This window comes from Lactuca virosa, chromosome 3, assembly GCF_052849685.1.
Source record: "Lactuca virosa cultivar CGN04683 chromosome 3, Lactuca_virosa_CGN04683_v6, whole genome shotgun sequence".
Lineage (NCBI taxonomy): Eukaryota > Viridiplantae > Streptophyta > Magnoliopsida > Asterales > Asteraceae > Lactuca > Lactuca virosa.
In genome coordinates this window covers 111,130,310-111,202,398 of record NC_136428.1, presented here as the reverse complement: position 1 = coordinate 111,202,398, position 72,089 = coordinate 111,130,310, and the positions used below count along the sequence as shown (strand labels likewise).

The following is a 72,089-nucleotide window of genomic DNA, read 5'->3' as shown; positions in this document are numbered from 1 at the left end:
GCTGCCTCATGTTCAGATTTGGCTGATCCATGAGGTATCTCAAACTCTTGTGGTCCGGGTAAATGGTACAACGGACCCCATACAGGTAATGACGCCAAATCTTGAGGGCGAACACAACAACCCCCAACTCCAAATCATGCGTCGGATAGTTCGCCTCGTGAGGCTTCAGCTGCCTCGAAGCGTAGGCGATGACATGCCCTCTATGCATCAATACCGCGCCTAAACCTGAAATAGACGCGTCGCAGTACACAACAAAATCATCTACGCCCTCTGGCAGGGCTAAGATCGGCGCCTCGCACAATCTCTGTCTCAGTGTCTCAAGCGTTGCCTGCTGCTCAGGCCCCCAACGAAAGACTACGGTTTTCTTCGTCAGCCGCATCAAGGGTACGACTATCTTGGAGAAATCCTGGATGAATCTCTGATAGTAGCCGGCTAATCCCAGGAAACTCCGAATCTCGGATGGAGACTTCGGAATTTCCCATCTCATCACGGCCTCCACCTTGGCCGGGTCGACCAGAATACCATTCTGGTTGACAAGGTGCCCAAGAAACTACACCTCGCGCAACCAGAACTCACACTTGGAGAACTTGGCGTACAAGCTCTCTCTCCTCAGAGTATCCAAAACCTCTCGCAGATGCTCCTCATGCTGCTCCTGCGTCTTGGAATAGACCAAGATGTCATCAATGAAAACTATCACGGACCGATCCAGCATCGATCTACACACGCGGTTCATGAGGTCCATGAACGCGGCAGGAGCATTGGTGAGCCCGAAAGGCATCACCACGAACTCATAGTGGCAATAACGCGTCCGAAACGCAGTCTTCTGCACATCCTCCTCTCTGACCCTCATCTGATGATACCCTGAACGCAAATCAATCTTGGAGAACCAAGATGCTCCCTGTAGTTGGTCAAAGAGGTCATCAATCCTCGGGAGTGGGTAACGGTTCTTCACCGTTACCTTATTCAGCTCCCTATAATCTATACACATCCGATGCGACCTGTCCTTCTTTTTCACGAACAGAATCGGGGCTCCCCAGGGTGAACTGCTCGGTCTAATGAATCCCTTGTCTAACAGCTCCTGCAGCTATGTAGACAACTCCTGCATCTCGGGAGGAGCCAACCGATATGGTGCCCTGGCTATCGGAACCGCACCAGGGACTAGGTCGATCCTGAACTCCACCTGCCGCTCCGGAGGTATCCCAGGAAGCTCCTCTGGGAACACATCGGCGTAGTCCCGTACCACTGGAACATCGCTCACCATCGCCTTACCCGCCTCCCGGGTATCCATAACATAGGCGACATACCCAAAACAACCCTGCTGAAGGTAGCGTTTAACCTTCGCTGCTGAACATAATGTGGGTCCACGTTGTGGCCTCTCGCCGTGGATCACCAACTCTCCCCCACTTGGAGTCCTGACTCGTACTAACTGCTGTGCGCAGTCTATCACCACCCCATTAGGGCTCAACCAATCCATGCCTATAATCACCTTGTTCCCACGCAACGGAATGGGAACCAAGTCTACCAGGTAGCGCTCCTCGAATAGCCTCAGAACACAATCTCTGAAAACTCCGATGCTCGTACCGATCGGCCGTCCGTAATCTCGACCTCTAGTGGGCAATCCAACATACCCGAGGACTCAGGAAACTGATGGGTTTTGAGCATTCTAACACTTCCTAAGTGTACATGCAACCCTAATAACCTTGAATCTATGTTTTCTCTATATACATGCAAATTTCATTTCCAAGGTTATTTCCTAACTAGCATGGCATGGGGAATATATGAAACATAAAAACTAGTAGAAATACATACCTTGTTGTTGCTTGGATTCCTTCAAGACTTTGTGAGCCTAGCACCCCAAATGTTGTGCCTCAAATGCTTCACACAACACCACAAGACTTGGAATAACTTGAGAGAATACTTCTAGCACTCAAAATCGGTTATGCCCTCTCTAGTAACACTAGGTCCACTAGGTCATCATTTTGCTAGCCATAGGGTTCCTTTTATAGTGTTGTCACAATTAGGGTTTACACATGAATGCCCTTAATTGTCATGACTCTTGATTTCCCATGACCCATGGATTTGTAACTCCCATGGACTATCCATGGAGCTCCATATGGTTACATCCATAACCCATAAACCATGGATCATTAATCCACCATAAAAGAATTGATGATTGTCATAATCAACCCTATATATTTAATTAGTCTCACTTTGATCACCAAATTAATACTAGATTAATACTTGATCAATACTAATTAAATAATACTATTATTAATATATTAGAACTTATAATATATTAATAATCATAAGTGCCTTATTCTCTCATTTAGTCTATCCAAGTATTACAATGCCATGCAACCCAAATGGACCATGCCGGGTCGGGTCAAGTACATACCAAATAAAGTTATGGACTTAGACACTATATCCAACAGTCTCCCACTTGGATAAGTCTAATAACTATATTTGCAAATATGACTTCAAAATCCGACTAGCAATCGTAGCTCTTTCAAAGTCTCTCGGAACTGAGATGATGATGATACGCCATTTAAGATAAGTGATCATATAATCCTCTGTTCTCATGATATCAGCCGGACAAACACATGGAACATGGTCTTACTTATTGTCCAGCATTTGTTTCTCGATCTCTGATTTGTTTCGACATAGAACTAAATTGAACACATCAATTAGGTTCTGACCGGGCCCGGTACATAAGTCAAAACCAAATCATCGAGGGGCCCAGATATCGCTTCTATTTCTAGAAGGAACAGATAAACTTCGACTGATATGCTTGTACTAACTACTTGTTGAATTATTCACAAAGGCACGTTTTATAACATCGAGTTACCAATGCGTTTTCGTACAATCAATGAATAACCAACTCATAGTCAACAACTCATATCTCTAGGTTTGAAGATTTATATGATATTACCGTCTCACGATTACTCGAGATAAATTCCATGAAGTGATGCAAGTGAGCGTGGGTTGAATCCAATACTCAACCCTTATGAGTACTCATGAATGTTGTAGCAACCATTGCATTGTCTAAAGCACTTTAGACAAATCATACAAGCCAAATTCATGACAGTCTTGATTCATATCTACTTCCAACATATGACTGACTGTGGATGGTTTGAATAATATGATATATACCATAACATAATTATTCTGGAAGTCAAAACATGCAAAGTGAAACATAAGAATAATACTAATCTTATATGGCCCCAACACTTTGAGTGTAAATAAAACACCTTTTATTTAAGCACCATATTGATTACTCATTATTTATGTTTCGATTAATCAACTTTATGCTTGAATTAAAACATTAGTTGTCCCATGCTCCAAGCATGTACACTATGGTTTTCCAAACAACAATTATGCCATACTCCAAGTATGCATACTATGTTTACATATGGTCCTCTCTTTGTGAAATAGATCAATTGACAATATTCCAATGATGCTCATTTCATAATTCCAATCCTTGTTGTAAATGAAAGAATACCAAACTCTTGCCATTTACTGTAATCTGTTAGATTCTAAACTTATATGCAATGATCCCCTTGTAATTACTATGCACATAAGTCATAAAGACTTGGCAACGGAAATTACAAAGTATTCCAATGGAAAACAATTCCATGGAAATGAAGTCTCAAATTCAAAGTACATTCCTTTGAACATCCTTCTTAGCATTAAGTTCTTTAATCTTACACAGATTCAAAGAATAACTTCCACCTATGGAGACAATTCCATATTACCATTTTGACCATCACTTCTGAACAAGAGTTGCCTCTTTTCAAAATATGTCAATATGGTCCTTACTTTATACTTCTAATTGTCCATGAGCAACCAATCTTTGGTAAACCTCAGATTGTCCTCGACAACTTTGCTTAATCATTTTAGTCATTTCCAGTTCTATTCCTTTTTCCATCTTAATGCCCTAGGCATTTGGAAAATTTAGAATGGATGAATATTATAGCACATGTAATCAAACCTATAACCAAAGCATATGGGACATGATTTATGCTATAAAATTTTTATTTGCCATGTTTTCATAATTCGAACTATGAAGAGGGATGCCGTAATCATAATCGAATTTTGAGAACGCAACATATATAGAATTTCCTTATGTTAAACCATTCCAACATAACATTCATATATATTCTTGACTAAAGTAGATTAAATTCTCAATCTAAGCTTGTAGAATTGGAGTGAAGTATAAAATCCTCTCCCTTAATTATAGCAAAACAACTTTTTTCAAGGCGAATTGAAACTTTTGTTTTCTATAATTAACATTGCTAACCTGCAATATTTAACATAATCGTCATGCTCCCACTAGCATAATGATTACCAGCATAACACTTTATGCTCCCACTAGCTTTGACATGTACTCAGAAATCAACTGGACTTCTAGAAATCAATACTTTACTGACTTTCTTACCAAAGTTCATATTTCTGATAGTAGATTGCTTTGATAAGACTTTATCAAAAACATACACCTTTCCTTAGATAGCTCACATGTTTGTCTAGACCTTTTGCAATTCTCACTAGTTAGTGTGCCGGTTAACCACACACGCTCCACTAACTATATGAGAATGCAAATATCACAACCGCTATCTACTTAAAATCTTCTTAGTGGAAGCGTTTCCTCACCATCATTATCATGAATCGAAGAGAAACCTTATGACACTTAGATTTTATGGTGTATGTGTTCCTATCCATGTGAATTTGTCATAACCATAATCACAGGACTAGGTTAGTGACACTTCCAAATTCATATGGACTGAACTTGTGCAATCTTAATTTCTTGCCACCTGGTAGCACAATGCCCACCATTGCTTCCGGGTTGTTATGCAAACAATTGAGAACTCATAGAACTCACAAGCATAATCAACTTTCAACTGGAACAGACACAGAAACAAGAATATGTCAACACGATAGGTTACAAACCTCAAGTCGTGGGCTAGTGATTATCAAAACTCTTGATTTAGTTCTTGAAACTATTTCAGAATCATTTAGACTCCCACTATCCTCTTGACATATAAGACTTCTCTTTGTCAAGAACCATTCCTTGACAAAACAAATATTCAAGATCTAGTGCGGATTCTTATCAAGTTAAACACTTCTCACTATTGGTCTTAGCTGGTCTTTGTTTTATCCAAAACATCACAACTTACCAATCTCAAATGTACAAGAATAGGAAACATCTTACTCTACATTTGACAAGTGTTATGAACTTTCTAAAGACTATGTCACTCAAGTTACAATCTTGGAGTATAACTCCAGGATTTGTTTTTGGCACGAAGTATGAATTATCTTTTGATTTAACCATTTCAACAATTCACGATTCCTCTCCTCAGGCAACAAACACACTAAGGTGTCCTTAGAGGATCAATTGTGATATGGTTCCATAATCACTAAGATAATCATAAAACAAAATACACAAGTACTCTCCCATCTCTTCAGATTGGAGAAAATTTCATCTTTCTGCCTTATTTGATTCTTCTTATTCATTCTGCCATACATTGAAACTTTTCCAATGTTTCAGAATTACACTTAAACTCGTAAGCATAACCATATTTACTAAACTTTAGTAAATCATAACGAATAATCTTATCTATCTTTGTGGTGGACCTGACCAGCACACAACCAAGTGTACCCAATCTTTTAGTCCTTCACTTGACTCACATGTACATGTGAACAAGGAATTAGTCTTAATTTCCCAAAGATGAAAACTTATCATTCATCATACAATACAAGTTGCATGATTCCAAGTTTCTGTCTAACTGAAACTTGGGCGATGAGAATCTTTCCTTATTTGGTAAATTATGATACTACCACAAATGAAAGAATCAAATCCATTTTCAAATATTGCTATTAATGGAAACATATAATCAATAATTTTTCACAAATGCCATTGTAAGGATACTTAAAATAAATAAAATCAAAACTTTTCTTTATTTTAAAACTTTGCGGAAAACTTATCCTTACGACCCATATGAAAACCTTGTTGTTATCTATTCCTAAGCAATATGTCTCAACTCTTAAGTAATAGCTCAAAATTCTGATCACCGAACCATGCGATCAAAATCCCTCTTCGCGATCAGAATCAGCATATACTTCCTTTAAGTTTCTTCACTTTTCTTTGATTCTTAAAACATCAACATGTGACCCAGTCACATCATGCAATAAGAATCTCAGAATAGAAACTTAATAGAGTTAGACAATGGACTTTACCTGAAGTAGAGTCAAACATTTGACTTTACTATCCTTATGGACTTTTAGGTAAATTTGGCAGCTTCGCAACCAATGCCCTTCCTTTGGCAACAGAAACATATGGACTCTTTGGAAACGGTACACGGGACTATCACAGACTTAGCCTTTCTCTTTACCATTTGGTCAACCGAGTTGACTATGGCCAATCCCTTTCAATTGGGAAGAGAAAGTTTTTCTGGACTTCCAATGTTACCATTGTCAATGTCCATGGAAGTTTGGGAAGTTGATCTTCCAATCAAATTTTGCTTTACCAATGCTCCAAATCATTGCTGATTCAGCATCATCAAGCAAATAGGTAAGATCAATAAGGGTCATGTCGTGATCTGTTATCAGGGAGTGACCAAGTCAACAGCCAGCTACCTTGAGACTTCGACACCCTACTCTCCCGGTTTGTCAATATGTGACTTAATCTCCAAGACCTAAGCACATATAGACTTTGTTTGCCAATAGGGATTGAGTGACTTAGAACTTATCATGTCTTGAAACTTGTGGGATAAGGAGATTTATTGGAGGAGGTGGAGGAAGTGAAGTATGATTTCCAGTCCCACTAATGCACAACAAAGGGATTGATCTTTTAGCTTGGTTGCCATTTGGGATATCATCTTCATTAGGAAGCTTGTTCCTAAAGATTTGGGAAGACCATAGCTGTCTAAACTAGACATCTATAATGGGAGAAATTCAAGTTAGTTGATTTAAAGTCCTTAATATAACACCCAATATGAAATATTAAGGCTAGGACCCAACAACCTATTTATAACTGGAAGAGGGATGCCGTAATCCAAATTATAAAATAGTTGAAGGTAGGTAAATGACGATTTACCAATTTCCTACCATAAAAACGAAATATAATTAAGTTTTTAATTGGATTTGAAACTCCTAGATCTTTTGAGATACATTGAACTTTCAATGGCATGTTTGAATCTCGATTGTGCCCTCTCAAGTTTGTGACTGGGATGCCGAGGATCACAAACAAGGTGTGAATAACCATACAAATTGACTTGGTACCCTCAACAATATTACCTAATCGATGTGCCGGTTAACCACACACGCTCCACCGATCTATAATAAAGTCAAGTTACCCTTTGCCACTCTTACTAGTCCATGTTAGTGTGCCGGTTAACCACACACGCTCCACTAACGACTTGGTAAGGTACAAAGTGTAATTTTATGGGCTAGCACCAATTTCACATTTTCCTAAAGTAACTAAGATTGGGAATTTATAATGTATAGTTACTTTATAATTCATTATACTTTTAACGAGTATTTAAAGTCGTATCCTACCCGTTCGGCTAACGACCCTCCACCGATCAAGGAAGCGGTGGGTGAGAGTGGACACCCATTAAGTCACCATTTTATAGGCAACAACCTTATACCCCCCTTATAGACCGGCTTCGTGAATGAGGCCTACTAACGGTAAGAATGACATATTCTTATACATATCTATATAATTAAAATTATAATAATAGTATAAGGGTGTATTTTAAACATTTAAAATACTTGGTGGTTTAATCTATTAATTAAACTATACTTAATTTAATTAAACTTAAACCATGTCTTTATGGAATTATTAACTCTTTTAATTAAACACTTTAATTAATTTAATGAAGTCCATAAAGCTTGAATTTTACCTTTAAAAATTCTAAGAGTTCAATTTGGAATTAAAGTGTAAGGCTTTTCAAATTCCAAAATTTGAGGGCAAGATGTGAAACTATTCCAAGTCTCTTCAATTTGTAACTTATGAGTTTTAATGGTTCATAAAATGAAGACTCTTCATTTTATGAAACCTCTTTAGTTCTTTAATCATAATTAAAAGAAGTGACTTTTGGTTATCCATAACTTGAGGACAAGTTATGGACACCATCATTAGCATTAAGATCATGAATTAAACAAGCATGTAAGTTACACAAAATTCCTATGATCTTCTAAAAACTCATAAGAACAAATATTCATATCAAACAATTTCAAGAAAATCATATAAACATATACAATACTTGAAAATTGATAAAAGTCATGTAAAGTGGGTTAACATAATCATTATCATTTTGAAAAACAGATTTTACAAGTCCAAAACAGATTGGGATAATGATCTTAATCCATTTCCAGCAACAAAACTCGAAAAAACTGCCCAGCACGCTCCTACTCGCCGAGTGCATTATTCTACTCGTCGAGTAGGATGAATTTGTTCATGGACTCGGCGAGTCCTCCCCATGGACTCGGCGAGTCCAGTCGTCAGAGTGCAGAATTTTCGATTTTTAAGCAGTTTTGCATCAAGTATACAGAAAACAATACCAGGCTCTGATACCACTGATGGGTTTTGAGCATTCTAACACTTCCTAAGTGTACATGCAACCCTAATAACCTTCAATCTATGTTTTCTCTATATACATGCAAATTTCATTTCCAAGGTTATTTCCTAACTAGCATGGCATGGGGAATATATGAAACATAAAAACTAGTAGAAATACATACCTTGTTGTTGCTTGGATTCCTTCAAGACTTTGTGAGCCTAGCACCCCAAATGTTGTGCCTCAAATGCTTCACACAACACCACAAGACTTGGAATAACTTGAGAGAATACTTCTAGCACTCAAAATCGGTTATGCCCTCTCTAGTAACACTAGGTCCACTAGGTCATCATTTTGCTAGCCATAGGGTTCCTTTTATAGTGTTGTCACAATTAGGGTTTACACATGAATGCCCTTAATTGTCATGACTCTTGATTTCCCATGACCCATGGATTTGTAACTCCCATGGACTATCCATGGAGCTCCATATGGTTACATCCATAACCCATAAACCATGGATCATTAATCCACCATAAAAGAATTGATGATTGTCATAATCAACCCTATATATTTAATTAGTCTCACTTTGATCACCAAATTAATACTAGATTAATACTTGATCAATACTAATTAAATAATACTATTATTAATATATTAGAACTTATAATATATTAATAATCATAAGTGCCTTATTCTCTCATTTAGTCTATCCAAGTATTGCAATGCCATGCAACCCAAATGGACCATGCCGGGTCGGGTCAAGTACATACCAAATAAAGTTATGGACTTAGACACTATATCCAACAGAAACTTCTTGATGAGCGCAAGAGAAACAAAAGATCGAGTGGCACCTGAATCAAACAACACCTGTACCGGAATACCGTTCACATGGAACGATCCTAAACATGTATATACAGAGCATATATCAATATCATAAACATCATATAAATAGATCAGAGGGGAAGAATCATACCCGTCACCACATCGGGTGCGGCGCGTGCCTCCTCGGTAGTCAACTGGAAGGCCCGGCTCCTCACCACTGGAGCCTCTGCCTTGCCCTGCCGGCCATCAGTAATCCGCAGGGTCGCTGGAGCTGGCGCCTTGACTGGCGCTGCTGCTGTCAGCTGGGGGCAATTGGCCTTCTTATGGCCCCTCTGGTTGCAGTGGAAACACATCAACTCGGATGTCTGAATAGTGGGTGCAGGGGCGGTACAATCCCTACTGAAGTGCCCCGTCTTGCCGCACTTGTAGCAGCCCGACAATCCCAACCTACACGCTCCCTCGTGCGGCCTGCCGCATTTCCTGCTGCAGCCCTGTCCTGGCTGGCCTTTCGGCTTACCATCTGATCCCTTGGGCTTCTTCACCGAAGCCCCAGTCGCTTGCCCCTCCTCTACCTTCCTCTTCCGAATATGCTCCAGATCAATCTCCCTCTCCCTTGCCCTGACAATCATGGAATCCAGGGTAGGGCAAGCTGAAAAACTAACATGCTCCCGAATGTCAGCTCGAAACATGTCATGGTAGCGGGTCCTCCTCATGTCCTCATCTCCCGCATACTGGGGCACCAATAACGCCCTCTCCCGGAACTTGGCGGTGATCTCCGCCACTGTCTCAGTCGTCTGTCTCATATCCTGGAACTCCCTGGCCAACTGCTGAAGCTCCACCGCAGGTGCGAACTCAACCCTGAACCGGGTCACAAAATTCGGCCATGTCATAGCCTCAACAGCCGAGGCTCCCAGAGAGTCACCAACCGACTCCCACCAATCTCTTGCCCTGTCTCTCAAACACCCTGCTGCATATCTCACCTTCGACCCCTCGGGGCAGAAGCTGGTCAACTGTGCAGACTCAATGTCTGCAATCCACCGCCTGGCCGCAATGGGGTCGTTTGCCCCATGGAAATCCGGCGCACCACTGCCCCTGAAGTCCTTAAAGGACAGTGTGCGTGATCCTGACTGGCTGCTCGCCATGTCGCTCCTGAACGCCCGGAGGCGATCCTCCATCAGCTCGACAATCCCTTCCTTGATCGACCCAAAGATGACCGGGGTCGCATCAAGGATGCCTCTAGTGATCTCGGACGCGCTAAACTCGCGTAGCCTCTCATCCACTGGTTCGGAACCTGAACCCGAACCCGAACCCGATCCCTCTCCTGAACTGCCAACTGCTGGCCTCGGACGTAGTACCACCATTCTCCAATACATAATGACAACCGTCAGTGATACTGATACATCTAGAGGAATCACATCCATCACAAGTTCTCTGGTCTTGCCTCAGCCTTCCTCGATTCAAGTACGGATCCTCTACTTTCAGTAGTACGGGCCCATACTACCTTCCACATCTATCCGTACTTTCCTCAAGAACCACCTCGACTCCACCAAGTCCCTTCTACTACTACTGCTCTCTGCTACTCTCATCCTAGGCTTTCCCTAGGGTAATCACTGTGACATCCCCTAATTTCTCGGCCAGAAAAGACCGATTTAATTTATGCTTTTTAAAATAAAATCAGAGAAATCTTTTTAAAAGATGTTGCGGAATTGGTCCCCAAAACAAAATATGATAAAAGTTTGTCAAAACCTTTACTTAAGAAATATATAATTTCATTTCATATCAAAACCTCGGGATGTCATGTTCCGATACAGATCAAAAGCATAAACAAGACATTATAAGCCTTTCAACAGTTATTTACAACTACTGGCCTATAATCCAAAAATCTCTCATCGTCCACCGACTATGCTCGGGCTTCACTACCTGTAACATAAAAAGCTGAGTGGGTCAGGCTTGGGAGCCTGGTGAGCATATAGGGTTTTCAACCCACAATAATAATAAACTTATTAAGTTCACCAATCAACAATAACCCTGATTACCCGTTCCCGTTATCCTCACTTTACGTCCCTAAACACTTATCACAAGGGACCTAGCCTAAAGAATATCATTGGGATGGACACTACTGCTAAGGGGTTTCCTCAGCCATACATGTCCTAAAGGCAACCATGAGGGGGATGGAGTACAGCGAATGAACACTCTAGTTCATTACACCTACAGGTTGCGGGCCTGCCAGTGTTCCACTGGACTGTCTAGAAAGTCCGTGGTCGTCATCCAACTCCGCTAGATGACTGGATCTCAAATCACATCGAGGTCTCTCATCACTTTTATTTTATCACACATCACTATCTACCCATGTTTTACCCAACATATTTATAGATAAAAATACATATACAGTTTAAAACTTGTATAAAACATCAATTCAACAGTCACCTCAGTTAAACAATTAATATAATTACACGTAGCACGTATTTCATATAAAATACTTCATATCTAGGTGTAAGATGAAGGTGAATATACACTCACTTGATTTGATGAAAATCGGGCAGCAGTTCGTTTCCTAAAACGTTCGTTTCTAATAAAACCGGGAGTTTTATTCAGAAACCGGGCTCTGCAAAGGTCGGGCTTCGAAACCGAAAAGATAAATTTTCCGGGCTTCTCGGGCACTTCGTGGCGTATTCCGGGCCTTATATATGATACCGGGGCTTTGGGGGATGTTAATATGAAAGAAATATGGGTTTAGGGGCTAAAAGTGACACTTTTCCAAAATATACCCTGGAGGTCTCGCACCCTCCTATTTATAGGAGCGAGCCTCCTGATCCGACAGTTGAGAAGCCTCCAGGTGGCGCAGATCCGGAGCGAGGGGCAGCTTCTCACACGTGGGCTCTCACGTGGCTGCGCATGCGAAGTGGCTGTTGGCAGCCTCTGATTGGACCGAGGTCTAGGGTCCGAAGTAGGGGGTTCGTGGCTTCCTGCGAGGGTTCGGACACGAGGAAAGGGGCACGCGTCGCCTTCTCACTGGACCGCTTCGGATCAGCTCTCAGGTTCGGATGACTCAGCAGCATTTCGGACATGTGGCTCACATGAGTCACCAATTTCGAACACGTGGCACGTTCTAAGTGAAGTTGACGTGGCCGAAGCCACCTATGCGAAATTTCTCTGTTTTCGTGCCAAAACTTCTAAAATCCATAACTTTCGCATACGAGCTCCGTTTTTTACGTTCTTTATATGCACACGTAGGTAAAATTACGCTCTACAACTTTCGTTTAGACTTCATCGGCTAATTTTGATTTTAATTTTTGTATTATTATTTTTAACAGACCGGGACAGGAAATCCGTTAAAAATTCATAACTTCTTCATCTGACGTCCGTTTTCGTTTGTCTTTTTACCGTTGTGCTACAATTGACGCGACCTTCGATTCTCGTTTAGGTCGTGTCGGCTAAAAATCACTCGATCTAAAATTCGAGTTTTTTAGCTATCTACTCCTAAGCTGAAACTTAGAAAAATCATAACTTCCTCATACGAAGTCAGATTTGGGCGTTCTTTTTATACCTACTCTCGGTTTAACGAACAATACGACTTTCGTTTAGATTACTAAGGACAAAAAGTAGTTTATCAAAAACTCACTTTTTACGACATTCGGCCCCGTGCCTGTTTTGTCGCGAAACTTCGACAGGTCATAACTTCTTCGTTATAACTCGGATTTCGGCATTCTTTATATATCCGTAATCCTTGTCACGCCCACTACAAGTTTCTTAATAGATATCAGTTTTATCTAATATTTATTTTTGACGCTCATTTTTATTCTTAATTAATTAAACCCTAATAATTAAGCATAAAACACATAATTCACATAATATTCACATAATTCCTTTTCATTTCCTCAAAATGAGTTACAAAGGTCAACAAACAAATGCGGGTAGCGACTCATCATGTCACTCTCCGTTTCCCAGGTGAGATTTGGCCTATTCGTATGTTTCCAACGCACAAGCACTAAATCGAGAATCTTGCGTTTCAGATTCTTAGTCTTACGGTCAACGATTGCCTCAGGTTCTTCGATCAACCTCTTGTTTTCATCCAACCTTAATTCAGAAATGGGAATTATGTCGGGCACATCTCCCGTGAACTTTCTCAAATAACACACATGAAATGTGTTATGAATACCCTCCAGTTCTTCCGGTAATTCTAGCTTGTAAGCTTGATTCCCGATCCTCTGAAGAACTTTAAATGGTCCAATAAACCTTGGACTCAACTTTCCTCTTTTACCAAATCTTATAAGTCCCTTCCACGACGAGACTTTAAGTAAAACCGAATCTCCAACTTCGAAGGATATCGATTGTCTTTTCTTGTCAGCATAACTCTTTTGTCGATCTTGAGCAGCTAACATCCTTTCCCTTATCACTTTCAACTTTTCAGCAGTTTGATGGACTATTTCAGGTCCCATAAACTGCTTCTCCCTAGCTTCCAGCCAACATGACGACGTTCGACACTTTTCTCCATACAAAGCGTGATAAGGTGCCATCTCTATGCTTGAGTGGAAACTATTATTATAGGAAAATTCTACTAGAGGTAAATGTTCATCCCAGTTACCTTGGAATTCTAGGGTACATGCTCTCAGCATATCCTCCAATGTTTGAATCGTTCATTCGCTCTGACCATCAGTTTACGGATGGTAAGTTGTACTCAAACACAACTTGGTACCCAATTCCTCTTGTAGAATCCTCCAAAACCTTGAGGTAAAACAGCTGTCACGATCGGATACAATTGTTAACGGAACACCGTGTAGCCTCACAATTTCCTTCACATAAGAATTCGCAAGTTTATCTGTAGAACATTTCTCGTTATCGGCTATGAAATGCGCACTCTTAGTGAAGCGATCAACGACCACGCAAATCATGTCGTGACCGTTCCTTGTTCTGGGCAGTTTAGTCACAAAATCCATAGTGATATCTTCCCATTTACCCATGGGTACAGGTAAAGGTTCTAAACTCCCATAAGGTTTTTGATGTTGTGCCTTAACCCTAGCACACGTTACACACTTGGCCACATACTTAGCAACATCGAGCTTCATCGTCGGCCACCAGTAATAGGGTTTTAGGTCCCTATACATTTTCGTACTTCCGGGATGAATCGAGTACATGGTCTTGTGAGCTTCTTCCATCAGAAGATCTCTTACTCCTCCCGTCTTAGGTACCCAAATCCTATCTTTGAATACCTTCAATCCCTGACCGTTTATATCAAACACCAACGTTTTACTCAAACGTTCCTCCTTCCGGTCATTTTTCTCTAAAGCTTCCTCTTGAGATTTCTTTATACTTTCCACAATTGTAGAGACAACTTCAATTCTCAACGCTCTTGGCCTTTTCTTTTCAAGATTTACCTTCCGACTGAGAGCATCAGCAACAACATTTGCTTTACCAGGGTGGTAAAGTATCTCACAGTCGTAATCCTTGAGTAACTCTAGCCAGCGCCGTTGCCTCATGTTCAATTCCTTCTGATTAAAGAGATATCGAAGACTCTTATGATCAGTGAAAAGTTTGCATTTAGTACCATAAAGATAGTGCCTCCATATCTTTAAGGCGAATACTACCGCTGCCAACTCCAGATCATGATTGGGGTAGTTCTTTTCATGCTCTTTCAATTGCCTCGATGCATATGCTATCACCTTATCCCTTTGGGTCAGAACACAACCTAACCCAACTCCAGAGGCATCACTATAGGCTGCAAAGTCATCAACTCCTTCAGGTAACGAAAGAATTGGTGCTTTACACAATCTCTTCTTCAACTTCTCAAAGGCTTCCTTATGCTTCTCATTCCAAGCATAAGTAGCTCCTTTGTGGGTCAAAGCTGATAATGGAGTAGCAATCGAAGAAAAGCCTTGGATAAATCTTCGATAATATCCAGCTAATCCTAAAAAGCTTCTAATCTCCGTAGGAGTTTTTGGTTGTTCCCACTTCATCACAACTTCAATCTTTGCTGGGTCAACCATTATTCCTTCTTGGTTAACCACATGACCTAAAAATTGGGCTTCTTGAATCCAAAATTCACATTTGGAGAACTTTGCATACAACTTCTCCTTCTTCAGGACTTCTAGCACCTCACGCAGATGCTTTTCATGCTCCTGCTTGCTCTTCGAATAAATCAAGATATCGTCTATGAATACTATCACGGATTTATCAAGGTATGGTTTACAAACCCTGTTCATCAAATCCATGAAAGCTGCTGGGGCGTTGGTTAATCCGAACGACATAACAAAAAATTGATAGTGTCCATATCTTGTTCTGAACGCAGTCTTCTCGATATCCTGCTCTCTCACATTCAGTTGATGGTATCCCGACCTAAGATCGATCTTAGAGAAATAGGTCGAACCTTGCAATTGGTCGAACAGGTCATCGATCCTCGGCAATGAGTACTTGTTCTTTATCGTCGCTTTATTCAGCTCTCTGTAATCGATGCACATTCTCATGCTCCCGTCTTTCTTCTTTACAAACAACACAGGGGCTCCCCAGGGTGATGAACTAGGTCGAATGAAACCTTTGTCCAATAACTCCTGAAGTTGTGTCATAAGTTCTTTTATCTCTGTTGGTGCTAATCGATACGGTGCTTTTGCTATCGGCGTCGTTCCTGGTAACAAGTTGATACGAAATTCTACTTGTCGATCAGGGGGTAATCCGGGAAGATCTTCGGGAAAGACTTCCGGATAATCACACGCCACCGGAATATTCTGCACCTCCTTCTTCTCCTTCTTAGCAACGATCACGAACGCTAGATATGATGTACATCCCTTGGCCAAACACTTTCTGGCTTTCATTAGGGAAATGATTCCAGAGTTTACTCTGCGTTTGTCTCCATACACCATAAACGACTCTCTCCCTGGCGGGTTTACTTTTACTATCTTCTTCCTACACAATATTTCGGCATCATTGGCACTAAGCCAATCCATTCCTAAAACTATGTCGAATCCATTTAACTCGATAGGCAATAATTCAACGTGGAACTTATTCCCATCCAAGTCAATGAGGATATTTTTCATACGATGGCTAACAGGTACAAACTTGCCACTAGCAATATCGACTAATAAGGCATTAACTAGTCTATCTACAGGCAAAGCTAGTTTTCTACCAAATTCATGCGATATAAAGGAGTAATTGGCTCCAAAATCAAACAAAATTTGGGCAGGCAATTCGTTTACGAGAAAGGTACCTGAAGCGACATCGGTTTCTTCTTTCGCGGCTTCAAGTGTCATCTGAAAGGCTCTCGCCTTCGACTTTGGTGGTAGATTGGGCTTTGTTGCATCCTTCCTCTTCGGACAGTCTTTAAAAACATGCCCTTCTTCATGGCACTCAAAACATACCCTCTTGTCGGACGGACACACGTTGGCATAATGCCCAGTCTTTACACATTTGAAGCACTTCATTACCGAAACGATGGTAACGACAGACTAGAATAAGACGAATCAATTACTAGTTCCTTGGTAACCTTGTGACTTTCCCTGATCCAAGTTTGAGTCTTGTGCTTCCAGTAGTATAGATCTCTACTACTATTCACACCTACTCATACTCGTCCCAAGTACTGTCTTGCAGTCCCCAAGTCCTAAAATCACAAAACAATTTAACACATACGAATGTGTCCAATTAATCATAAAATTTTCCTACTCTACTAGGAATTCTTCCATGTGTATCTTCAATCATCAATTCTACTTGAACTTGGTTGGTGATGGAAATTCCAGACTATGGGACAACTTCAAGAATTACACCAATCATTCCATCATCCTGCCAATCGAAGGTGTACTTTAGACGTACCGTACCCCTCTAAACATTCCGTTATTTTATTAGACATATTCTAAAGACAAGATACCACTCTTACGATATCTCCTGATAGGTATCATTCACTATCATAAGCTTTTCATTTCCTCCATCTACTCAATTCTCTACGAGTCTTCACCATAATGTTTTGTACACCCAAGCAGACGTTCGGTGTACTGGGCGAGAACTTAAGATAGGAAAGCTTTATTTACAATCGACGTATAAAGTTCCTTATCACTTCGAAACGTTTACATGTTAGTTCTAATCTCGTAATCATACGCTTAGAATCCTACACACATAAGGTTTCCAGATCCGGTTGGCAACAAACCATAGATCCGAACATATAATAGCATCATGATAGCTATAACACAAAACATTTAGCACATAAAAGCATTTTAGGCATCCTTCCTAAAATAAACTAGTGCTTGTGTCAATTTAGGTGTACTACCTAAAATATAATAGACACACTCAACTCACAATCATCGCTTAGCATTCTAAGTTTAAGTCTAGAAATCCTACAAATTCCTAGTTCGCTTAAACTAATGCTCTGATACCAACTGTGACATCTCCTAAATTATCGGCCAGAAAAGACCGATTTAATTTATGCTTTTTAAAATAAAATCAGAGAAATCTTTTTAAAAGATGTTGCGGAATTGGTCCCCAAAACAAAATATGATAAAATTTTGTCAAAACCTTTCTTTAAGAAATATATAATTTCATTTCATATCAAAACCTCGGGATGTCATGTTCCGATACAGATCAAAAGCATAAACAAGACATTATAAGCCTTTCAACAGTTATTTACAACTACTGGCCTATAATCCAAAAATCTCTCATCGTCCACCGACTATGCTCGGGGTCCACTACCTGTAACATAAAAAGCTGAGTGGGTCAGGCTTGGGAGCCTGGTGAGCATATAGGGTTTTCAACCCACAATAATAATAAACTTATTAAGTTCACCAATCAACAATAACCCTGATTACCCGTTCCCGTTATCCTCACTTTACGTCCCTAAACACTTATCACAAGGGACCTAGCCTAAAGAATACCATTGGGATGGACACTACTGCTAAGGGGTTTCCTCAGCCATACATGTCCTAAAGGCAACCATGAGGGGGATGGAGTACAGCGAATGAACACTCTAGTTCATTACACCTACAGGTTGCGGGCCTGCCAGTGTTCCACTGGACTGTCTAGAAAGTCTGTGGTCGTCATCCAAACTCCGCTAGATGACTGGATCTCAAATCACATCGAGGCCTCTCATCACTTTTATTTTATCACACATCACTATCTACCCATGTTTTACCCAACATATTTATAGATAAAAGTACATATACAGTTTAAAACTTGTATAAAACATCAATTCAACAGTCACCTCAGTTAAACAATTAATATAATTACACGTAGCACGTATTTCATATAAAATACTTCATATCTAGGTGTAAGATGAAGGTGACTATACACTCACTTGATTTGATGAAAATCGGGCAGCAATTCGTTTCCTAAAACATTCGTTTCTAATAAAACCGGGAGTTTTATTCAGAAACCGGGCTCTGCAAAGGTCGGGCTTCGAAACCGAAAAGATAAATTTTTCGGGCTTCTCGGGCACTTCGTGGCGTATTCCGGGGCTTATAATTGATACCGGGGCTTTGGGGGATGTTAATATGAAAGAAATATGGGTTTAGGGGCTAAAAGTGACACTTTTCCAAAATATACCCTGGAGGTCTCGCACCCTCCTATTTATAGGAGCGAGCCTCCTGATCCGACGGTTGAGAAGCCTCCAGGTGGCGCAGATCCGAAGCGAGGGGCAGCTGCTCACATGTGGGCTCGCACGTAGCTGCACATGCGAAGTGGCTGCTGGCAGCCTCTGATTGGACCGAGGTCTAGGGTCCGAAGTAGGGGGTTCGTGGCTTCCTGCGAGGGTTCGGACACGAGGAAAGGGGCACGCGTCGCCTTCTCACTGGACCGCTTCGGATCAGCTCTCCGGTTCGGATGACTCAGCAGCATTTCGGACACGTGGCACGTTCTAAGCGAAGGTGACGTGGCCGAAGCCACCTATGCGAAATTTCTCGGTTTTCGCGCCAAAACTTCTAAAATCCATAACTTTTGCATACGAGCTCCGTTTTTGACGTTCTTTATATGCACGCGTAGGTAAAATTACGCTCTACAACTTTCGTTTAGACTTCGTCGGCTAATTTTGATTTTAATTTTTATATTATTATTTTTAACAGACCGGGACAGGAAATCCGCTAAAAATTCATAACTTCTTCATCTGACGTCCGTTTTCGTTTGTCTTTTTACCGTTGTGCTACAATTGACGAGACCTTCGATTCTTGTTTAGGTCGTGTCGGCTAAAAATCACTCGATCTAAAATTTGAGTTTTTTAGCTGTCTACTGCTAAGCTGAAACTTAGAAAAATCATAACTTCCTCATACGAAGTCAGATTTGGGCATTCTTTTTATACATACTCTCGGTTTAACGAACACTACGACTTTCGTTTAGATTACTAAGGCCAAAAAGTAGTTTATCAAAAACTCACTTTTTACGACATTCGGCCCCGTGCCGGTTTTGTCGCGAAACTTTGACAGGTCATAACTTCTTCGTTATAACTCGGATTTCGGTATTCTTTATATATCCGTAATCCTTGTCACGTCCACTACAAGTTTCTTAATAGATATCGGTTTTATCTAACATTTATTTTTGACGCTCATTTTTATTCTTAATTAATTAAACCCTAATAATTAAGCATAAAACACATAATTCACATAATATTCACATAATTCCTTTTCATTTCTTCAAAATGAGTTACAAAGGTTAACCTAGACTATAATGTCAATATTAATGCCTAGTGTAGAAACACAGGCATTACAATCACCAACCTACTCTCCGCCATCAGCTGCATAAGAAGTCCCTGCTTTATTCCCCTAACTAGCTCGCGAATACTATTACATATTACTCAGACTAGATAATTCTTCGAATGAGAGATCCTACCCTACAACGGTTGGACTCAAACAAGAGCTGCGAAATAGAGCTAGACCTAACCTTCTGAAATTATTTAGTCCTTGCAATATGTAACTTAACATATTCGTTTACTAGTTAGTGAAAGACAACTAGAACTCCTAAAAGCACAAAGCAAGCAACATTCGGGCGTTGAGTACACATAATCAAGCATATACTACTCTGGCTATCATACTGACTAATCTGCACTAACATGTAGTTCTCAATAAGCTGGAACACATAAAGCAGGCACATAAGGCATCATTCCTAGATCCTTAGTCCTATTCTAGCATGTTATTCTACTGAAGCTGATAAACATAACATAAACTTGTATGGGTACTTTGGGGAATACTTACTTGAGCTCGGCCGGTCGCGCACATCACACACTTCGTTCTTTCTCAAAACTCCTTTAACTTATCTTTTAGAAAACCATTTTCTTGTAAAAGCTTTTAATCCCTTGATTTGAGTCCGGACACCCCCGAGGGTGTGTCCGAATCCCTCAAACCAGGGCTCTGATACCAACTTGTAACATCCCAATTTCGAGTCCAAAAAAATTCCATTTTAATTAACTGAGTATAAAAGCATTCATAAGAAAACTACGTAAAAATATATCATTTCGTAAATCAACATATCATGTATGAAAGCCCAAATCATAAAGTAGCAACATGTCAGAGTACAATCCCAGAATATCTCAAGTGCGGAAAATCAATGCGTGCGTGTATGATGTGCTGCTACCGTGCCAGCTCCTTCCCCTTCGATGAAGAGGTACCTGAAACCAAAACTGTAAACTGTAAGCACGAAGCTTAGTGAGATCCCCCATCGTATCTCATACCATACAATCACATAGCATACATACTGTCGAGAAATTCTGGGGTGCCCGACCTACCCGGTACGGCCATTCTGGGGTGCCGGCCTACCCATGTCAAGCCATTATGGGGTGCTGACCTACCCATGTCAAGCCATTATGGGGTGCTGACCTACCCATCGGTCCTAAAAACCGAACCTCGGGGACTATTCCACCCCCTACTGCTACTATCACATATATCATAACATGAACATACTATCAGACATATCTGGGGTGTCCGAACTACCCTTCGGTCCTAACAACCGAACTTGGGGACTATTCCCCTCATACTACCACTATCACATATAACATATCATGCCAGCATATAAACATATCACAACATACTGTCAGACATATCTGGGGTGTCCGACCTACCCTTCGGTCCTAACAACTGAACTCTACTACTATCACATATAACATATCATGCCAGCATATAACATATCAGGTAGTAACAAACCTGGATGATATCACAAAGACAATCATCCAACATACAACTCCTACTGGTGGGCCGGCATTGTGGCCGTAGACCCACCGCTACTGGAAGGTAACTCACCTTGAACGAGTAGCTGCTGATAATCTGTGCAGGAATTCTCTGTCTGCTGCTGCTCCGGAAATCCTCCGGCTATAATCCCCACAAAACACTTAATCAGAGTCTGATATCTATTCTTAGGGTAAAGTGACCATTTTACCACTGACCAAGTCCAAGTCAAAGCCAAAGTCAACTTTCAGTTGACCCGACTCGCCGAGTTGGGTCGCCAACTCGTCGAGTCCCTATCTCTTCAACTGTCATCATCCACGTCTCTACTCGTCGAGTTTAGCAACGACTCGATGAGTTCTCCTTCTAACACAACCGCAGATGAACCTTCATCCGACTCGCCGAGCGGTATGAACACTCGTCGAGTCCATCCTCATCCTATGAACACGTCATGTCCTCGGCTCGTCGAGTTGTATGAACAACTCGTTGAGTTCATCTTCAAGAGTTCGGAGATTGCCTTGGACTCGCCGAGTCTGTTCGTGCACTCGTCGAGTCCTATGAACTCCAGGACTATGTGTAACATCCCAAATTTCAGAAGTATCATCAAAGGGCTTAAAGTGTAATTGAAGGAAGGGACTCGACGAGTAGGCCTTCTTACTCGCCGAGTCGGAGCGGGTTTTGGGTCGCGGAATAAGTGGCCAACTCGCCGAGTCGGAGGCTGGGACTCGACGAGTTGGTACTGAAGGGAGAAAACCCTAATCCCGGGGGTTGTGCCCTATATAAAGAATGTTATATCCCTTCCTCAGCCTCCTTACCACTCTTGAGAGCCTGTAAACCCTAGAAATCGAGTGAGCCTCCATTATTAGAGAGAATAGAGCTTTAGAGGAGGAAATCTTGAAAAGAGGCTTGAAGATCAAGAGGCTTGCTGCAAAGGAGTGGTGTAGATCCGGGATCTACTTCAGTTAGAGCTTATATTGGAGGTAATAATCTGTTGCTTGGGCTCTTTTGCATCTAGATCTATTATTGTTTGAGATTTGGGGCATTTTTGGTATGATTGAAGGTTATTTCGGGTTTGGAGGGTAGATATGAGGTTGCTACCTCAGATCTAGACTTGAGTTGGTCCAGAATGTCATAAAGTATCTGTCTAAGAGTTGTTGGTGAAGCCCCCTAGTCCTTAACCCTAGACCTAATGTGTTTTGGGACTATATCTCCTTGGTCTCACGTAAAGTTTGCAACTTTATGTGAGGGTTAGACTGTAGAAGAGTGGATCTATGGATTGGAGCCCCTGCATGGCTCGAAAAGCCACTGTATGGATTGAGAACTGGAGAGACTCGACGAGTCACATGGGTGTACTCGACGAGTTGTATGAACATAGGCATGGACTCGGCGAGTTGAAGAACAACTCGGCGAGTCTGTTGAAGATTGTCTTGGACTCGGCGAGTCTGTTCTTGGACTCGGCGAGTCTGGTCGCAGAACCCAACCTCTTTTGGTTAAAGCCTTGGATCAGTGAGTCGGTTGGCGACTCAGTGAGTTGGACAGGATGGGATTCCGAGATCGTTGAACTCGACGAGTCGACGGGTTGACTCGGCGAGTTGAGTCGTGTTATGGGAGTTTTCTGAGTATAAGAACTCGACGAGTCGACGGGTTGACTCGGCGAGTAGAGTCAACCAGGAAGGTTGACTTTGACTGAGGACTTTGACTTTGACCAAGAGTTGACCAGTTTGACTTCCAAGGGTATTTTGGTAATTATGGTATTGGTTCTTTGGTAGTGTGCTGTGGTGAAGTTCGTGTCGGTGGTCGGAGCAGCTTGGTCGTATCTCTTCAGTCGACAATTACAGGTGCGTTATCCTCACTATATCGACAGGGCCTACGGCACCAAGGCCGCCCTTTATCGGATGGAAATCCGGGTATTGTTTGTTGTGTTATTGCTTTGCTAGATCTGCATCCTGGTATTTAGGATGGTGTTATGTTAGTGACCTGGTTAAGGTCGGTACCCGGTATATAGGGTAATGTTATGCTAGTGACCGGTTAGGTCAGAATCCTGGTTAGGATGTTGATATGCTACGTGATCTGTTAGACTGTTGTCTGGTTAAGGATTTGTTATGCGATTAATTGTATATGTGCACATGGTTGTTTGACGGGGGTTGGGTTGAGGTGGGTCCTGCTTTGTGCTGTAGGCCAACATACCTAGGGCGGACCGGATATTCCGAAGGCCCAACGAGCGGTCCGGATAGGCTGAAGGCTCCAAGAGGGCGGACCAGACGTGCCGAGGCTCGGAGAGTGGACCAGGCCGACTGAAGGCCCGGTGTGGGTGGACCAGTCATACTGTAGACTCAGAGAGTGGACCAGGTGGATTGAAGGCCCAGTGCGGGCGGACCAATCACACTGTAGACTCGATGTACATGGCTAGACTCGGAGGGTGGACCAGGTGGACTGAAGGCCCGGTGCGGGCGGACCAGTCACACAGTAGACCCGATGTGCATGGTTGTTCTATTTGTGATATGTTATGAGTATGCTTATGTGTGGTTGGTATTTTGCGGGTAACTCACTAAGCTTTCGAGCTTACAGTTCAGTGTATTGTTTCAGGTACTTCAGGAGATCGTGGCAAGGCGAAGGCGTGATCGTACCGCTCCTCATGTTTTATGATTTATGTGATATGGTTCTGGGGGATACTCTGATGTTTAAACTATTTTGAAAACGAGATGTATGAACTTAATGGTTTTTGAATGAATTAAAATGTTTTAAATTGGCTCAATTTTTATGGGTGTTACAAGTTGGTATCAGAGCCTTGGTTTGAGTGAATTGGAGGAACATTCGTGTGAATCCAGTCTCAAATCAAGGAGGGATTTTCAAAATGGTTTTCAAAAGGTTTTCAAAATAAGTAAGGGAGGATGCAGAGGGTACGATCAGCCAGAGCCAGTAAGTAAACCCCAAAATACCATACAAGTTATTTGATATGTTAGAACAGCATGCTAGTACTAGGCTAGGGATCTTCAGGAATTGCATGATAGAATTGCCTGATTTGTGATGCCTGCTAGCCTAGGGTTTTCTTGACATGAGATATTCAGTATTCCTCTAGGGGTGAGGATTGAGTGCTTGCTATGAATGTTTGTGCTTAGGGCGTTGTGGTGATACTTGAGACAAATATGGGTAGGTGTGGAAGGTAGTATGGGCCCGTACTACTGAAAGCACAGGACCCATACGCGTGTCAAGGAAGTCACAACCCCTAGGTTGTTGGTTAGAGGTTAATTCTCGGAGGTTATGCGAGGTATCTGAGGATCTTGTTGGTGTATTGCAGTATGGTGGTTACGAGGTGTGTTGTGACTGGATCCGGATCGGGATCAGGTCAGGGTGATCAGGGGGCCCCAGCGGCACCTGAGATTATCGGTCAGGATGGGCCAATGTTGACAGAGGATCGAGTCAGGGATATCATCCGCGAGGAGGTGGTCGAGATTGTCCGGGGTCAGATTCCGGAGTTGTTCGGGACTATTAAGTCCGCTATGAGGGAGTACTTCGATGATCGTTATGCAGCTCTTAGTGAGACGGCTGTCGCGGCAGCTACAGCGACTGTAGCAGCGGCAGGGGGAGGAGCCGGTCGGGGCTTTCAGTATCGGGATTTCGACAATATGAAGCCCCTACTTTCGATGGAGTTCAGAATCTGATCGTTGCTATGAGATGGTTGTTAGACGTGGAGGGTTGTTTCTTCACGTGTTCATTCCCTACAGATCAGAGGGTGAGGTGTGCTCTGAACCTTTTGAGGCTCGGGGCGAAGGATTGGTGGAGGTTGACTACGGGATCTTATTCTGATGCGCAGCGGGCTGCGGTTACTTGGGATCAGTTCCGGGAGATGTTCAGCACTCGTTATGTTCCACGGGTTGAGAGAGAGAGGTTGGCTCAGGAGTTCCTAGAGCTGAAGCAGGATTCAGAGTCGGTGACAGAGATCACTAGGATGTTCACTGAGAGGGCGATGTTTTGCCCGGAGTTTGCTTCGGAGCAGGCTCAGATGTCCCGATATCTGAGTATGCTCAAGAGGGACATCAGGCAGTTTGTGTCCACGCAGAGATGTGATACCTTGTTAGAGTTGCAGGAGGCCGCCAGGCGGCGAGAGTTAGAGATGGAGTTGCAGTTGCGAGAGCAGAGGCAGGCCCCGGTGCAGTCGCAGCCGGCGCCGAAACGGTTCAAAACTGTTGACTCCAGGATTGGTGGTCAGAGCAGCCACACTTGTGAGAAGTGTGGGAAGGGTTATACCGGAGTTTGTAGGTCCGGTGGTGCGTGCCGCAAGTGCGGGAGAGAGGGGCATTATGCGAGGGATTGCCGTCAGATAGCCCCGATACAGGATATGAGGATTTGTTATCACTGCCATCAGGTTGGACACTTGAGAGCCAACTGCCCACAGTTTGCTGCAGGATCGGTGCAGGCTCCAGCACCGGCCACTTTGAGGATTACTGGCGGGGGTCAGGGTGGAGCGGAGCCTCCGAGGGCTCAGGGACGCGCATTCCAGCTTACAGCAGAGGAGGTCAGGGCAGAGCCAGATGCAGCGGCGGGTATGTTTCCATCTTGTTATCTTGTTATTTGTGTGGTATTGTAAATCTGCCTGCATTGTTCCGCATGTTTCGTAGTATGATTGAGGATCTTAGTAGTTAGGAGTTGTAGTTAGCGTTCATGAGGACTCTTGGTCAAAAGATAAGGTATATGATCTCGTTTCTAGGAATAGCAACAGCGATGCGAGAAGTGTTCAGTTGAGATTCGAACTTCCCTGGAGTTCGGGTGTGCGATGGCGGAAGGGATATTCGGTGAAGGTTACTCACTCCCGAGGGAGTCAGTTCATGGTTAAGAGGGAATATATGGAGTAAGGGCGATTGAGCTATGCCGGTTTTGGGCATCGGTGGTTAGTAGTCGGTGCACTAAGTGGGGGAGAATTGGAAAATTCTCCGGTGAAACAACATGCATCCAAGGATGGTTAGCTGTTTGGATTTCAGCAGTGTTTTGCTGAGGGTGTGGATCGGTGAGAGCAAGTGGTAGAAAAGTGGGGCGGAGCACAGACCATGGTTTTCGGAAAAGGTGACTGATTGTTGTAAGGCCTGGGTTTAGGCCATGGAAAGGATTCCGGGAACGGAACTGGAGTTCGGAACCCCAAGAGGGCTAGAACAGACTGCATGGGAGAGATTCCCGGGAAGGATGGTTCAGGGTAACGTACGACAGTGTGGAGCGGTCCGGATAGACTGAAGGTCGGAAGGCGTACCAGTCAGACCGAAGGCTCGGGGAACGGTCCAGACAGGCTGAAGGCCCAGGAGGGCGGTCCAGACGTGCTGAAGGTTCTGAGAGTGGTCCAGATAGGCTGAAGGCCTGGTAAAGCGGTCCAGTCATGCTGAAGACTCTGTATGTGTTAGTGGATCTGTATGCGGAGAATGAGTGAATATGTCGCCATGTAATAGTAATCGATATGGTCTGGCCCCAAGTATTGATCATGATGATGAAGTTGGTTGGAGGCCGTGCGTGGGCCTTGTTAGTTACGTGATCGGATTCGGAGTATGTAGGAGTTCGAAAATAGCAGTTGCTCTACATGGATAGTGTAGAGTGGAGTTTAGCTCTGTGGCACTTATAGGTGCGGTAAGGGTTGTTGAGTAGACTTCCTGGAAATGGAAGGTATGTAGCTCTGGAAGGAGTTTGGGTCCTCTGAAAGGAAGGCAGTGGAGTAAATGGATGATCGAAAGTGCTTGGTAGTGAGCACTGGAATTGTACCAGATATATGGAAGCACATACGGGTTGGATGTCCGTTGAGGTTGTGGCAATGTTGGATGATGCGCAGGCATGTTTTCAGTCTCCTTGGAAGAGGAGGAGGAAAGTGGTTCCAGATTGGAGATTGGGACAGAGGAAGGTGAGACAGTAGGTTAACAGACTCGGGAGTAGTCTGGACTGGTGCGTAGGCCTTGTTAGTTACGTGATCGGATTCGGAGTATGTAGGAGTTCGAGAATAGCAGTTGCTCTACATGGATAGTGTAGAGTGGAGTTTAGCTCTGTGGCACTTATAGGTGCAGTAAGGGTTGTTGAGTAGACTTCCTGGAAATGGAAGGTATGTAGCTCTGGAAGGAGTTTGGGTCCTCTGAAAGGAAGGCAGTGGAGTAAATGGATGATCGAAAGTGCTTGGTAGTGAGCACTGGAATTGTACCAGATATATGGAAGCACATACGGGTTGGATGCCCGTTGAGGTTGTGGCAATGTTGGATGATGCGCAGGCATGTTTTCAGTTTCCTTGGAAGAGGAGGAGGAAAGTGGTTCCAGATTGGAGATTGTGACAGAGGAAGGTGAGACAGCAGGTTAACAGACTCGGGAGTAGTCTGGACTGGTGCGGAGGACTGTATAAGGATATTACAGTCGGAGGTCAAGGACCTAGAGATCGTGATAGGGAGGTGTGAGTGGGTTTCACTCCGTTGTGTCGAACCGAAGGGTTCGAGGGTGACGTAAGGACAAGGTCCTTAGTTCCGAGTATGGTTGTAGGCTTGAGTTATTTATGTGGAGGTATTCCAATCTCGGGTATTCCATCATGAGGATTCGTTCCAGGATGCAAGTTATCAGGGTTATCGCCAATTTTGGGCGAAGGAAGACGGATTAGTTTCTTAGCAGAGCTCAGTGGGTGTTTGTAGAATCTAGCGTTTGCAGGGCGCGGGAGTGTGTCCCTGATATGAAGGGATAGTATCATCGGGTGATACGTGGTTGATATGTGGTACTATTGAGTTGAAAGGCCGATGGTCGGCTTGGAATAGTGGCACGGATGCCACGCGAGAAGAAGTCATTTTAAAAGAAATGCAGTAGTAGAGTTTGTAAGACCCGGAGTTAATTGAGTAATCGGAGTCTGTAGTGCAAAGGGGTTTATTCTGAAGCGTATACTGCAGTAGGCTTCGAGGACGAAGCCTAATATAAGTGGGGGAGAGTTGTAACATCCCAAATTTCAGAAGTATCATCAAAGGGCTCAAAGTGTAATTGAAGGAAGGGACTCGACGAGTAGGCCTTCTTACTCGCCGAGTCGGAGCGGGTTTTGGGTCGCGGAATAAGTGGCCAACTCGTCGAGTCGGAGGCTGGGACTAGACGAGTTGGTACTGAAGGGAGAAAACCCTAATCCCGGGGGTTGTGCCCTATATAAAGAATGTTATATCCCTTCCTCAGCCTCCTTACCACTCTTGAGAGCCTGTAAACCCTAGAAATCGAGTGAGCCTCCATTATTAGAGAGAATAGAGCTTTGGAGGAGGAAATCTTGAAAAGAGGCTTGAAGATCAAGAGGCTTGCTGCAAAGGAGTGGTGTAGATCCGGGATCTACTTCAGTTGGAGCTTATCTTGGAGGTAATAATCTGTTGCTTGGGCTCTTTTGCATCTAGATCTATTATTGTTTGAGATTTGGGGCATTTTTGGTATGATTGAAGGTTATTTCGGGTTTGGAGGGTAGATCTGAGGTTGCTACCTCAGATCTAGACTCAGAGAGTGGACCAGGTGGATTGAAGGCCCGGTGCGGGCGGACCAATCACACTGTAGACTCGATGTACATGGCTAGACTCGGAGGGTGGACCAGGTGGACTGAAGGCCCGGTGCGGGCGGACCAGTCACACAGTAGACCCGATGTGCATGGCTGTTCTATTTGTGATATGTTATGAGTATGCTTATGTGTGGTTGGTATTTTGGGGGTAACTCACTAAGCTTTCGGGCTTACAGTTCAGTGTACTGTTTCAGGTACTTCAGGAGATCGTGGCAAGGCGACGGCGTGATCATACCGCTCCTCATGTTTTATGATTTATGTGATATGGTTCTGGGGGATACTCTGATGTTTAAACTATTTTGAAAACGAGATGTATGAACTTAATGGTTTTTGAATGAATTAAAATGTTTTAAATAGGCTCAATTTTTATGGGTGTTACACTATAGCTTATCCCAATACGTTTGGGGTCACTCCTCCGGACCCTCTAAAACCTTTCCAGCACTCCACTGGGTCTCCTTGACCCATAACAGAAAAGGGGAGTCTAACCTCGGACTCGCCGAGTCCCAAGAACGACTCGCCGAGTCGATACAGTCCAAGTCTTATTTCTTCGATTTCTGGTGTACAACTCTTGTCCAAATGATAGATCTAGGTCCCTAAACTCGATCTAGCACGTAAAGTTACGAACTTTAGGTGCATGCATGGGACTTTGAGTCTAAAAGGCTCTAAAAGAGACTCTTGGGTTGCATGGGGGCTTCCATGGGTGCAAAAGCAGCCCCTTTCTGCCTTGTAATTCCTCCATGGACCTAGATCCGAAGCCTCAACCCCCAACCATGCTTGCAATCATGGTTGGTTACCAAGAATGGCTTATAAAAGCCCTAAATCTCCCCAAAAAGGGATCTAGCAAAAGAACAAGCAAGGTATCGACTTTATACCTTCTGTGAACTGCAAATGGTGCACAAACTTGAACTCCCTTGGTCTCCTCTTGATTCCTCTAGGCTTTTCCTTCTCCTTTGAGTTCAAAATCACCAAAAAGCACCACAAATGCCTTAGCTCTTTATACAAACGGCTAGGGTTTGCTATGGGGGTTTTCTGGAAGCAATAAGGACGAAGGGTGGCTGAATGAGATGTTCAAATAGGGTGCAAACCCTTAGATTAGGGTTTTGTCCAGTCAGAGCCTACTCGTCGAGTTTGAAGCCGACTCGACGAGTCCGTCATTTAAATCCCGAATCAAATCCGTTTCTACTCGACGAGTTGGTCCTTCAACTCGCCGAGTCCCAGGCCAAAAATGCAAAATACATAAATAAAATACATACCGGGAACCAGGTGCTACAAATCTCCCCCACTTATTTTAGACTTCGTCCTCGAAGTCTGCTGCTCATTCCTGGAAAAGCTCTGGGTAATGCTCCATCATCTCATCCACCGACTCCCAAGTCCATTCCGAGCCCTTCCGGTGCTGCCATTGCACCTTTACCAGCTCGACCCTCTTGTTCCTCAGATCCTTCGACTTCCGGTCAAGGATTGCTACAGGCCGCTCGATGTAATTCAGGCTGCCAACGTTATTTATTACTATTAGGCACAACTGTCAATATTATCATTTAGGCGTAACTGCCAGGATTATGACATTCTCTATTAGGCGCAGCTGCCAGGATTATGATGCTATCTATTAGGCGCAACTGTCAGTATTATGATGTTCTCTATTAGGCGCAACTGCCAATATTATCCTTCAGGCGCAGCTGCTAGGATTTTTAGAGTACATCTGGTGAACACGTAGTTCAAAAACACTTACAGGTTGTGGCACAGCTGCCAATGTTCATCTATAGGTCATTAAGTCCATAACTGCCAATGTTCATCTATATCATCTTTCATCTCTCATCATTCATCTACCTATTTCTACCCAATATTTTATAGGTATAAAATACATATATAGTTTAAATCAAATAAAACATGTATAAATCGTTCATCTAGCATAGATATCAAGAACACAGATAATAAGCACATATAGAACGTATTATTATTAAATACTTCATATCTATGTGTAAGATGAAAGTAACTATGCACTCACTTGGCTAGTTAGTGCAGACTAACTATTGTCGTGGCATCAAGGTTAGCACTGATTTCCAACTTATTATTTTGCCGAAACCTTATCTATTTTTATACTCCTTGGTCTCTCAAAACTTCTTTACGATATATTTATTTGTTTTTATAGAAAATATTGATGGTTTGCCTATTTATACTCAAAATTTGATTATCCTCCGTACAATCTAAAAGCTTAATCATCGGCATTATTGACACGATATCTCAAGAGTTAACACGTGTCCCTCTAAATAAACACGTAATGCCTTTTATTGTACAATCACATATTTAAACAACGCGTGTTATTTTTAATTAATAAAATATGTACGACCTTTCTTATATTTCTTACACTTTCTTATGTTGGTTTGCAATTCACAATTCAATTATAGTTACATTTATGGTCCCTCGGTTATTCTTGTATTAACACATTATATCTTTCAAGTTACACTATGGTCCCTTAACTATTTATTAATAAAATCATTATACCATTTATAATAAAATCTTATGCAAATCATTTAATTCGTTATTATCCATTATTTAATTTGTTCTTATCCACAATCTTATCCACATTATTTAATTCAATCTTATCTACATTATTTAATTCGATAACTAACGTCATAAAAAGTACCCGGTCAATTATTATCCAAAAACGGAAAAATTATCGTTTCACTACTTGGGTTCACCCTTATATGTATTTAGACCAAATACGTCTTATATAGTTTGAGATTTTACAATCGTTACAATTTTCGTTAGGATTATTTATCCTAAATAATATTCTATACAAAAATGTTATTTTATCACTTTTCGATAAGTTTATAACAAGATTTATACAAATATTATATATCCATAATATTTGTCCACATAACACGTATATAATAATAAATAAGTATTTATATAACCTGTAACGCATACACATACGAAGAAAATTTATCCTATTTGAGGATTTTAATTTATTTGATAAAAAAATATTTATTATTATTCCCTTAACGTCTAGCCCTAACTCACATACGTTACATTTTCCATCACACCCCCTCCCCCCATCCGCCATCACTACTTCTGCCACCTCCGCCACAACCATGACCACCTCCACCACCACCACCACCAACACTGCCACCACCACTATGTCACTAGTGCTACCACCACAACCATCACATCTGCCATCATCGACAACATCACCACTCCACCACTACTACCTCTGCCAACATTGCTACCACCACCTTTGCCATCGCCGTCGCCGCCACCACCACCTACGCCGCTGCCACAAACACCACCGCCACCACAACCATCATCGTCTTTACTATCATCTTGAAATCAATATGATTAACATATGTATGTAAATATGGTTTGTTTATTTCGTATAATCTATGGTCAATATGTTTTGATATAAAAAAACAAACCTTTTTTAAACTAAAAGGTTTTGGTCCACATCTATATATACAAATATAAGAAGAGAAATTGACTTATCAGGGTAATTACTTTTTCGTTTTGTTCACATATGAGTAACTTCTTATTTTTTTGTATACATCTAGGTAATGAATTTGTTAGAAGTATTCACATATGACCATTATGACCGGTTGTAGCAAGTTACAGCCAGTCATAATGGTCATATGTGAACACTTCCAACAAGTTCGTTACCTAAATGTGTACAAAAAAAGTTACCAAAATGTAAACAAAACGAAAAGGTAATTACCCTGATAATTCAATTTCCCCATTTTTTTACCTTCTAATTTTGATTAGGTATAAAATTTAACCTAAGTGATAAATATTTTTAAAACCACACCATTTTGCTAAATATCTTTTTAAAATCCATTACTTTGGTAAAAAAAACCCTAGATATGACAGAGAAAAAAACATATCATCATTATATAGTATTTTATTGTTTAAGATAATAAATATAAAAATTAAAATTTACTAGAGACTAAAAATACCAAAGATAGAGACTAATGACATAAAAAAGAACACTGTCTCCAATAAAGTTTGTTCCATGTATTAAAATCTCAATCGATCATTGATCTTGTATCGTATGTATAGAACGATTTGATAATTACGCTACCAAAAATGACTCCTAACATGTCGTGACCAATATAAATGTTCATATATCGTCATAAATATTGTTTTAAGAAAATTTAAATAAATCTATTAATATTGCAAACATTATGATCGACACCCTTATTCAAAAGGGAAATTGACTTATTAGGACAATTATTTTTTCGTTTTGTTCACATCTGAGTATCTTTTTTTGTATACATATAGGTAACGAACTTGTTGGAAGTGTTAACATATGACTGTTATGACATACTGTAATGGTCCTATGTGAACACTTAAAAAAAAGTATGTTATATAACATAATAAAAATAAAAAATCACTCAGATGTGAACAAAAAAAGTATGTTATAAAGTATATTATATCACATACTAAAAATAAAAAATTACCCAGATATAAACAAAACAAAAAGATAATAACCCTAACAAATCAATTTTCAATATAAAAATAATGTAAATATTAACCGAACAACCAAACAAAATTTGCTATCTTTACATGGGACTAAGATATATATGTTGGTTACATTTTTTTTTTTTTTGTTAAAATTAAACATATAGCTTAGAAATAGGTAAGTAAAAAAAGAGAAGAAAGTCCAAGACAGGAGAAGGAGCTGAAGCAAAAACGGGGGTAAGTAAAAGTGTAAAACAATGGCTCACTCTCCGTTTTATTAGGGTTTTTCTCCGCAGACTACGCCATCAAAGTTCCATCATCATCTCCATCGCCTCGCTCGAAATCCCATAATCATAACAGCAAGTACACGCACAAGCTATCACACTTTCTCTCGTCTCTTTGTGTTTATGCTGTTTCCCCTTTTGCATACCGGTAAATCTTCTTAGGGTTTCTATACTGCTCATATGGTATCCTGAACCTTTTTGCGGTTTAATAGAATGTATGCTCATCGTGTTTTCATATCTATAATTATTCTTTTTCACCATTTTCTCTGAATTTTAACCCTGTTGTGGTCGTTTTAGTTAATGTTTACTTTCGATTGAATCGCAAAGCATCATAAAGTTGGAACTTTGAAGTTATTAGATGAACTATGACCTACTCCTTTGGTTACAGAGAAGAAAAAAAGTTAGAAAATAATAATTTACTTCATGGTCAAAAATCATCTCTGGACTGAAATTAATTCAATTATGTGATAGCTGTGGTCATGGCGACCGGCGAGGTTTTTTTTCCTCATATCCCTTCCATTTTCTAGTTTGGGAATTGTTGCTCTTAAATTCTTAATCACAAAAGTCAAACTTGACTCTCTGGTAGTTGAATTGAATCCGGATATTTTTTGATAAACGAGTTCACATTATGTATTCTTTGTATATGTTCTTTGTTTGACCTTTGGTAGTTGAATCTTGAATCTTGATATTGTCCTTCTTGCTTATTTACCTTTCTAAAGTAGTTAATTTAGTACGTATATGTTTTTTCTCTTGTGTACGTCTGGTTCATGTGATGCCATATCTTGTTTGATATATATGACTTCACATCATGACATCACTTTCTTCTTCTTCAATACTCCATAAATTACGTAAATAACCTTATCTCTCTTTAATTCCAGGGCTTCTACTCTGAAATCAAACATATTATATCATCCTTTATCGTATATGTTCTTTGTTGAAGAAAGCATACAAAAGACTAATTTACCCGTGTGACAAAAGATAGCTAAAACGGGGTCTCTCTGTTGTGTGGCTGCCAGGCCACATGATGGGTCGAATGCGGTTAGCCAGGACTGGTCCATGGGCCCACACGAGCCCTACTGGCGAACCAACACCAGCTTCTCTCCTCCACCACCAAGATGGGATTTCCGATTCCATTCCGAAGTTCAATCATTCGGTTCCCAAGAAGGAAACCGTTTATACGGTTCTTCTACATCTTCAAACAGTAGAGAAAGTCGAAACTGGTTAAGAACAAATCACTTACCAAATCATCGGCATTCTGTTTCTGATGGAATTGGAGCACTTTTTAGCACCCCATCCGACTTATCCCCAAACCAACAGTGGACCCCACCTACTATCCAAGAAATCAGCCTCGATGAATATTCCAATTCATCAAAAAGAGGTAATATTAATTATTAAATATACTATTATATGCTTATTCACTTATTAACATGATCTGCTAAAAAGACTACATTTTGCAGTTTTGGGGCCGTTATCATTTTCGCCAAATTCTGAGGTATAATTACATTTTGATACCCTCAACTTCGAGTCATTGTCGGATTACACCCAAACTAAAAATTTCCAAATTTTTTGTAGGGAGTTTCGGCTCCTAATGAAGGAAGAGCTTCAATTTCATCTCATTCAGATAGTAGTGATTTTGAGACAATTGTAAAATCATTATCTTCTCAATCCCACCATGGTCGGCGTTGCTTCATGTCAAAGCCAGTCCACCCGTTGTCCATTCCAGTTGAAAGAACCAACTCCGGAATCGGAATCAACGATTCCGATGCTGCTAGTTGTGAATTTGAGCATTCCGATGTTTCTGAACCAATCGAATCTGATGTTATTAATCGATCAAGTGGGGATAAATGTGGCCTCTGTGACCGGTTTTTGTCCCAGAGATCACCATGGAGCTCCCGCCAGATCATCAGAAGTGGAGATTTTCCGGTGACCGGAGTTCTCTCCTGCCGCCATGTCTTCCATGCAGAATGTTTGGACCAAACAACACCAAAAACACACAAAGGCGATCCTCCGTGTCCCATTTGTGTTAAATCTGAACCTAGAAATTCTCCTGAACAACGGGTTTTGTCAAAATTGAAAAACTCGGGGGTTCCACGCCTCAAAACTTTTCGTGAGGATGGACCATCTCGCCCCTGGCGGTGCGCTCAGGCGGGGAATTGTGTTGAGGGGGCTTTGAGTGCACCATCACGAAGTGGCATGATGGTAATTAACCGGAATCGGATAAAAAAAGGTCTTTCCTTGAAGGGGAACTCTGGTAAGGATTTCGCCGGAAAACTGAAGAATGGTGGTGGTGGTGGTGATGGGGTTGGGTGTTCGAAGTCAGCATCAAGTTCAAGAAAGAAGTGATGAAAATGGTAAGGGGTGTGTGTGTGTGTATATATAACTGCAAGGACTAAAATTGATTTTGATTATTAACTTGTAACAAGAGCCCCAAAATTGTTTTGATCAATGTTATTGTTAGGTATATGTAAAATATTGTAATTTTGGAAGTTGGGAAGGGATTCTGTAGGTTTTGTGTGTGTTTGCGATAGAGGTGTAAACTAATGGGATACATAAATATTTGCTTATTAGTTATCATGGATTCTTACTAATTTTTGCATCAAGTTGAATTTTTAGTGCCTAAATGATAATATCAAGTTTAAAATCTGAAAAATATATAGATTTGTTTTTGGAAAAACAAACAACATGATTTTACCTGGTGGGAAAAACGAAATTGACATCAACTCATTTGCAAAAATATGGTCAGTAAATTACCAAAAAAAAAAAAAAAAAAAAAAAAAAAAAAAATCAAGAATTAATGTTAACCATTATAAGCTTACTAGATCAAAATTTCATCCATTATAAACTTATTTGAGATTCAAATTTTTCACCATTAATAGCCATATCTATAGTAATGTACTCAACAAATTTGTTAAACATTTTATTGTTATTTATTTTCAAATCTAACATACACAAAACTTTTAGTTAGTAAACATAGAATCTTCGGTCTGCAAATTAGCAAACGCAGAACCTTTGGTCTCCAAATTAATAGACACAGAAACATTTGTGATACGATCTAATCAAAATTGGTAGACTTAGAACCTTCAATCTCGAAATTAGCAGAACCATAACTATTTGTTATAGAGAAATTAAATATCTTTTTACTTATTTTTCCTATCCATCCTCCTACTAATTTTAAACGATGACAAGTGTAATAAAAATTTATTAATTTTATTAAATATAATAAGTGTCACAATATTAAATATAGAAAGATGATAGGAGAAAAAAAATAAAAAAATATTTGATTTCTCTTTGTTATATAGTTTCATGGAAGTTTGAATATGCATAATTTTTACTTTCTAAATTAACTAAGATAGATACAATTGAATATCCTTCTACAACAATAACACCATAGGAACGCAACAACAAGAACATGAGATTATGAGCAAAAATGAAAAAGTTAGGACCACATTTTTCCTAAAAACAAAATTAGATTTTTTTTTTTACGAAAAAGTCAAAACAATAAAGTTAAACTATTAGGGGTTTTCTGGAAATATATATATATATATATATATATATATATATATATATATATATATATATATATCCAAAAATATAATATATTAAAAGAAAATTAGAATATTGACCCTTATTAAGTTACTATCAACGATAGTTGTGATATCTTCTTGATAGATCACAAAAGATTTCCTTAGATTTCCCATACTTTCCTAAAGGGGGAAACAGTAATAACGTTCAAAAGTGAAAGGACTAATCGTTGCAATTACATAAAATCAGGACACAGTAGTCGTTGAACTTTAAATCTACAAACTACACCGCCGGCGGCGACGGTTTAAAATTTAAACCGCCCATCAACTGCCTTTCCAAAATTTGAATTTACATTAACTGCAATAATCACCATAAAAACCATGCACCAAATCCAAAATTTCAGACCATCTCCCGATTAAACCAAAAAATGGAGCAATCCGACGACAATGGCATCAAAATCTACACCATCTCCTCGTCAGCCAACTTCGACCACCAACCACCGTCACCACCACCCATGCCACCGCCAGACTTCACTACAACCACCGGTGGCCGGAGACGGAGGGCAATGGCAAACGGGGTCCAGAAAACACTCTCGAAGACTTCAATGCTCGTAAATTTCCTCCCGACAGGAACCCTTCTCACATTCGAGATGCTGCTACCCTCCGTCTACGGGAAAGGCGAATGCACCACCGTGACCACCTTGATGATCAACGTCCTCCTCGGAATCTGCACTATGTCGTGTTTCTTCTTTCACTTTACAGACAGTTTTCGTGGGCCCGATGGGAAGATTTACTATGGATTTGTGAGTCCATGGGGGTTGAAAGTGTTTAAATCGGACATAGGTGTGGAAGTGCCTGACGACGAAAGGTATAAACTTGGGTTCACTGATTTTGTTCATGCGATGATGTCATCAATGGTGTTTGTAGCGATTGCTTTCTCGGATCATAGGGTTACGAACTGTTTGTTTCCAAGGCATACGAAAGAAATGGATGAAGTTATGCAGAGTTTTCCGTTGATGGTTGGGGTTGTGTGTAGTGGTTTATTTTTGGTGTTTCCAAACACCCGATATGGGATTGGATGTTTGTCTGCTTAATTAGTTTTCTTGCTTGTTTTTCATGATTTATCGAAAATGTGTGTAGTTTGATGACGATTAATGTGCGTAGTAAATTGGGTTCTGTATCATATTTCTATTTAACAAACGAAAGATAGTATAAAGTCGATGGAATTTGAATTCCACAGGAATTTGTCATTCCTTCACACACTTATGTCTTTTCCATGAGTAATTGGAATGTAAGAAATCTAATGATGGTAGGAATCACAATAGGATAAGGGTGTTTTGTACATTCTTGGTGTTACATTATATAACAAGCCCCAACGTAAAATCTCACTTCTTTTGGGAAATATTCCTCCACATTCTTGACATCAAGAATTTTAATTCGGCTTTCACACAAGCCCAAAATTTTGCAAACAGAGAAAAGGGTTTAACTTGGAAACTAAAGTTTATAATCCGTGTTACGCTACAAAATAAAGAAAAGAAACAATATTTAAAGTAAACATAGATTTGTTTAAGTTCATGCAGAGACACGATCGTTTTTTCATGAGACTATTCTTTTATGAAAATGTCAAATATTATGTATTAGATACTCAACGCCATCTACTGAGTGCCTATGATGTCTAGTTATGAGAAAGCATAAGATGTAATCGTGTCTCCAATAGTCAAATATTGCATCCGTTGATGGCTCTTAGAGCATCCACAATACAAGTAGTATAAGAGTTGAATAAGATCATGACTGGGATCAAATAGAGTGTGAGTTATGACATGGAGTAGAGTTGAATGATTATTTAATGGTTCAATAGAAATAATAAAATTGTGATTATGATTGAATATGTGTTTAATGAGTTGTGGTTGGTGTTGTATAAAGTTCGGATTCTGGAAACAACTATAATCCCATCTTTTTTCATGTGAATACTGTTGGAAAATTGTGCCAAATACCAATGATATATAATAAAGAGATAATAACACAAGAGTATATGTGGAAAACTCTAAAATCAAATAAAAAAATCATTAAAAAGGAAATTCCATTATACAATAAATTGAGCAAACTACTATTTTTGGTCCTTATGGTATGCAAAAAACTCTAAATACGATCCAAAAAAGTTTCCAACTTGCATCACTAGTCTAAAATATGTTTTGTGGATTTGGTCCCTAATTTATTTGAAAGGACTATTATATACTTTTAATTCGATTTCTACAATTTTCGCAATTCTCTTTATTTGATTATGAATTTAAATTACTATTAAGGGAAAATTTCGTCTATATCTTTGAAAACTTTCATAATTATGCATATATCATTGTTAAACTTCAAATTACATATGTATCCTTATAAAACCTATAAATCACATATATAACCAAATACATAATTTAATCATAATAATCTAGACAATAGAGCAAAAATGGTCATTGTGATATGTATTATTTCAGGAAAAATGTCCAAACCATTAAAACATTGGATTGGTGGTCCTTTTGAACGTTGTTTTTTTTTTTTTTTTTTTTTTGCGTGTTTGATCCCTCGAAAAACTGAAAAGACTAATATACCGTTTGTAAGAACCTAAAATTTGGAGAGATTTGACTTTTAGTCAAATATTGACCAAAAGAGCAAAATGGTCATTTAGAAAGTTTATGAAGTTGTGATTTCATTAAAATGGTCAAGATAAGTTTAAGTAACTTATATGAGATTAGATAAGTGAGCTCAATAGAAGAAATGCATGAGAAGATACATTTTGGCCTGCAGATCCGATTCATCAAATCCATAAACACAGTAGGCGCATTGGTGAGCGCAAATGACATCACCACGAATTCGTAATGCCCATAACGAGTCCGGAACGCGATCTTCTCCACGTCCTCCCCTCTCACTCTCACCTGATGATACCAATACCTCAGATCTATCTTGGAGAACCAAGATGCACCCTGCAACTGATCAAAGAGGTCATCAATATGCGGAAGGGGATAACGGTTCTTCACCGTTAACTTGTTCAACTCCCGATAATCAATGCACATCCGGTGTGAACCATCATTCTTTTTGACGAACAATATCGGCGCTCCCAATGGAGAACTGCTCGGTCTGATGAACTGCTTGCCTAGCAGCTCCTACAACTGAGATGACAACTCCTGCATCTCAGACGGTGCCAAGCGGTACAGTGCCTTGGCGATCGGGGCCGCACCTGACACAAGGTCAATCCTGACCTCGACCTGCCACTTGGGAGGCACACCGGGTAAATCCTCCGGAAATACATCAGCAAACTCCCTGACCACTGGAACCTCTGAAACTGAAATCTGATCCCCAACTCGATTATCAACCACATAAGCCAAATAACCTGCACACCTGTGCTGAATATACTGACGAGCCCTGGCTGCCGAACAAAACCCTGAACCGATCCTGGTGCCCTCTCCATAAATAACCAGTTCTCCCCCACTTGGGTTCGAACTACTACTCGCTGGCCCTCACAATCAATCATGACACCAAATCAGCTCAGCCAATCCATACCCACTATCACGCACACAACCCCCATGGGAATAAGGATCAGATCAATCAGATAAGGCACCCTGAAGATCTCTAGCACACAACCCTTATATATCAAAGATGCAGAAACCCCATGTTCGTTGGCGATAGAAACTCGCAACAGACACTCTAACTCCCCAATAGGCCTATCAAACTCCATACTGAAAGATCGAGATACAAAAGAACGACTTGCACCCAAGTCTAACAACACAAGAGCAGACAAAGATTTCACTAGGAACGTACCTATCAAAGGCATATAAATATAATCATAACATAAAACATAATCCACAGAATAATGAACATATACATACCAGTCATAACATCTGGAGCTACTCTGGCCTCCTCGGCAGTGAGCTGAAAAGGGCGACCTCGAACACTCGGGGGCTCCACCCTACCCTAACTACCATCTGTGATCCTCAAAGTAGCCGGCGTTGGAGCCTGCACCGGCCTAGCAGCAAGAAAGGGACATTGGGCCTTCATATGGCCCACCTGATCACAATGATAACAAAGTGAAACATCCCAAAAATACGGTCCAAAAATTTCATTTTTAATTATTAATTAAACCATAGCTATCAAACATCACATGAAAGTCATAAGTTATTGTTTCTCAAAATATCATAAACATCTGTCAAAACATATCAGAGTAAAAACATCCCAGGCTAAAATCATGGTGTGTGCACTGCAGTCATCCCGAGCTCTTCCCCTTGCTATCGGAAGTACCTGAAACAAAAACCGAAAATTGTAAGCACGAAGCTTAGTGAGTCTCCCCAAACTACCACATACCATACACATAATCACATAAACTGGGCCCCGCCCGGCATCGGACAGTGTCCGACATCAGGCCCCGCCTGGCATCGAGCCCCGCTCGGTATACAAATCTGTTTCTATCAGGCCCCGCCTGTCTCTGGGCCCCGCCCGCTATACACATACAAACAACAACATATAATCATGCTAGTACATAAATAATCATACATAGTACTATATATTCTAGTCCTAAGGCCTCGCCTATCATGGGCCCCTTCCCTACTCTACTAATGATGAGATATGGAACCCCGTCCACTCTCGGCTAGTGATGAGATACGGGACCCCGCCCACACTCACCTCCCTACCAGGCACATACAAGTATCACAAAGACAACAAGTATAACTAGGCATGCATTCCTTCATCGGGTACCACCCGACATCGAACCGTAGTTCGGAAGCATACATATAAACATTCTGAAACACCCCAAAAATATAGTCTAAAAATTTCGTTTTAAATCATTATAAAATCATAGTAATCCAATCATCACATAAAAACATAAGTGGTATTATCTCAAAACATCATGTCAAAACACTGTATCCAAATCGTATATCAAAACATCAGAGTAAATCCTCCCATGCTAAAACGCTGTGGTGTGTGCAATGCAGTCATCCCGAGCTCTTCCCTTTGCTACCAGAAGTACCTGAAACCAAAACTGAAAACTGTAAGCACGAAGCTTAGTGAGTCTCCCCAAACTACCACATACCATACACATAACATATAACATGGAGCTATGTGATACGGGTATCGCCCACACTCATGGAGATATGGGCCCCCGACCACACTCGGCCAACTATGAGATACGGGCCTCGCCCACACTCAACTATCTATGAGATACGGGTCTCGCCCACACTCATCTGGCTAGGAGGTACGGGCTTCGCCCACGCTCCTCTATCTGGAGGATACGGGCCCCCGCCCACAACCCGCTATCTAAACATACATACAAGTATTACGCAGACAACAAGTATACCATAATCTACCAATTCATAAACATACTCAAATAATACTAAGATATGGGCCCAACCCACACTTAGCTACTAATCATAAACAAGTCTAAGATACGAGCCCTGCCCACACTTAGCTACTAACCATCATACATACTCTACACGGGCCGACATTGGTGCCTTCGACTCGTTCCTACTGAAGGAAACTCACCTCGTAAGCTAACTGTGAAATCTCGTGTGAGGAATCTATGACGGCTGCTCCAACGACTCCCCGAATATCATTATCACAATAACACTTAGTCAAAAACTGATAATCCTTCTTAGGGTAAAATGACCATTTTACCCCTGGTCAAAGTCAACGTTCAGGGTTGACTCAACTCGCCGAGTACTATAAATCAGAACCCTGAAATCGCGATCCAACTCGTCGAGTCATCCCCCTGACTCGCCAAGTTCCCTGGCTAGTCATAATCGCGATTAAGCGAGTCAACTCGTCAAGTCATCCTTAGACTCGTCGAGTTCTACCATATTCAGCATTGGGACAACTCGCCACAACTCGTCGAATTTCTCTATAAACTTGACGAGTTCCTCTGTGTGTTTGGGCCATCTTAACGGATTAAGCTCCTACACTTCAGATCGAAGCTTCTTGTTGCTCATACACACTGAAAATGTCCCTTTAAGGGTAAAGTTTCCAACTTTACCCGTTAATACCCTCATTTACGGGTTTGGCTCCAACCCTACTCTCTAGAACTTAGATCTTGGTCCACAAGTCATCCATAGTCCAAACTAAATCATATAAACAGAGATCTAGGCCTTAGACATCATTTGAACACGTAAAGCTTCTGCCTTTTCCTCCATGCATGGCCTTTTGGGGCTTAAAAGGCCAAGACGACATCTTAGAGCTTGCATGGGGGCTCCAATGGCATAAAGTTTGCACCTTTATGCCATAACAACCCTTAATGATTCCAGATCTGAAGGTATCCTCACTTGGGACGTCCATATCCCAAGGATCAAGCTTCTCGGACCAAAAACCCACTAAAGTGAAAATAAGGAGATCTAAGAAGCTATTAGGCAAGTTAGAGACTTGATTACCATCAAATGATGAGGATGGAAGGAACTCTCTGGATCTACTATCTTCTCCTTGAATCCTCTACCTTCTTCTTCTTCTTCTTCCTCAAGCTTCAAGAACACACAAAGATCACTCAAAAATGGCTCACAAGCTCACAAATGCCTTAGGGTTTCTGAAACTATGGTTTGGGACTTGGAGGCTAGAAATGAGGTTGGCATAATGGGATTAAGATGCTTAAATAGGGTGCAAAACCCTGAAATTAGGGTTTCATCCTGACAGCCCTACTCGTCGAGTCGAGGCTCTCAACTCGTCGAGTCGAGGCTCTCAACTCGTCGAGTAGGTGACTTAAAATCCCACGTCCATTCTGGTTTCTACTCGACGAGTTTGGGGCTCCCAACTCGTCGAGTAACTCTACAAAAGTGAATAAATTGTAATTAAATGCGTACCAGGAACCAGACATTACATATTCCTCGGGCCCCGCCCGACATCGGACCGGAATTCGGAATCATACAAACATTCCTCGGGCTTTCCCCGACATCGGACCAAAGTCCGGTAACATATAAAACAAGCACATGCAAGAATCACAAAGACATCAAGCATACAAACATTCCTCGGGCACCGCCCGTCATCAGACCTTAGTCCGGAACATACTAACATACATAAACGGGCCGATATTGGTGCCTTCGACCCGTTCCTATAGGAGAAAACTCACCTCACAAGCTGACTACAGAATCCCACGGATAAACCTCTGGCTGCTAGCTGGCAGATCCTCGAACTGCTGATCTCTCGACTCCCCGAGTTACTGATCATCATACAAATTAGATAAGTTCGAGATTCTCATAACTTAACCATAAGTCCTCACTGGGGTAAAAGACCATTCTACCCCTCACATACTCTTGTCCCAAATTGAACTCTACCCAAACCTTGGCCCAAAAGATAAACACTTCCACAAGGCCCAATAGATGGCCCAATTTCCAATTGGGCCCAATCCCTTCACATGGGCCTCGACCTAAGGCCTAAAACCATAATATGAAAGGCCCAATACTAGGTTGACTTCCCAAGCCCACTAGTGGCCCACTAATGGCCCAATTTGCTAAATTGGGCCCAACCTCTCTAATGGGCCTTACCCTAAAGCCCAAACTTATCCTTAGCTCAAAATACCTTACTTCTGATGGCCCACTAAGGCGTAAAGAAACGAAGTCCAATGTATGGCCCAAACCGAGGACCAAAACACGCAAAGCCCACATTTGTTTAGTAGGCGGGGCGTACTCCTTTGTACGCTAAGCGTACAGCTGTATGGCTTGTACGCTGCGCGTACATGCATATACACCCAGCGTACTGCTCTGTTACGCCACTTTTCCCATTAAGCACTTAATGCTCTATTCCAAAGGCTATAATCACAGATCCAAGTCGTCTTCAACGTCTTAATCCATAAAGTCGATTACTTGGTGGCTTGCAACCCACCAAATGGGCCCAAACTTGAAATATGACAACTAACTTCCATGGAAATGGCTAGAACTCATGCATGACCATAAAAGGACCTTAAAGATCGAAACTTTACTGTTATTGGGACTCATATAGCACTAAGGGTGGCAACCCTAAGCCTAGATACGAAGTTGAACCATAAAAATCCATTCTTGGGATCTAAAGAGGTCTAAAACTCCATTAACATGGATCTAAGCATTCATGAGGCAAGTTTGAAGCTTTTTACCTCAAATGAGTGCCAAATGGTGATGCTAACTCGGATCCTTGAGCTCAAGCTACTCAAGTTCTTCTTCATCCTTCTTCCAAGCTTCTAAACACCACCAAGAACTTCACAAAGTCAAAAACACACAAGGATGAAGACTGAGAGGCTATCTAGGGTTTCTGAGGATGAGAGGCTGGTAAGGAGGCTAGGGTTTTGAGTCATAATGTTCCTTATATAGTGCTTAACCCTAAAAATTAGGGTTTAGGGACTCTGAACGTACGTTGGGCGTACACCTCCAACACCCGCGTCCATTTACTTCTTCTACGCTGGGCGTACTCCAGATTACGCTGGGTGTACTTTAGCGCTTGCCACCTTGCATGCATGGTATATTATTGCCACTTTTCTCCATTAGGGACCAATATTGCCAATAAATTCAAAGTGTCATATCTTCCTCATCCGAGGTCCGTTCCCGACGAACCTTATATCCACGAAAAGGTGGCGAGAAACCCTACGCTCCTAACAACACGCCCAAGCCTTAAAGCCTTCCGAATAAAACCTAACCCATAAGGATCTTGAACTGCCACTTTACCGATATACCCTTTGGCTCCATGACACAACCCAGCTCCCGGATCATCTCAACTACATTATCCATACCTAAATGGGTCTAGATCTCTCTTTTCGAAGGGATTTAAGCCTTATGATAACCTATCCTCATGCCATAGTCCCGAACTGGGAAAGCGATTTGGAACAGGGTGTTACAACTCTCCCCCACTTAAATTAGATTTCGTCCTCGAAATCTTTCCTTACTAACACCCATATTCCTATAATGATCGGAGGAATGCCACCGATGATTCTATGCGTAAGACCATCTTCTCAAGACAACCGGAAACCAACCGAACTTCCATCCTGAAGAAAGCGAACTTCAGCTTCAGCAAATCACTTCTGCCTTTCCAGAGTCTGAATCCATGCTGGTCTGTCTCCCTGACAAACTGCCCACATATAACTATCTGCAGGACAATCATACTTGACAGAAGGCTCAGATAATCCTTCGAGTAGAAGATTCACCCCTGCAACGGTTAGAATCAGACGAGAGCTGCGCATCAGGTTCAAATCAATTACTCTGATATTATAAAATCCAACTCTAAGTGTCTTCGCTCTCTCGATCCACAAGCTACCCCACACACAAGAATCCTCATAATCACTACTTCTGCCCAAACATCCTGCTGCCTCTTATCTCTATTACAAAGGAACCGGGACCTCCCAGGTCCCAAATTATCTGTCAACTATCTGGAATACCGGATTCCCACCCAGTTGCTGAACCAATGAACACCCTCTTAGTCGCTCCCCGCGACTTCCGAAGAAAAATTCGGCTATCGAAACTGCTTTATCCACATAGCCATTCTTGGCTTTATAATTCCTGGGATCCCCGACCCCATTCCTTGACCCAACGGTCACTGCCATGTCCCACCTGCACTACTATAAGCGCACGGGCCTTGCCCACGGTTCCCACCCAAAATGTATCATAGAGCGGCCTTGGCCACAGGTCCCACCTATCTAGGGCTACACAGGCCTAACTCCACCTCAAATTCCCACTACCTATCCTTTCCTGATTCCGATTCTGCTGTGGCCTTTCCACTATCCTACGAACTGGCCCACCCTGGCCTAACTTATCTGAATGAATCTGTGAATGCTACGAATCATTCCGCAATCTAACAACACTTTCCCACACTATCTGACCACATGAAGAATGCTACGGCTGTCCCGCAGTCGTACTATACTTTCCGTGCTATCTGGCTGCCGGTGAATGCTACGACTATCCCGCAGTCTTACAACACTTCCCACGCTAACTCAACCACTGACCATGGTCTTACTGCTGATTACTAATCTGAACACGCCCAAAGTCGAGCACTCACGCGGTCTAGCATCCTGACTGAACTCGCGTCCTGACGGGAATTCCGCAACCTGATTCCCCATCACCAGCTATCAAACACTAAGAAGACGCGAACCCAACGTTGGGAAATTTCCCAAACTCCCAACTCATACACTCCTCGACCCAAACAACCACTTGGGTCGTCATCCTCCCCAGCGGGAATGCGAACTCATCCGAGTGTCGCCTCTACTTCTGTTCGTGGATACCTGAACGATTCTCCCCCACTTTGATTCAACTAGCATCTTACAGAACACAAGACTGGAAGGATTCCCAATCCTTCTTCCCATTCAATGATCAATCAACTAAAGACTAGGGATGAAAGTGGGTCCAAACCTGGACCGGATGGACCCGGACCCGGAAAACCCGAAACCGTTTAACGATATTTTTTAGAACCGGAAACCGGATCGGTTTATAGGAACCGGTTCCGGTTCGGTTCCGGTTTCGGTTCCGGGTAAAGTGGGTCTAGAACCGAAAAACCCGGAAATAGGAAAGTGGGTAAGGTAGAACCGGGTCAAATGGGTTTAGAACCGGAAAACCCGGATTTTTTTTTGTAATTACCTCAATCGCATAATCTTTCAACCGTTATAAAAAAATTAACAAACAAAAAATTACATTTAGGTTATTAGGTTATTGACGACATTGATTTTTTTTTAAAAAGTAACTAGATATAACAAAGTTGGTTTAAAAAAATTACATTTTGGAGAAGGTACTGTACGACATAATAATATATTAGCAACTTTCATTTTGGAGAAGGTACTGTACGACACCAATTCTGTTTTGACCTTGAACTTCTCAAGAAAGGAGACCATTGCTCGACAAGTTACAAAATCTTCACTCACGGGGGTTACCGCATCTCGTGCAAAGGAACGATCTATCAAAAAAATGTTACAAAAAAAATAATATTAATATATCATTTTTGGGGGGCTGTAAATGACTCCGTACATATGCAAATAAGGTGTTTCCAAAGTCTATAACTATTGCCAAACAGTGAACTACAATTTTAAAAAAAAATCAGCCCAAACGGACTCATAACGAAGTAGATATGACAGTTTAAAGTTAACGAAAAATTCTAAAATAATGCTGTTAACAGATTCAAAACAGCTTTGATATATCATTTTTGGAGGGCTGTAACTGACTCAATACACATGCAAATTAGGTGTTTCCAAAGTCTATAACTATTGCCAAACAGTGAACTACAATTAAAAAAAAAAAATCAGCCCAAACGGACTCATAACGAAGTAGATATGACAGTTTAAAGTTAACGAAAAATTCTAAAATAATGTTGTTAACAGATTCAAAACAGCTTTGATATATCATTTTTGGAGGGCTGTAAGTGACTCAATACACATGCAAATTAGGTGTTTCCAAAGTCTATAACTATTGCCAAACAGTGAACTACAATTTTAAAAAAAAATCAGCCCAAACGGACTCCGAATGAAGCAGATATGACAGTTTAAATAAGGCTAAAAATTCAGCAAGAATGCAGAAAAAAAAATTACCTTCCATTTCATACTCGTAGAAAGCTTTTTCTAAATCCACGGCGATCTTCAATAAGTCGTAAGTTGAGTTCCAACGAGTGGACCCATACCCGAAATACCTTCGATTTCATACTCGTAGAAAAAAAAATTACCTTCCATTAAACCCGGTTCCGGTTTTTTAAACAAAAAAGGTTCAAAAACCCGGATTAACCGGACCCGTTGGACCCATACCCGAAATACCCGGAACCCGGATAAGAGTAATTTTGAAACCCAATACCCGGACCGTTTAAGTATTTTCCGGTTATACCGGTTCCGGTTCCGGTCCGGTTTTCCGGTTTTATAACTCATCCCTACTAAAGACCAATGCTTACCACTGTTAGTGTTCCCAAACTAACCAACACTAAAGTAGTACAACTCTTTAAAACTAACGGAACACCTCCCGAGTTCCAATCACACTTGCTACAGCTACCGCATCCTGAGAGCCTACTATATAAGGAAACGACCTTACACTACTACTCTAAGACTCATGATATGCAGTTTGCATATAACCCAAACATAAGCAGGAAGTATAACTCCAAGATACAATTACTCATATAAATGCAAGACCATAACAATAAAATCATAAATAAAAATTGATAGGAAAGCAAAAGATACACACCTGGAACATCGGGAAGCGACTCGTGCCTCCTTTGTAGTCAACTGGAAATCCCTGCTCCTCGCCACAGGCGCCTCTGCCCGGCCCTGACGGCCGTCAGTGATCCTCAACGTCGCAGGGGCAGGTGCCATCACCTGTCCCACTGCATACAAACTAGGAAATTGAGCGTTCTTGTGGCCCCGCTGACTGCAATGAAAGCAGATTAAGTCTGATCCATGGGTAGTGGTAGCAGTACAATCCCTACTATAATGACCGATACGACCACACTTGAAACAGCCAGAATCACCACCACTGCCACTCTTACACGCACCCTTGTGTGTCCTGCCGCACTTGCCACAACGGCTACGGTCCTGATGACCCCTCAATCTAGTATCCGATACCTTGGGCCTCTTGCCCGATCTCGAGGATATCTGAACCCCATCTGGCTTCCTCTTCCTCTCTGCCTCTAAGTCGATATCCCTTTCCCTGGCTCGAGCGATCATATCCTCTAGCGTCTTGTAGCTAGACTGACTTACAAACTGTCTAATGTCGCTCCTTAGCATCTCGTGGTACCGAGCCTTCTTCATATCTTCATCCGCCATATACTGCGGAACAAGAAGGGACCTCTCCCTGAACTTAGCGGTGATCTCCGCCATCGTCTCGTCTCCGTAGTCTGCTGGAGGTCTTGGAACTCCCGTGCTAACTGCTGCACCTCAATCACTGGTGCAAACTCGACCCTGAACCTGACCGAGAAGTCACTCCATGTCATCGCATCAATAGCGGCATCATCTCCAATAGCATGTCCAACCTCCTCCCACCAATCACGTGCTCTGTCCTTCAGAAGACAAGAGGTGAATCGGACATTGTCCCCTTCGGGACACTGGCTAGTACGAAAAGCGTTGGCGACATCTTCCAACCACCGACTGCTAGCAATGGGGTCCTTAGCCCCATGATAGTTTGGAGCTCCACAAGCTCTGAACTCACGGAATGTCATCGTGCACTCCCCCATCATGGCTGCCATCTCGGTGCGGAATGCACCCATCCTCTCATCAAGAATCTCCACGATACCTTCCCTGACCATACCAAAGATCACATGAGTCTGGTCCTTTATAATGCGTGTGACCTCAGATGAAATGAACTCTCTCATCTGCTCGTCGAGCTGCCCGTCTCTAGAGCCCGAGCCTGATCCCTCACCGACACCTAAGCTGCCAACTGGTCTAGTGCGTAGCATCACCATACTGAAAATACACCATAACTGATGTGTGTGGAATGCACTGGTTTTAATCCTACTTTTTATTATAAATTAGACACACAAAAGGCAGCGTATCTGTCGATTGGTGTTATATTTTAGCAAGCAGGGTATCGAACACAGGGAACGACAATTAAGCTAATTACTAATATTATCTAAAAACAAGCAATAAAAGAAAGGGGTTTCTCTAGTTTTGCAAGACTAGAAACTTAAGTACTTAACTAATACTCAACTAAGCAACTAACAACTAAGCAAACGAAAATCAACTAAATTCAATAATGGAAAAGACTTCTGTTTAGGTTTTGAATCATTTATTCCTATGGTTGATTTTATGACAAGTGCAATGGATTAATTGACATTGGCTACCGATTAGTGTGATTAGGTTCACGTTCGCTATTACTAATCCTTAGAAAACAGATTAATTTAAACAGTGGCCAAGTGATTAAACTAATAGATTTCCTAGTTTATTGATTCGGGTTAAGTAAGACTTGTAGTAGCTAATCAAATTGCTAATTCAATTAACCTCTTGTTGATGGTTCGTCACACAAGCTCACACATTAATTTACATATTTTCTAACTAACCCTAGTTTCACGTTCGCTATTTCTAGACATAAACAATGTTTTCACACAAATCATATGAGATTAGCAATTAAGAGATGTTCATGCAACTTAATATGTTGGTTAATTAACAGAAAATAGTTGTAATTAACACATAAGGTTCTTTAACAAGCTTAACAAAACAAAATTACCAATTTAAATTAATCCAATAATAAAATCAAACCATATTCATAAAGTCATCTATCCTAAACATAAGTTATGAGTTTTTAGCTCATAATTAAAGCATAAAACAACTCAAAAACGAAATCAATTGATGCAAACATAGTTTAAACAAAAGATTAAGTAAAGAGTACACTTGAATTGACTTGATCTCCCCAAAATCGAATGCTTAGACTCGATCTTCAAGTTCAGAGCTCCAGCAACAACTTGAATCGCAAATTAACCTTCAAGGGTTCCAGAGAGAAGTCCCAAATTCGTGAATTAAAGCCTTTATATAGTTTCTGAAAACAGGGGCTACTCGTCAGTCAATAGACCGACTCGGCGAGTCCCCCACTTAAAATCCGTATGCGTCAAGGAATCTTATTTGTTCGCGAATCTTCGAACCTACTCGGTGAGTAGGCACGCAACTCGCCGAGTTCTTTAGGGTTTTTTTCTTTCTTTCTTCTTTCTTCAATTCCCGAGCTTCCTATCGCTTTTTCTGCTTCCTTTTGCTTCCGAGCTCATCTTTTAGGCTACAAATACATTTTAAACATATTTAAGTACCTTTTGTTCATAATTTGCAATAAAATAGCCAAAAAGTATTAAGATTTAACACAAAATATATGACTAATTATGCACATATCAAAATATCTCACACTTGACTTTTGCTTGCCCCCAAGCAAAACTGAATTTTAACATACTAGCATCACATAAAATAATTCCAATCAAACCCAACCATTATGCTAATACCGTAACGCATGCATTTGTGTCTAAAATTTTTCCTAAGGACCCCCCCTAATTCTAAATACTCACAATCCTAATAAACACTCGCCCACTTCTTTTGAACAACGCTCATTTTATGCATCCCTACGAATCCATCCGCATAAAATTTCCTAACCTCAAGGTATTTTTGATCAAGCAACGCAAGCATACATAATCTAGAAAATTACAACTTTTTGATACCACTATAGAGCTTATTTGGAATTCTTCACTTCTTTGATATTTGATCTTTGATTTCTTTGAATTCACCACCTTGTTGTTTGATTTTTGGTATCTTCAACTTTTTGAATTTCTTCAGAACTTTGATCTTTTGATCTTCACTTTGATTGCTCCAAAATTCTTACAACTTTTCTTGTAATTCTCTTTTTTTTCACATGTAACTCACCTTTTTTTTCACTCAAAATCTACATGCTTAAGCATGGGCGCTCAACTTTAACCTTTATTGGTTAAAGGTACTAGTCTTCCTGGATACATTTCAAGTACACGATGCTAAACATGTTGCGTCCCTCAAACTAAGCGAGGTTGTGTTTTTGTCCCATGATTTCACTAGAATAAGGGAGGCCACAAATGCATTATAACGTATATAGGCTCAACTAAACATTTGGCTTCTTCATAAAATCATCAAACACAATACTTAGCATGATTCCTAATTGCTTTTACCAAAATTTTCTAAATTAGCTCTTAGCAATTTTAATGCAAAATTTTCAAAATTAACTAAAATTTTCAAGATTTTCGAAATTTAACTAAAATTTCAACTAATGTAGCCAACCCCCTACCCCACACTTAATTTATGCAATGTCCCCAATCCCCATTGCATATTATGCATGATAAAGAACAATAAAATAAAGAGAGAATTGGAACAAACTCCCCTAGGATAGTAGTGCGAAGTTGATATTTCGTCTTTAAGCTCCATCTTCAATTGACTTTAGACATGTGAACAGCTCATCCATGTCTTGGGTGTTAAAATCTCGTGTGGTACAGCTCCAATTATAAGGAAAAAAAACTCTTGGAAATGCTCGGAAAATGATCTCCAAAGAATAGAACCAATGCCCGTATCAAATGTCATCAAATCATTGGCTTGAAAGTAGAATTAACGAGTGACTCGTTGAGTAGATATGCTAACTCGCCGAGTTGTAGCGTGACTAGTAGAAAAATCGCGAAATTTCACATGGACTCGTCGAGTCCATAAGATGCACTCGGCGAGTAGACCGCTGTGTGGAAAAAATTTGTATTCTGCCCAGGTCCGTTTCTGATGTATGTGGGTAATATAAACTAATACTTTCCCTCATTTTTCTTCAGTAAATAAATACTCTATAACTCTTCTATCAATCATACTCATAACTTGACTCAAAACTTCGTTTTCTCTCTTGCCTAGACTCGACTTCTTGCTTGGTTAGCCTTGACTCTATACCCCACATGCAATCCTAAGCCTCAACCTGAAAAGATCAAAGCAAATACAAGTGATAGAAAACAAAAACATCCTACATAATCCTAGCTACCATAAGTTCAAAATAAAACAAGAAAATAAAAAAAATTATCTTTAACTGAACATATCAAAATAAAATTAAATCAAGCAAAACGAAAAATAAAAGAAAGCAAAATCTAGATATCAGGTTGCCTCCCGAAAGCGCTTCTTTTTTAGGAGTCGTTAGCTGGACTCCTTCTCACTCTACGTTTCAACGACTTCCTCCAAATCTAGTCGTTCCTCAAGTCTTTCGTCCCTTGGCATTCCTTCTTCATATCTCTTTACCCGATGCCCATTAACCTTAAAGCTTGACCCGTCTTTGCCCCATAGCTCAATTACTCCATAAGGATAGACATGTTTTATTGTAAAAGGCCCGATCCAACGAGTGCGTAATTTTCCCGGAAAGAGCTTTAGTCTTGAATTGTACAATAGAACTTTTTGCCCTTCCTCAAACTCCTTATTACCCTTCAACCTTGCATCATGCCATCTTTTGGTCTTGTCCTTATAAATTAATGAGTTAGTATAAGACTCATTCCTCAATTCTTCCAACGCATTCATTTGCAAAAGTCGATTTGTACGCAACTCATTTGGCTCAAAATTACATGTCTTCAAAGCCCAATAAGCTTTGTGTTCAAGTTCCACGAGTAAATGACAATTCTTACCATATACTAGCCTATAGGGTATGGTTCCAATGGATGTCTTGAATGCGGTCCTAAATGCCCAAAGCGCATCATCCAATTTGTCCGCCCAATCTTTTCTATTATTCCCCACCGATTTCTCCAATATTCGTTTAAGTGACCTATTCGTAATTTTGGTTTGCCCATTCGATTGTGGATGGTAAGGTGTTGAAAATCTATGGCGTACCCCATATTTTTGCAACACTCTTGCTAGTTGATCATTAGCAAAGTGGGTTCCCCTATCACTAATTAATGCCTTAGGTACCCCAAATCTTGAGAATAATTTCTTTAAAAATTTGACCACAACCCTTGCATCATTGGTTGGTAATGCTTGCACTTCTGCCCACTTTGACACATAATCCACCACCACTAGTATGTATTTGTTGCCTTTGGATGAAGGAACTGGTTCCATGAAATCTACACCCCACACATCAAAGATTTCACAAACTTGAATATTCATTTGGGGAATTTCATTCCTTGCCGATATATTACCCGTTCTTTGGCAAGCATCACATTCCCTTATGTAGGTAGCAACATCTCTGAAGATAGTAGACCAATAGAACCCCGCATCAAATACTTTTTTAGCAGTATATTGCACCCCATGATGTCCTCCTGCAGGTCCATTGTGACAATGCTCTAATATGTCCCGACTTTCCTTGCCAAACACGCATCTTCTGATGATCCCATCTGCACAACTCCTAAAAAGATATGGCTCGTCACAGAAATAATATTTAATTTTTGAGAAGAGCTTCTTCTTTTGTTGATGAGTAAGGCCTTTTCGAAGGTAGTCGCCATCCAAGTAATTTGCAATGTATGCATACCATGGTTCTTCATCCACGACCAACATCAAGTATTCTTCCGGGAAGCTATCTTCAATACCCATATTATCTATCTCTTCCCTTTCTGGATTTTCTAACCTAGAAAGATTGTCAGCAGCTACATTCTCCATTCCCTTTTTATCCTTGATCTCGATGTCAAATTCTTGTAGTAAGAGTACCCATCAGATCAATCTTGGCTTTGCATCCTGCTTGGCAAACAAGTACTTAATAGCAGAGTGGTCAGTGAAAACAGTAGTTTTAGATAAAATAAGATAATGGCGGAATTTGTCAAAAGCATACACCATAACTAATAATTCCTTTTCGGTTGTGGTGTAATTTTCTTGGGCGGGATTTAATGTCTTGCTGGCATAATAGATGGGTCGAAAGTTCTTATCAACCCTTTGGCCAAGCACGGCTCCTAAAGCAAAGTCGCTCGCATCACACATTATTTCAAAGGACAGGTTCCAATTCGGGGCGACAATAATCGGGGATTAGTGTGACATCTCCAATTTCACGGCCAGAAAGACCGATTTGTTTATGCTTTGTTTTAAAATCAGAGTACTTCTTTTATTAAAAGTGTTGCGTAATTTGTTCCCAGAAAACATGATAAGTACTTTATCAAAGCATTTCCAAAGAAATGCATTTTATTCGTTTTAAAACATTTGGGATGTCATGGTCAATACAGACACATAAGCATAAATAGAACTTACATTCATTTACAATAATGATTTACATCTCCTTTAATCTCTCAGTGAAATATGTCTTCGTATTGATACTTGTGATATAAAGAAACTGAGTGGGTCAGGCTTGGGAGTCTGGTGAGCATATAGGGTTTTCAACCCACAATAATATAATTATTATATTTAATCATCAAACAATCAACCCAATTACCCATCCCCATTATCTTCTTTTATTTCTTAGAGATTTACCCTAAGAATAAGCTATTCCTCGTTCATTTATTACTAAGGATTATCCTAAGGAATCGGCATGAAATCCATCGTTGACAGGGTTTCTCAACAGGCACTAAATCCATAGTTACCAAGGTTTTCTCAACATACACTAAATCCATAGTTGCCAGGGTTTTTTTTTCTCAACATACACTATATTCGTAGTTACCAAGCGCTAACTCCATAGTCGCCGGGGTTATCTCGTTTATTGATAGTATTGGTTCCGAGACTCCTCTAGCAATACATATCAATGGGTTTTTAGAGTACACCGGTGAACATCAAGTCCACAACACCTACAAGTTGCAAGCCTGCTAGTGTTCCATAGGACTGTCTAGAATAGTCTGTGGTTGTCATCCCTACTCTGCTGAATGACGGGGGCCATCGTTTGGGTAAAGGTTTCGCTCATTTTTCACCTGTCACCCTCATCTCATGATCTATATCATCTTTCATCTCAACCTTAAACTCATCTTTCATCACACACCAACTATTTCATCTACCCATGTTCTACCCAACATATTTGTAGATATAAATTACATATATAGTTTAAATCATTTAAAAACCTGTATAAACATTTATTCAACAACCATCTCAAGTAAACAAACAACGTATAAACACATAGCACGTATTTCATAGCAAATACTTCATATCTATGCGGTAGAAGAAAGTAACTACACACTCACTCGATAAGACGATTATCGGATAGCACTACGGCTCTAAAAGCAGTATTCTTCGGTGAAACCGGGAGATCTTTACAAAAACCGGGTTTCTCGCGGGCAGAGTTTCGGCTCGACAACTCTATTTCTCGGGATCTTCGGGGCTTCGGGACTTGCTTCGGGTCTCGGGATGATATCGGGGCTTCGGGGGTATAACTTGCCAAGTAAAAGAAAGAATAAGGGAGTGAAAGGAAAGAAATGAGCAACCAATTCGGCTGGACTCGCATCCTATTTATAGGAGGGTTCTGGCCTCCGAACGCAACGCGTTCTGCCGTGCGTCATGGCTTACGAACTTCAGACTTGACAAGCGACAAGACTGGCTCTGGGCTCTGAACGCGGGGCGTTCCCCCCTCGGTGTGCGTGCCTCGAACTTCAGAAATTCATATCTTTCGCATACGAGCTCCGTTTTCGACGTTCTTTATATTCACGCGAAGGTGAGATTATGCTCTATAACTCTCGTTTAGACTCCGTCGGCTAATTTTGACTTTATTTTTATTATATTATTTTTAGTAGGTCGGGACAGGAAAACTCCGTTAGAAATTCATAACTTCTTCATCGGACGTCCGTTTCCGTCTGTCTTTTCACCGTTGGACTACTATCGACGAGATCTTCGATTCTCGTTTAGGTTGTTTCGGCTAGAAATCGCTCGATCTCATAATCGAACTTCAGGCTGCATACTACTAAGCTAAAACTTAGAAAAATCATAACTTCCTCATACGAAGTCAGATTTAGACGTTCTTTTTATGCACGCTCTCGGTTTAACGTATTCTACGACTTTTGTTTAGATCGCTAAGGCCAAATATCGCTGTATCGTAAATTTACTATTTACGTCGCGCTGTGTCGTGCCGGTTCTGTCGCGAAACTTCGACATGTCATAACTTCTTCGTTATAACTCAGATTTCGGCATTCTTTATATATTCGGAATGCTTGTCACGACTACTACAACTTAGTTAAGATTACTCCTTCTGAATAGTCTTCCATCAGAAATTCATTTTCGACGCTTATCGTCTCTAAATTGACTAGTCCGGATCTGCAGGCGTTACAATTAGTTAACTTTTCTTTTAAAAATTCAAATGCAGTTAAACACTCTTTAGAAAAATTAAAAGGTGCATCTTTTAAAAGTAATTGAGTTAGAGGTTTAGTAATTTTTGAAAAATCTTTGATGAAACGGCGGTAAAAACCCGCGTGTCCTTAAAAACTCCTAATGCCCTTCACATTAGTTGGTGGGGGTAATTTAGCAATGGTATCAATTTTTGCCCGATCCACCTCAATTCCTGCCTTGGATACTTTATGACCTAAGACTATGCCCTCTTTAACCATAAAGTGACATTTTCCCAATTTAAGACTAGATTGGTCTTTTCACACCTAGCAAGCATCATCTCAAGGTTAGTGAGACAATCATGAAATGAGGAGCCAAAGACAGAAAAGTCATCCATAAATACTTCCATAAACTTCTCTACCATGTCATGGAATATTGTCGTCATGCATCTCTGAAAGGTCGCAGACGCATTGCATAACCCAAAAGGCATGCGACGATAGGCAAAAGTCCCACTTGGGCAAGTGAAAGTAGTATTTTCTTGGTCAATTGGGTCTATGGGTATTTGAAAATAACCCGAGAATCCGTCTAAGAAACAATAGTAACTATGGCCAGATAATCGTTCAAGCATTTGATCAATAAAAGGAAGGGGAAAATGGTCTTTACGAGTGGCATCGTTTAACTTCCGGTAATCGATGCACACTCGCCAACCGGTTACCTTTCGGGATGGTATGAGTGTTGGATATAGTGTCTAAGTCCATAACTTTATTTGGTATGTACTTGACCCGACCCGGCATGGTCCATTTGGGTTGCATGGCATTGCAATACTTGGATAGACTAAATGAGAGAATAAGGCACTTATGATTATTAATATATTATAAGTTCTAATATATTAATAATAGTATTATTTAATTAGTATTGATCAAGTATTAATCTAGGATTAATTTGGTGATCAAAGTGAGACTAATTAAATGTATAGGGTTGATTATGACAATCATCAATTCTTTTATGGTGGATTAATGATCCATGGTTTATGGGTTATGGATGTAACCAAATGGAGCTCCATGGATGGTCCATGGGAGTTACAAATCCATGGGTCATGGGAAATCAAGAGTCATGACAATTAATGGCATTCATGTGTAAACCCTAATTGTGACAACACTATAAAAGGAACCCTATGGCTAGCAAAAAGTAGACCTAGTGGACATAGTGTTACTAGAGAGGACATAACCAATTTTGAGTGCTAGAAGTATTCTCTCAAGTTATTCCAAGTCTTGTGGTGTTGTGTGAAGCATTTGAGGCACAACATTTGGGGTGCTAGGCTCACAAAGTCTTGAAGGAATCCAAGCAACAACAAGGTATGTATTTCTACTAGTTTTATGTTTTATGTAATCCCCATGCCATGCTAGTTAGGAAATAACCTTGAAAAAGAAATTTGCATGTATATAGAGAAAACATAGATTCAAGGTTATTAGGGTTACATGTACACTTAGGAAGTGTTAGAATGCTCAAAACCCATCAGTGGTATCAGAGCCTAGGATTGTTTTCTGTATACTTGATGCAAAACTGCTTAAAAATCGAAAATTCTGCATTCTGACGACTGGACTCGCCGAGTCCATGGGGAGGACTCGCCGAGTCCATGAACAAATTCATTCTACTCGCCGAGTAGAATAATGCACTCGGCGAGTAGAAGCGTGCTGGGCAGTTTTTTCGAGTTTTGTTGCTGGAAATGGATTAAGATCATTATCCCAATCTGTTTTGGACTTGTAAAATCTGTTTTTCAAAATGATAATGATTATGTTAACCCATTTTACATGACTTTTATCAATTTTCAAGTATTGTATATAGTTATATGATTTCTTGAAATTGCTTGACATGAATTTGTGTTCTTATGAGTTTTTAGAAGATCATAGGAATTATGTGTAACCACCATGTGTGTTTAATTCATGATCTTAATGGCTATGATGGTGTTCATAACTTGTCCTCAAGTTATGGATAACCAAGAGTCACTTCTTTTAATTGTGATTAAAGAACTAAAGAGGTTTCATAAAATGAAGAGTCTTCATTTTATGAACCATTAAAACTCATAAGTTACAAATTGAAGAGACTTGGAATAGTTTCAAATCTTGCCCTCAAGTTTTGGAATTTGAAAAGTCTTATACTTTAATACTTTAATTCCAAATTAAACCTTAGATTTTTAAAAAGTTTAAAAATCAACACTTATACTATTATTATAATTTTATTATATAGATATGTATAAGAATATGTCATTCTTACCGTTAGTAGGCCTCATTCACGAAGCCGGTCTATAAGGGGGGTATAAGGTTGTTGCCTATAAAATGGTGACTTAATGGGTGTCCACTCTCACCCACTGCTTCCTTGATCGGTGGAGGGTCGTTAGCCGAACGGGTAGGATACGACTTTAAATACTTGTTAAAAGTATAATGAATTATAAAGTAACTATACATTATAAATTCCCAATCTTAGTTACTTTAGGAAAATGTGAAATTGGTGCTAGCCCATAAAATTACACTTTGTACCTTACCAAGTCGTTAGTGGAGCGTGTGTGGTTAACCGGCACACTAACATGGACTAGTAAGAGTGGCAAAGGGTAACTTGACTTTATTATAGATCGGTGGAGCGTGTGTGGTTAACCGGCACATCGATTAGGTAATATTGTTGAGGGTACCAAGTCAATTTGTATGGTTATTCACACCTTGTTTGTGATCCTCGGCATCCCAGTCACAAACTTGAGAGGGCACAATCGAGATTCAAACATGCCATTGAAAAGTTCAATGTATCTCAAAAGATCTAGGAGTTTCAAAACCAATAAAACCTAATAATAAAATATTTCGTTCTTATGGTGGAAATTGGTAAATCGTCATTTACCTACCTTCAAATATTTTATAGTATGGATTACGGCATCCCTCTTCCAACTATAAATAGTTTGTTGGATCCTAGCCTTAATATTTCATTTGGGTGAATTATTAAGGATTCCTAATCTAATGAAACTTGTCTTTCAGATGTCTTCCAACAATGCTTCTGGCTCAAACCCAACAGGCTCCTTTTCCCTTATGAACTTGTGTGGTAAGGTCATCTTTGATGGATCCAATTTCAATGAGTGGATCAGAAACATCAGAATGATTACCCGCTACGAGGACAAAGAATATGTCCTTGATAGGGAGCTTAAGGTTGTGAATGAAGCCACTGCTACTCCTGATTTGCGGAGTTTGTTGCACATGAAAAGGATGCTACTAAAGTAGCATGCATCATGATGGCCACCATGACTCCTGAACTTCAAAAATCCTATGAAGATTTCTACCCCTATGAGATGCACCTGGATCTGATGGAAAGGTACCATCAGAGCGCGCGTCAGGAGAGGTATGAAATCATCTCCTCCATGATAACCGCAAGGATGAAGGATGGTGAACCCATCACCGGTCACTTGCAGAAGATGCAAAGGTTTGTTGACCGGTTGCTGAAGCTAAATGTTGACTTTCCTGAGGAAATGGCGATTGACATCATTCTCCATTCCTTACCTCCAAGTTATGATCAGTTTCGTATGACTTATCATATGAACAAGGAGGAAGTCACACTTAGCAAACTTCAAGGACTCTTAAGAACAGCTGAAAATGGCCTTAAGGGTAAAGCGGTTGCTACTTCTACTCCTTCAACAGCCCCTGTTCTGGCTATTGGGCAGGGAAAGGGTAAGAAGAGGAAAAGCCCTTCGAAGGATACCAAGGGTAAGACTCTTGATGGTTCCTATTCAAGTGGGACAAAGAAAGGTCCCATTACTCCTTCTTCAAACCCAAAGGAAGCACAATGCTTCTATTGCCAGGATAAGGGACACTTCAAGCGAAGCTGCCCCAAATATCTGCAAGATCTAAAGGATGGGAAGGTTAAACCCACCCATGCAGGTATTTACACAATATTGTCTAACAACTCATCTACTGCTAATTCTTGGGTGCTTGATACAGGGTGTGGTATTCACATTTGTACTGATTTGCAGGCACTAAGAAGAAGTAAGCAAGTGGAGCACAGGAAGATAAACTTAGTCATGGGCAACAGGAAAGCATCACCTGTTACCAAGATAGGAGTTTATTCTTTATTGCTTAATAATGGGTTAATGTTAGATTTGAATAAGTGTTGTTACTCGCCCGAAATGGCGAGAAATATTATTTCCTTTCATGGCTTGTACAAACAAGGTTTTACATTTTCATTTGATAATAAAAATGGTGCTATTAATGTTTATTACAATGATGTATTTTACTTTAAAGCATTACCTTGTGATGGTGTATATGAAGCCGTGAATGTTGTAGACAATCTAGGAAATAATGTGTTGTATATTGATTCTTCAGATAGCTTGGATAAAGCATCCTTGTGGCATTGTCGTCTTGGACATGTTAACAAGAAGCGCATAGGCCAACTCCAAAAGGTTGGAGTCTTGGAATCATTTGACCTCAAGTCAGATGATAGTTGCGAGTCTTGTTTACTTGGAAAAATGACAAAGTCACCCTTCACAGGTACTTGTGATAGGGGTGAAGGTTTGTTGGACCTTGTACACACGGATGTGTGTGGGCCCTTCAGAGTTGCTACAAGGGATGCTAATCGCTATTATGTGACTTTTACTGATGATTACAGTAGATATGGATATATTTACTTAATCAAGCATAAGTCAGAAACCTTTGAAAAGTTCAAAGAGTTTAAGCAGGAAGTTGAGAATCAATTGGGCAGGAACATCAAGATGCTCCGATCCGATCGAGGAGGAGAGTATCTTAGCATTGAGTTCCTTGACTATCTTAAGGAATGTGGGATTGTCTCACAATTGACACCTCCCAGAACACCACAGTTGAATGGTGTAGCTGAGAGGCGCAATCGAACCTTCTTGGATATGGTTCGTTCCATGATGAGTCGAGCTTCATTACCAATCTCTTTCTGGGGGTATGCCTTAGAGACTGCCGCCCATATCCTTAATCTAGTCCCTACTAAAAAGGTTGCCAAAACACCTCACGAGATGTGGACTGGGAAAGTTCCCAATTTGGACCACATCAAGATTTGGGGTTGTGAAGCTTTCGTGAGGCGTGAGACTCATGATAAGCTTGAACCTCGAAGTGAGAGGTGTATTTTCATCGGCTACCCACAGAGATCTTTTGGTTACCTCTTCTACAGACCCAGTGATAATGTGGTTTTTGTAGCAAGAAGAGGAGTCTTTCGTGAGAGAGAATTCATAAGCCAAGGGGACAGTGGGAGGCAAATTGACCTTGAAGAGCTTCAAGAGTCAAGTGGTGAAGGAACCTATAATGCTATCGACCAACCTGAGGAGGAAACTCCTGTTGATCCGATAGATGAGTCTGTACCTCCAAGACGTTCCACTAGGGTGAGGAACACACCTGATTTTTATTATGGTTATCACATCACCACTGAAGGTGATACATTTATTAGTGATAGTACACTAATAGATTTGGATGAACCTAATAATTACAGGGAAACCATGGCAGGCCCTGAGTCTGCTAAATGGAAGGAGGCTATGGACAGCGAGATTCAGTCCATGTATGACAATCAAGTTTGGAACTTGGTTGACAATGTACCAGGTCATATGACAGTTGGGTGCAAATGGATCTTCAAGAAGAAGACCGACATGGATGGGAAGGTACACACTTATAAAGCGCGACTGGTTGCGAAGGGCTTTACTCAAACTCCGGGAGTTGACTATGATGAGACCTTCTCACCAGTAGCTAAAATTAAGTCTATTAGAGTATTGTTAGCCATAGCTGCATTTCATGATTATGAAATATGGCAAATGGATGTCAAAACCGCTTTCCTTAATGGAAAGTTGGCTGAGGATGTTTACATGGCTCAACCAGAGGGTTTTGTCGATACAAGATACCCTAATAGAGTGTGTAAGCTTGATAAATCCATTTATGGATTGAAACAAGCATCTCACAGATGGAATCTTTGCTTTGATGAGAAAGTCAAAGAGTTTGGCTTTTCTAGGAGTGAGGATGAGTCTTGTGTGTATGTCAGGGTTAGTGGGAGCATAGTTAGCTTCTTGGTGTTGTATGTGGATGACATACTTCTCATAGGAAACGACGTCCCAACCTTGCAGGAGGTTAAGTCCTGGCTTGGGAAGTGTTTCGCTATGAAGGACCTTGGGGAAGCTGCCTATATCCTAGGGATAAGGATATTGAGAGATAGGAGTAAGAGACTAATTGGACTTAGTCAAAGTACTTATGTGGATAAGGTACTGAAGAGGTTCAGTATGCAAGATTCCAAGAAAGGAGAATTACCAATCCAGAGTAATGCCAAGCTGAGTAAGACTCAGAGTCCGAGTACAGAGGCTGAGATAGCTGAAATGAGTCATATACCATATGCTTCCGCTGTAGGCTCGATCATGTATGCTATGACTTGTACTCGCCCTGATGTGGCCTTTGCTTTGAGCATGGTCAGTAGATATCAAGGGAACCCTGGCAAGGCACACTGGACAGCGGTAAAGAACATTCTCAAGTATCTGCGGAGGACTAAGGATTGGGTCCTTACCCTCGGAGGCAGTGATGACTTGAGAGTGGAAGGATATAACGACGCTAGCTTTCAGACTGATAGGGATAATTTCCGCTCTCAGTCAGGCTGGGTCTTTATCCTAAATGGAGGGGCAATTACTTGGAAAAGTTCCAAGCAGGAGACAGTAGCTGATTCTACTTGTGAATCAGAGTACATAGCAGCAAGTGAAGCAGCTAAGGAGGCGATATGGCTAAAGAACTTCATCGGAGACCTTGGAGTTGTACCAACTATAAAAGAGCCAATGGAAATTTTCTGTGACAGCGAAAGTGCGGTTGCTTTGGCTAAGGAACCAAGAGATCACGGGAGATCTAGGCACATTGACAGAAAATACCATTTCATAAGACATCGAATAGAAGAAGGACTCCTCGTGGCTAAGAGGGTATCATCAGATGAGAACCCGGCAGATCCCCTCACGAAGGGACTGAGCAGGGTTAAGCATTTACAGCATGCGAGACGCATTGGGCTGAAGGATGATATTAGTTTCAATAATTAGATTCCTGAAACTTGTAAAATGTAATTGACATTTGATGATAAATAAAAGTTGTTATTTATTTATGAGTAAGGTGTTACTATCTTGTGTTGATTGTTTACTATGTTTCAATTTTGCATGTTTTTACTTCCAGAATAATTATGTTATTATTCAAACCATCCACAGTCAGTCAAACTTTGGAAGTAAGTATTGATTTAAGACTGTCATGAATTTGGCTTGTATGATTTGTCTAAAAGTGCTTTGGACAATGCAATGGTTGCTACAACATTCATGAGTACTCATAAGGGCTGAGTATTGGATCCAACCCATGCTCACTTGCATCACTTCATGGAATTTATCTCGAGTGATCGTGAGACGGTAATATCATATAAATCTTCAAACCTAGAGATATGAGTTGTTGACTATGAGTTGGTTATTCATTGATTGTACGAAAACGCATTGGTAACTCGATGTTATAAAACGTGCCTTTGTGAATAATTCAACAAGTAGTTAGTACAAGCATATCAGTCGAAGTTTATCTGTTCCTTCTAGAAATAGAAGCGATATCTGGGCCCCTCGATGATTTGGTTTTAACCTATGTACCGGGCCTGGTCAGAACCTAATTGATGTGTTCAATTTAGTTCTATGTCGAAACAAATCAGAGATCGAGAAACAAATGATGGACAATAAGTAAGACCATGTTCCATGTGTTTGTCCGGCTGATATCATGAGAACAGAGGATTATATGATTACTTATCTGAAATGGCGTATCATCATCATCTCAGTTCCGAGAGACTTTGAAAGAGCTACGATTGCTAGTCGGATTTTGAAGTCATATTTGCAAATATAGTTATTAGACTTATCCAAGTGGGAGACTGTTGGATATAGTGTCTAAGTCCATAACTTTATTTGGTATGTACTTGACCCGACCCGGCATGGTCCATTTGGGTTGCATGGCATTGCAATACTTGGATAGACTAAATGAGAGAATAAGGCACTTATGATTATTAATATATTATAAGTTCTAATATATTAATAATAGTATTATTTAATTAGTATTGATCAAGTATTAATCTAGGATTAATTTAGTGATCAAAGTGAGACTAATTAAATATATAGGGTTGATTATGACAATCATCAATTCTTTTATGGTGGATTAATGATCCATGGTTTATGGGTTATGGATGTAACCAAATGGAGCTCCATGGATGGTCCATGGGAGTTACAAATCCATGGGTCATGGGAAATCAAGAGTCATGACAATTAAGGGCATTCATGTGTAAACCCTAATTGTGACAACACTATAAAAGGAACCCTATGGCTAGCAAAAAGTAGACCTAGTGGACATAGTGTTACTAGAGAGGGCATAACCAATTTTGAGTGCTAGAAGTATTCTCTCAAGTTATTCCAAGTCTTGTGGTGTTGTGTGAAGCATTTGAGGCACAACATTTGGGGTGCTAGGCTCACAAAGTCTTGAAGGAATCCAAGCAACAACAAGGTATGTATTTCTACTAGTTTTATGTTTTATGTAATCCCCATGCCATGCTAGTTAGGAAATAACCTTGAAAAAGAAATTTGCATGTATATAGAGAAAACATAGATTCAAGGTTATTAGGGTTACATGTACACTTAGGAAGTGTTAGAATGCTCAAAACCCATCAATGAGTTCATTCTTCTCGTTTATGACAACGGTCATCCCTCCTTTCTTAGGCACCACTTGAACAGGACTAACCCATGGACTATCGGAAATAGAATATATGATCCCTGCATCCAAAAGCATGACCACCTCCTTCTTTACCACTTCTTGCATGTTCGGGTTCAATCGCCTTTGATGTTGCACTACCGGCTTTGCTCCTTCTTCTAGGTTGATCTTGTGGGAATAATAAGAAGGGCTAATCCCTTTAATGTCGGCAATGTTCCATGTAATAGAATTTTTTCTCTTTTTTAGAACTCGGACTGACTCTTCTTTTTTCAGATTTGGTAAGGTCAGAAGCTATAATTACAGGTTTTTGTTCACCTTCTTCAAAAATGCATACTCTAGATGATTAGGTAGAATTTTCATCTCTGATTTCGTGTTTTGCATGCTGAACACGTCGAGTCCCATAAGGGGACTCGTCGAGTCTAGGGCAAAATTCGCGTCTGGTCGCGTTTTTTCAAATAGACTCGTCGAGTCAGAGGATGTTACTCGGCGAGTCGGGCTTTCAGCACTTCTGTTCAATTCATTATATTCAGCTTCTTCAAGCAGTCTCTCTATCTCCATCAGATCTCTTTCAGCATCAAATTCATCTTCAAAAGTAATGGTAGACTTGCTTGGTTTGTCTTCCTTCCACTCTTCCATTAACTCTTCCAACATATCAACCGATAACGTTGTGTCATCACTACACCTTGCACGCTTTATGGCTTGATCTATTCCAAATGTAACTGATTCTTCCCCCACCCGAAGGGTAAGTTTTGAATCTCTCATATCTACTATAGCACTCGTGGTGTTAAGTAAGGCTCTTCCATGTATAATCGGGACTTGAGGGTTCGCTTCCATGTCTAGCACTATGAAGTCTGCGGGAAACACGAATTTGTCAACTTTTACTAATAGGTCCTCGCATATCCCCCTTGGAAATGTTACCGTTTTATTAGCCAAGTGAATTGCCATTCGAATTGGCCTTGGTTCCGGAAGGTCTAACTTCTTGAAGAATGAGTATGGCATGAGGTTAACACTTGCCCCCGAATCAGCTAATGCATGGATAGTTGATAAATTCCTGAATTGGCAAGGCAAGGTCAAACTACCCGGGTCACCTTTCTTCTTAGGTAATTTGTTCAACATGGCGGCTGAACAATTTTCATTTAGAACCACCTTCTGCACTTCTTCTATCTTTTTCCTATTTGTAAGAAGCTCCTTTAAGAACTTGGCATACTTAGGCATTTGTGCAACCGCCTCGATGAAGGGCATATTGATTTGAAGGGCTTTGATGTGTTCCAGAAATTTTTGATAATCAATATCATTCTTATCTTGTTTAGCTTGTCCTGGAAACAGCAGTGGAGGCTGAGATGGTTTAACAGGAGGCTTATTATTCTGTTCAGGCGGGGGGCTCGTCGAGTCGCATCGGGTTTCTGCGATTTTTGGTTTTCAGACTCTTCCTCTTGCACCCTTTTCGGATCTTCCTTCTGAATAGGGGTCAGAGGAGTAATAATCTTCCTGTTCCTAGTTGTTACGATGCTTATATGTGCGCCCTTCGTATTGTTTTCGGTATTACTAGGAAGCGCACCCGGTTGTCTCTCGTTTATTTGTAGTGCAAGTCGGCCTAGTTGTTTTTCAATGTTGAGGATGGAAGCTTGCTGATTTCTCATCAAAGATTGTTTCTCTTTCATCATGAGTTGTTGTTCTCTCATTGCAGCATCGGTTTCATTGTGTCGTTTCTCGGATGCAGCTGCAAGTCTTGTGAGCATATTTTCAAAGTCTAGCTTCTTTTCTTGCACCGGTTCCTCATTTTGAAAGAAGCCTCTTGTCTTCATTATATATTTCTCCTCCTTTGCCTTTTTGTACTCATCGTAAGGTAGCCATTCTTTCTTTGGTTTTCGCCAATCTTCATCGTATTTATCGCCAACCGAGTAACACACTTGCGCTTTCCAGTTCCCATTCTCGTCAAGATCGCAATCCTTTGTAAGGTGAGGCCCGCTATAGTTTTCACACCCCACTCTAATGGCATGGATGGATTGGTCCATCTTAGTCATCCTTCGCTCCATACTTTCCGATTTAGCCATCACAGCTGCCATGCTATCATTCACAGAGTTCACCACCCCTCGAGTCGAGTCATGTCTTGGATTATGATATTCTCTAGAGTGCTTAGAGAATTCTTTAATGAGTCTTTTAACTTCAACCAGATTTTTCTTCGTCAATGGGCCTTGAAGTCAAGTAGTTGTCTAGTGGTGACATTTACTCCATCATAGAAGGTTGACACTTCTTGTTGCATATTGAGGTCATTTTGTGGCCAATTCCTTAGTAGACCTTTGTAGCGCTCCCATGCTTCGACTAAAGACTCTCCCGCTTGTTGCTCAAAATTGGCAATGGCCTTCTTGAGTTTAGCAATTTTAGATGGTGGGAAAAATTGTTCCAGAAACTCCTCACGCATCTTAGCCCATGTAGTAATCTCTCCTGGTGGTAGTGCTTTTAGCCAATCCTTTGCAGCCCCTTTAAAATTAACAGGGAGCATCCTCAATAACACCGTCTCTCTAGGTACATTTGGAATGTTGAAGTAGTCGACGATGTCATTAACTTCATCAAGATGCTTGTATGCATCTTCATAATCGTTTCCGGTGAAAGGAATCTCCTTCAATGCAGTAAGGATGTGCCCCTTAATTTCAAACATGGCAGTGGCGGATATGGTGGGTTGCACAAGCCCCGGACCGGTGTCGTCTCAAATCCTCTTTTTGTATGCCTCCATCGAGAGGCCGACAACAACAAAAGGTACGAAGCTTGGTTGGGCCAGTTCCTGCTTAAACTCCAAACCCCATAGCCCTTCCTCTTATGGCACCTCTTCCTTGGAGGACCTTACCAGGCATGAGGGAAAGCGCTTGGAACTAGAAGCCTTGTCTTTTGACTCATGTCACGTAGAATACCGCTCATTATAGCCCGTTGATTTCATTTAAAATGTAAAAAAATAATTCTTTTGATTTGATTTTGTCGGCCATGGTGTTGTCGGGTTCTTCTTCGTGATCACTCTCTTCAAAATCGGTAACACTTTCCTCCTTCTCGGTCTCGTACTTGGTGTCCTCTTTCGTGTTGCTGGATTCCCCCACTTTCTTTCCCTTCTTCTTGCCAAAAACCGATCTAAGACTCTTATAAGGCGACTTCTTCGGAGTATCTTCTTCGGTCTTGTCCTTGTTCTTGCGAAACAACGATTCCGGGTTTTCAAGTGGTGGAATCAAGGATGAATTTGATCCACGGGTCATAAACAATCTGCAAGAGACAGAAAAACACGTGTAAAAAGAACAAAACAAACTGAAAAACGAAACTGGAAAATTGCCTTGGACTCGTCGAGTCGGTGCGCATGGACTCGGCGAGTTCAAGGGTAAAACAAAAAAAATTTAAAACAAAATTTCTAAAAGAAAAGAAACTAAAACTTAAATCTAAGTAAAACTTTTCCTAAAGCAGTAACTTTGTGCAAGAAAATTTTACACAAAGGATCGATAACACTAGCAATTAGAATTAATTTTAGAACCGTTCCCCGGCAACGGCGCCAAAAACTTGATGTGTGTGGAATGCACTAGTTTTAATCCTACTTTTTAATATAATTTAGACACATAAAAGGCAGTATACCTGTCGATTGGTGGTATGTTTAGCAAGCAGGGTATCGAACACAGGGAACGGCAATTAAGCTAATTACTAATATTATCTAAAAACAAGCAATAAAAGAAAGGGTTTTCTCTTGTTTTGCAAGACTAGAAACTTAAGTACTTAACTAATACTCAACTAAGCAACTAACAGCTAAGCAAACGAAAATCAACTAAATTCAATAACAGAAAAGACTTCTGTTTAGGTTTTGAATCATTTATTCCTATGGTTGATTTTATGACAAGTGCAATGGATTAATTGGCATTGGCTACCGATTAGTGTGATTAGGTTCACGCTCGCTATTACTAATCCTTAGAAAACAGATTAATTTAAACAGTGGCCAAGTGATTAAACTAATAGATTTCCTAGTTTATTGATTCGGGTTAAGTAAGATTTGTAGTAGCTAATCAAATTGCTAATTCAATTAACCTCTTGTTGATGGTTCATCACACAAGCTCACACATTAATTTACCTATTTTGTAATTAACCCTAGTTTCGCGTTCGCTATTCTTAGGAATATAACAATGTTTGCACACAAGTCATATGAGATTAGCAATTAAGAGATGTTCATGCAACTTAATATGCTGGTTAATTAACAGAAAATAGTTGTAATTAACACATAAGGTTCTTTAACAAGCTTAACAAAACAAAATTACCAATTTAAATTAATCCAATCATAAAATCAAACCATATTCATAAAGTCATCTATCCTAAACAGAAGTTATGAGTTTTTAGCTCATAATTAAAGTAGAAAACAATTCGCAAACAAAATCTATTGATGCAAACATAGTTTAAACAAAAGATTAAGTAAAGAGTACACTTGAATTGACTTGATCTCCCCAAAATTGAATGCTTAGACTCGATCTTCAAGTTCCAGAGCTCCAACAACAACTTGAATCACAAATTAACCTTCAAGGGTTCCAGAGAGAAGTCCTAAATTCGTGAATTAAATCCCTTTATATAGTTTCTGAAAACAGGGGCTACTCGTCGAGTCAATAGACCGACTCGGCGAGTCCCCCACTTAAAATCCGTATGCGTCAAGGAATCTTATTTGTTCGCGAATCTTCGAACCTATTCGGCGAGTAGGCACGCAACTCTCCGAGTTCTTCAGGGTTTTTTTCTTTCTTTCTTCTTTCTTTCTTCTTTCTTCAATTCCCGAGCTTCCTATCGCTTTTTCTGCTTCCTTTTGCTTCCGAGCTCATCTTTTAGGCTACAAATACATTTTAAACATATTTAAGTACCTTTTGTTCATAATTTGCAATAAAATAGCCAAAAAGTATTAAGATTTAACACAACATATATGACTAATTATGCACATGTCAATAACAAACATTAGTATACTCTAACTCGTGGGATCTCATATACTACAAGTTCCCTGGGTTCATCTCAGCCTTCCTTGATTCGAGTACGAATCCTCTACTTTCTGTAGTACGGGCCCATACTACCTTCCACATCTATCCGTACTTTCTTCAAGAACTACTTTGACTCTACCAAGTCCCTTTCACCGTTACTACTGTTCTCACGCTAATCTCATCCTAGGCTTGCCCTAGGGTAATCACCAACCCACTCTCCGCCATCAGCTGCATAAGAAGTCCCAACTATCTCCCCCTAACTAGCTCGCGAATACCATTACATATCACTAAGACTATATAGTTCTTCGAATGAGAGGTCCTACCCTACAACGGTTGGACTCAAACAAGAGCTGCGAAATAGAGCTAAACCTAACTTTTTGAAATTATTTAGTCCTCACAATATATAACTTAACATATTCGTTTACTAGTTAGTTAGAGATAACTAGAACTCCTAAAAGCACAAACCAAGCAAAATTCGAGCATTGAGTAAACATAATCAAGCATATCCTAATTAGGCTATCATATCATTGACTAATCAGTACTAGCATGCAGTTCATAAAGCTCATACAC

The 72,089-nt window shown here is 40.7% G+C and overlaps 1 protein-coding gene, 1 non-coding gene and 1 pseudogene across 2 annotated transcripts; all 3 read left to right on the top strand.

The window, feature by feature from the left end:
* The first annotated feature begins 33,646 nt into the window (after positions 1 to 33,646).
* On the top strand, positions 33,647 to 36,339 carry LOC145166370 (uncharacterized). Its single transcript, XM_079085325.1, has 4 exons — positions 33,647 to 33,899; positions 34,630 to 35,129; positions 35,209 to 35,243; positions 35,324 to 36,339. Exons 2-4 carry the CDS (start codon positions 34,808 to 34,810, stop codon positions 36,092 to 36,094), a joined length of 1,128 nt encoding a protein of 375 aa, XP_078941451.1. The 5' UTR covers positions 33,647 to 33,899; positions 34,630 to 34,807; the 3' UTR covers positions 36,095 to 36,339.
* A 1,092-nt stretch (positions 36,340 to 37,431) lies between these two features.
* LOC145162531 (protein DMP9 pseudogene) lies at positions 37,432 to 38,446 on the top strand (annotated as a pseudogene).
* Positions 38,447 to 68,810: 30,364 nt separating this feature from the next.
* Positions 68,811 to 68,917, top strand: LOC145168007 (small nucleolar RNA R71). Its single transcript, XR_013741603.1, has one exon. It is a non-coding gene; the product is annotated as a small nucleolar RNA R71 (small nucleolar RNA).
* The last annotated feature ends 3,172 nt before the right edge of the window (positions 68,918 to 72,089 follow it).

Excerpts from the sequence above, each read along its gene's own strand:
- LOC145166370 (XM_079085325.1), top strand. The coding sequence starts at position 34,808 with ATGGGCCCACACGAGCCCTACTGGCGAACCAACACCAGCTTCTCTCCT. Across the intron at positions 35,130-35,208 it reads TTCCAATTCATCAAAAAGAG|TTTTGGGGCCGTTATCATTT; the intron begins GTAATATTAATT and ends TACATTTTGCAG. Across the intron at positions 35,244-35,323 it reads CATTTTCGCCAAATTCTGAG|GGAGTTTCGGCTCCTAATGA; the intron begins GTATAATTACAT and ends AATTTTTTGTAG.